We start from the raw sequence: 72,089 nt of genomic DNA, 5'->3' as shown, positions 1-72,089 counted from the left end.
CCGGTACTCGAGCACCCACGAAAAGGAGAATAAACTAAATAAAAGAGATCAAAGAAGAAAGAAACAAGAATTCTAGGAAATCCAAAAAATGAATCAAAAGATTGCGATCTTGGCCAATAATTAGTATTTGGTTCAGGGAGCCACAAAATTTTTGAAGGGCTTCTAAATCGAGTTTTCGTATTTTCTACGGAATAAGCACATCATACTAAGTTAACTGAGAGTTTGGGTTTTTCTACATTATTTGTATTTTTTCAGTTATAAGGTCCACAAAAAAAATTTGATTTAAATATATTGTACTTTTTGATCCAAAATTAACATTCTGATATTTTATCACATTTCTTAACCCTTTCACTGTGGAAGGCGACGGAAAAAAATTTCCCTAACTTGCGAATGTCGATTATAGTCGACGTGTTAAAATTTGTCTGTATCTTGGTTTTGTCGATTGTAGTCGCCAAAAGTTTTCTGTGTGATTTCTATTGTTTATCGAAAACAATAGATCACAAAAAAAAAAAAAAAAAATGAACGGTACAACTTTGGCGACTACTCTCGACAAAGCCAAGATACGGACAAACAAATTTTAACACGTCGACTATAGTCGACATTCGCATGTTAAGGAAATTTGGTTCTGTCGACAAAAGTCGACTTCCTCTGTGAAAGGGAAATAATGGCAGAGCCTGATATTTCGCAGAGCATAGGAATAGTATAACATTTGGACAGACTGTACCAGGGACGAAAGGAAATACAATTCAAAAATTCTGCGCTGAGGATTTTTAGGAGACAAATTCAACGATAGTTTCTCCATGGTATTTTCAGCTAGTTATATATATATATATATATATATATATATATATATATATATATATATATATATATATATATATATATATATATATATATATATATATTCTTATTTCACAAGTGGTCGAACTTCAAAACAGAAACGAGAACGTAGATCAGGGGTTAAAATTTGGTTCCTCGATAGTTACGTCGCCATATTCTCTCAAGAGTACATACTTTCCGTTTGAGAAAAAGAAAACAACACAAAAGCAATAATTCATTTTAATTTTAAAATCTAAAACTGCATTTTAGGATAGTGAATTTTGAAAAATTTCCGAGAGAGGACCCTGGTAAGCCTGAGTAGTATTTCATACCCTAAGATCCCCGATCGTGAACTGTGAGAGCACTCCCACTGATTTCCAAAACACGGAGTTCTTGCTTACTGTTCCGTTGGCATCTTTGTCCGAAATCGATGTGCGTATTGTATTTTGGGAAAAATGTTGACAAAGTGTCTTAATTTGGAAGAGAAATTTAGGAAAAGTGCCGGCAATCTTTTTGATGCAGAAATATTTCACATGCTTCTAATGGTTTGCTCAATTTTGCATACTGTACACCAAAACTACCATACTTCATGCTTCATGAATACTTCATGAATTCATGAAAAATAGTTCTGAGCCACTGGTTGTACATAAAGAAAAGAACATACACGGAAAACTTACAAGATTTCTAATTACTGGGCTGGCCGAAGGACAGTAGAGTAGCCAGGATGTGTGTTTGGGCGGGGGCAAGTGCTGTTATAAGTACATATAGAAAAAATACAAACAAAAAAATAAACATAAAAATATATTTAAAAAATTACAAACATCAAAGTACCAAAGTACATTGTCGGACCTCTTTGGGGGCGCCCCCTCTGGGCCCCCCTTCGCTACGCCACTGCCCCAGGATAATACATTTTTAGAGTGGTCGAAGTGAGACTGTATGCTTGGTATGCCATACCGCCTCTTTTTTTTTTCAGTGATCAAGACATACCGTCACTGGAGAGTACATTGTAAATATCTTTAATAAATCAATTTTTACACATAGTAATTGACGAATAGTTATGCACGTAAAAAGATTTTATTTCTTATGTAGTTGACAAGATCGATACTTTTTTTATCTTTTTTCTACATCAAAATCGTAATAAATATATAGCCTCTGTTCGTTTTCCAATTCGAACACTGCCTTTTTATCAAATTCCATCACAAAAGTCGCACTTTGTTAAGAATCCTGCTTCTAAATTTTTTATTCAAAAAAATACTTCACATAATAAACTGTTACATTGTAGTGAAGTAAGGTTGCTGAAAATGTAATCGAATGCTTAAAATATATTATGAATATTAATGTAGTATGTAAAATCACTGCACGTGCTTCCTTTATGCCAGGGGTAAAAGTGGATCTAAAAAGGTGGGGGGGGACGGTAGGTAGCGGCATGACGTCACGTCGTACCTCCTGCCTATCTTTGCCCATTGGAGCTTCGTCGTGGCTAAACGGTTGGCGTACGTGGCTTTGGCGTGGCAGACTCGGGTTCGATTCCCGGCGGTAGCTCATGTGGTTCGGATTCCACGTTAATCAGTAGGTCCACGTCTCATATAGCCTCACTGCTGAAAGGGACGCTAAACTAAAATCAATAACAACTATCTTTGCCCATTGTAATGTTTTAGGAACTTGGGGGACGCCGTATATATTTTTTCGAGCTGAGGGACGGCATAACTCCGGATTCCCCCGCACTTTTACCCCTGCTTTATGCGTATCTTTGCTTTATCTTTGCATTTCTAAGTTTCGAGATATGCCTTTTTGGATCAAAACATCCAATATATTTCATTCAAAAATTTCCTTGTACGCTTGTATCAGGAGATCTATATACAGTATAGCCAAACCTAAACTATCACTTCGGGAGCGCGGTGGCTCAGTGGTAGAGCGTTCACCTCTGGTGCTTGTGGTCCCGGGTTCGAGCCCAGCCTCCGCCAAGTGAACTTTGTGGTGGACAAACACCGTGCTCGTGGGTTTTCTCGGGGTTCTTCCGATTCCTCCCACTTTTTTTTCATTCCACCATTTCACTCATCATCACCGTCTCCTTTTGGCTAACCGGCATAATCGTGGGACGTAAAAGTCAAAGATTTCATTTCATTTTCTAAACTATCACTTCATACACTACGATGTGATTATCCCGTATTATAAAAAAATATGAAAACTCGATTTAGGGACCGTTCAAAAAATATGTGGCCCTTGATTTAAAAGTGCATCAGAAGATCCAATATATTTCAATCAAAAATTTTCTTCTAGGCCTTATATCTGAAGAAGTACATGTAGTCTAGCCAAACTCAAACTACCACTTAACTCAGTATGATGTTCTTATTCCGGAAAAAAAATATGAAAACTCGATTTAGGGGCCGTTCAAAAATTTTCTGGCCCCTGATCTAAAAACTAATTATTGGTCAAGATCGCAATCTTTGGATGCATTTTGTGTGGATCATTGCTAAAATTCTTGGTCAAGATCGCAATCTTTCGATCCATTTTTTGATCATTCCTAAAATTCTTGTTTAATATAGGAAAATGACCAGCATTCTTAGGAAGGCTTTTGTCTCAGTGACCAATACTCAAACTGTTAAAACAGCAAAATAATAGGGCTCTAAATACGATGTGATATGTTTGTCGCGATGAATTAGAGTAAGTTAAAGTACAAACCATTGTATTAAAAAAATAACTTTTGAGTAATAAAATTCTGTGAACTTCATAAGTAACAGAGCCTAGTTTGTGAACAGTGATAATTATTAGAAAAGTAGAAAATTACTTGAATATTTTTAAGGGAATGATGTTATTATCGTGACAAGTTTCGTTCAAACCACATGATGCAAAATTACGAAATTTCGTATGTCGAAGCTACTTGATATTCAGCCAATGATTTGTGATTCATTTGTGCGAATAGATATGAGATGACGCAGAAGAAACAGGGATTTTAACTGGACCTTTATTTAAATAAAAACCCTCCACCACTCCTTTAACTTGAACATAATTTCGATTTTAATCTTGCTATCATATATATGGCAGCTTGATTTAATGCTTTTACATAGCTTGTTGTTGAATGTATTCTTTTAAGAAGGTGAGGCATCTATCCTTGAATATACTGATTGGGGCCTCTCTCGTGTTTTCTTTTGAGGCATCTCTCTTTTTGTGCAGGATAGTTGCCCCGTCTTTATGATTTATAAACGAAGAGCTAATATGGACGCTCAAATGTGTGACACCATTCTTAAATATCCCTTTAGTAAGGTGAAGGCACCAAGCAAACTTTTCAAGACGTTTTAACTCACTTTATACAATTTTATAAAAGTTACTATTAGGGATGAGACCATAAACAACTATTACACCTATGTTTCTCTTGCTATATATTTTTTAGCACTCTCTATATATTATTTAGTGTCTCTTGCTATGACACTTCGTATCCTGTCCTTCTTCATCACAACTGAGATTTGTAGGTGATCCGTGCTGCACTCTGGATTTTTGAGTCAAAATTACGACGATTGAGGCATCTCTCCTGGAATTACCCTAATTGTTTACCCTACTAATGTTACAAACTCCGCAAAGCAAAATGATAATAACTTACCCACTGCGGTGCCTCTAAACTTTGCTACCCTAGACGGCTACTTTGTTCAGCTAGTAGTTTGCATAAGAAGCTACTTGTAAGCTCACAATGTGCTGTCGTAAGTCATCTATTGGGAAAGTAGAGTTTACTCGTGGCTATATAATAGGCGTACTTGCCCTCGGCGCAGGAGACCCAGGTTTGGTTTCCGTGGGGGGCTCATGTGGTTCAGATCCCACCTTAAGCTTTAGGTTCACATCTCATAGTCTCGGTGCTGAAAGAGATTCTGAACTTCAACTTATCTAACCAGCCAAGGTCTCACAGGATATCTTCAATAAGACACATTAGTTGTAAAACTTTTGATAGTGCTGTAATTAATAAAGCGATCTTCAATGTCGTTAATCTGATTCTTCTTGCGATTTCAGATGCCTCAAATCATCTGTAATAATAATAATAATAATAATAATAATAATAATAATAATAATAATAATAATAATAATAATAATAATAATAATAAGTGGATGAATGCTTCAGCAGAACTTTGGAATAATTAGCGCAATTTCAACCAAATCTGGTACATTTATAACTTATAATCTGGGGAAAATACTCTGGGGAGGATGTCCTGGTACCCCTAGGAGTTTATAGAAAGGGAGAGAAAGTAATCGAAAAGGACCAACATTAGGGTCGAAGCCATGGTTTTCGGGGTCGCTAGGACGTATAGTGACGCAAGATATCCCGATCACCTCTAAGTGGGAGAAGTGTTTACACGTAAAAATAATGGAAAACGGCCGATATTAGCATGGTGTCCAAAATTATCGAAGTCACGGTCGCTGAGAAGGTTATTGATATTTGCGTTGCCGTTTAAGTTCAGCCCCTCTCGGTTTTTCGATATTGTTAGATATTTCGGTTTCTCCGCATATCAACATTGTTCGGTATTCAGAAAATAGCAAAATTTGATATTTAAAATTTAATAACGAACATCCCTAATTAGGAGTAGTACCGCATCCATATTAACACTTCGTTGGGTTGCTTTTAATCTATAGTACAGATTATTTTCGTCCCGGAATTGTGGCGTATCATTTCCTGAGGAGTGTAACGTTCATTGAGTCAGCCAGCTACAGTGAAGAAGGAAAATTGCACGGGAATAGCTGGTAAGAAACTGACCCAATAAAGTTGGACTCGGGAGAACGAATGAATCATTGAATATATTGAAACTCATGCTGATGTTCTCTAATCACATGTGAACCTGTCTGGCTGCGTGTATTAATGTATTGTCATGTTTGAAGTCGTATTAGACAGTGCATGTAGTAATCTAAACTCTACACGTAATCCTTCCTCTGAGGGTAAATATTAGGATCAACGGAATGCGAAAAAATTTAGAACACATAAGCACATCTGCGCTACGTTTGAGGGTAAGGAGTAGGCAATCTATGATTCTTTAAATTTCTGCCATGCATAAACTTAGCCTGTTGATGGATACAACGAGGAGGATGGCTCACATCAGCGAATCATATTAGACTCTTCCATGTTGATCCATATTGCATATTCACTAAGAAATCTACGTATTGTCAATAGTGATCAGAGGTTTCGAAATCACAACTCGATCGCATATGACAAGGTTATGTGGTTGCAGAAGAGGTCGAGGCCGAGTTCTACGATTCTTTGTAACAATCCTTATTTGGATAGCCTTTTAGCTAAGTGAGATTTCTGTTCATTGTTTCTTTTCGTGGCAACGTCCTCACACAGGGGCGGACTAAGGCAAAATTTTCACCGGAACAAAGTGACTTTTTGGCGTCCCCGAGTCCTAGCCTATATCTTACATTTAATTACAGTGATTTTAAAATTTAAACCCATTTTTCAAAAAGAAAAATTAATACTCAAATACATGAAATATGTATATTTAGTACTTAAAATATACATATGATATCAATTACATTCTGTTTTTATTATTATTATTATTTATGTACTCATATGTATAAACAAAAACAATATTGAACAGTATTTAATGCATACTATTAATGGTGACATGATTATGCTTTATTGTAAATTCTTTTGTTATATCAAGAACATCAGGAGTCATTCTTCCATATATCCGATTATGTAACAACCTATTCTAATAACGTGAAATATCAATACATACATTTCACATATCTTGAACATGTTTTACGCACAGCAATATAAACAACCCTTTTTATGCAGGCTCTAGTAGTACTAATAGGTCCGTAACATTCATAAAACGTATTTCATTAATCTGTACGAAAGCTGAACACTCTTACAAGGCTAAAGCTTAATAATTGGTTTTATCAAATATTAGAAATTCTCTAACTGTCGTAAGTTTGATAAGTAAGTAAACCATATTAAAGTCAATTTAGGGAACTTTACGAGTTCCATGTTTTTTCTTCCATAAAAAACAGTACCTTAAAATCTAGAATAATTTACAAAAATTGTTTTCCTAAGTTGGTAACCTTTCGCCCCAGGCATGGTAATTAATAGCATAACAAAACTTAAGAAAAACTACATAAAAAGTTAAATTCCACTATTACTGAAAATTAGCAACAAATTAAACAATTTTAAATACATTTATTTTGAGCACCTCATAACAATTACAATATAACCTTCTGAGCTTCACAATATATTCTTTCACCATGTAAACCAAAAAAGTCAGTAGAAAACACGTTAAAAATTTACTTCTTGAGGCTCGTTTTGGCGCCCCCTTACTGTGGCGCCCGAGGTAATTGCCCGGCTGGCCCGGCCCTTTGTCGCCCCTGCTCACACGGGTTCCTACTTTTGCCATTATCCTGGACACTGTTACTCTTCATACAATTAACATACTGCCAGTCTGGGACACACTTGCTACAATTAACTGTGCACCTTATCTATGATCCTCATTAACAAACCAAAATCATATCCACAAAGAAATAAAAAAATAAACTGAAATAAGAGAATTCTTGTTATTGTTCACTCCAAAATCTTTTGCGTTCGCGAGTGCTATCGAAAAATTTGAAGCTTAAAATATAGTTAAGATGATAGTTATGCCTGTTGTACTGTAATGGTGGGGCGAAACATGGTCGCTTACTAAGGTTGGCAAGATAGACCCCCCCCCCCCACTACCTTTGTAGCGTTTGTACCGAAAATATTTTCGTCGGCGACAAGATAGCCCTCTGAAATGTCATTCCCTCTTTCTTGAAAACTATTAGGGTACAAACAAAACTTTTTTCGGTACAAACGGTACAAACGATTTGCTTTCGAATGTTGTATTTCAATTTTTTGTGCTGTGATACGGGGGGCTATCTTGGCGCCAAGATAGGTCACCCCCAGTTGACCTCTCAAGTAACTCTATAAGGAAAATGGTATAAACGAAAATATTTTCGGTACAAACGTAGTACAAACGAATGACCTAGTCATTGTTTCAATTTTCTAAAGTGGGGGGGGGGGTGAGCTATCTTGCCATACGTCATTTACTTTAAGGGAAGAGCGTAGACTAAAAGTACTTGTATTCGAGAATAAAATCCTGAGGTGAGTATTCGGACCTAAGAAGAGCGAGAATGACGAATGACGGAAACTTCATAATGGGGAAGTGCATAATTTATACGATTTATGTAACGTTATTAGGAATGAAAAATGAAATCTGTAAGTTTTACGTCCCACGGTTATGCCGGTTAGGCTAAAGGAGACGGTGATTATGAGAAATGAATGAAATGGTGGAATGAAGAAAGTGGGAGGAAACGGGAGAACCCCGAGAAAACCCACGAGCACGGTGTTTGTCCACCACAAAAACGTTATTAGGGTAATTAAGTCCAAGAGGCTCAGGTGGGCAGATCATGTAGCAAAATGGAAGAAAGTGGGAATACTTTCAAAATTTTAAATGAAAACCCAGGCTAGAAAAGACTTTTAGGAAGGCCTGAATGCAAATGGGAGTACTATATTGAGACAGGTCTTGCAGAAATACGAGTACACACGAATCTATATCATACTACCTCCAATAATACTGTCAATCATTCAACAGTCCAAAAACAAGTGTTGCAGTGCATGAAAGTTGCGTGAGTAATTTGCCAAGATTATGGGTTTTAGTGCATGTGTGTTTCCATTGTTTTGTTAATAATCTAAAATTAATTCTGGTAGGAAAGTTTTCTTACAAATTACTATCAGTGATTAATCCAATGGTGTCCAGAAAAGAAAACCCCTTCGGAAATACAAAACTTTTATTAGAACATTATCTTACGTAAGTAGGTGATTAAGTATAATATGATTGGGTCGGGCTCCCCCTAACTTCTACCGCCCCCCGTAAATTTTTGGGCTAGCTACGGGCCTGCAGTGATGCCAATTTAGCGTATTTTTGGCTAAATCCAGCCAATTTGGAGAAGTATTTAACCACACAAACCTGCAAAATGCCTATAGCTTTAAATATAGCTTATTTTATGAAACTTTTTTTTTTTTGCCATTTTGGGCTTTTTTATTAGCCGTTAAAATTAATTCTAAAATACTTTTTTTTAAAGTAAACTGTACTTTAAAAAAATAGCCTCTTTGTCATTATACAGGGTGTTTCAAAACAACACTGACAACGTTTGGGAGGTGATTCCTGACATCAAGATAAGACAAAAAGTATAGATCAATCTAGGTGCACAAATGCTTTCTTTCGGAGTTATAGACTGCCGAAAATGTGAAAAAATGAATTTTAAAGTCCATAGCTCCAAAACTATGGGATCTACCATACTTGGGTCAAGACTTCACTTAGAGACTAGTATGTACTCTATCCAAATATCGAAGTTTCAGAATCCTGCAGTACTTAGGCAACAAACTTTATAGAGGTAGTTAATGAGTACTTCAAATCATATGCCCGTAGCCAAACTCCCTCTATAAAACTTGTTGCGTGAGTATCTTAGGATTCTGAAATAAGAATTTTTGGATAGCACACATATCAGTTCCTAAGTGAAGTCTTGACCCGACTATGCTAGGTCCCACAGTTTTGGAGCTATCTACCTTTAAAGTTCATTTTTCATATTTCGGCAGCCTATAACTCCAAAAGGAAACATTTGTGCATCCAGGAGGTTGGTCTATACATTTTGTTTTATCTTGATGTCAGGAATTACCTCCCAAATGTTGTCGGTGTTGTTTTGTAACACCCTGTATATTATCGTATTAATTTATTTCTCTAGACAGAGGGGTTTTTATTAAGCAACGAACACTTGCTTTTCATTCTTCCTCTCTCTCCCCACCCATAGATTTACAATTTACTTAACAATACTTACCGATTTAAAAAGAATTTTAATGTCGCTCCCGTAACGGCCCCGTTTGTTATTTTTTAATTATTTTAATTTTCGCATTTCATTGCAATAATGAAGGCTTTCTAATACAAATTTAGTAAACAGTTCGGTTCTTCAAGCCACGGAGAGAGTTTTTGTTTATTTAAGGAATCAAATATGAAAACTCTCAATGCAATCATGATGATTCATGTGGGGGTACGGAAAAATAAGTGTTTGTAAGGATTATGATCTGCCGAAAGAAGTACTACTGAAAATTTGGACAATGCAGTCTACATAAGCACAACCAATCCACAATCCAACGATGGTACATCCATTGCAGCACCTCGGCTAGCTGCGACGTCATCGATGATGAGTTATTTCAGTTCAACTGATAATATGGTTTTGACTTTCACAAATCAGATGAATTGTTGATAGATTTTAGTATAATTTAAAATCATGTATCATGCTTATTAGTCTACAACGAGTAAAATTCAACACTTCAAATTTTACTATAATTCACTTATAATCCTACGCACAAAAAAGGGGTTTAAAATCTTCAATGTGCTTTTAGGTTAGCAGTTCAAATCTAGCCATCTTTTGCTTAAAAGAGCTTATTTCTGAAGGTCATTTAACCTATTTTTTTCAGAGGTTCTTGGCGACACTGCTTGTGCACTTTTCCAAAGTAGGAATGAATGAAGCAAATATTAATCTTCTTTGAGAGTCGAGATCTTCATTGGAAGTCAAATTTCTAAATTGTTTCATTTGCAATTGTAAAAATTAGCATTTTAAACCAGGGCGGATCCAGGGAGGGCGATCGGGGCGATTGCCCGCCAGAAGAGGAAACTTTCTTATTTTGTATATAAATAAAACCCATCCGAGAGCTCTTAAAAGTAGCTCTAAGTAGCAGTATTACGACCTACTCCCCAGAAGTCCGTCCTGGATCCGCCCCTGTTTTAAACAAGAGGTGGCGCCCATTTTTTTTTTTTTTTTTTTTTTTTTTGACAGAGTTCCTTTACATGACAAAGGAAGTAGATATTTCTCATCTTTCATATGACAGCATTCACAAAATTGTATATTCCCAACAGATAGACTTCCAACTTCTAGCTATCGTTATGCGGAAAATGTATTCTTAGTATATCCTAACCCTCAAGATATTTAATTATGTCCGTTCTTTGTTGAAGCAAGCGTTTGCGAAACTTCTACTATATTACTCAGTTGCCATTTGTGTGTCTGCCCGTTTTCCGTTGAGTTGATTTTGATGTAACGTCCCGTTTGGCAGCGAAGCTACATGAGACGTGGACCTACTGATTAACGTGAAATCAGAACCACATGACCTCCTGCCGGGAATCGAACTCTGTCTCCCACGCCAAAGGCGCGTACGCTAACCACTTAGTCATAAAGGAGCTCTTCTGTCCGTTTCAGCCTATCGCACGATAATTTTCATAAAACTTATCCGATTTGGAGGAAACTTGATGAAATAACCCTATTGTTTGCAGTAGAAATTAATCAAGTACAAAGAGTTCAAGTTTATACATGAACATAGAAGACAAACCACGTAAAAACTACTCCATTCTGACAAAACTTTCTGTATATTTTCTTTATGACATTGTAAATATCCCTACAACTTGTGTATAAATCTGCCAGAAATGAGAGGGTGAATTAACTCCTCTCAATTTTAATAACATATTACACGATAGACTAATCTTCGTTTTTTAAAAAATGTTCGATATTGATGTAATATGTCGTACATTTTCTTTGAGATTTTTCAATCACTTCCAACACATACTATCCTCCACCCGCTCTGATTTGTTTCAAAGTTGGACGATACATTTTAATCCAAAATTAATTTAAAACAAATTCATTTGATTTTGATATAATTGAATGTACATTTTTTCTATTTTCTGTCATCTTCTATCTTTGGAATTAAACTCAGTGAAGAATGAGCTGTGAATCCTCTCAGTGGCGGATCCAGGGTGGGAAGGAAAGTTTTTTATTTTATATATAAATAAAACCCATCCCAGAGTTTGGAACTCTTAAAAGTAGCTCTAAGTAGCAGTATTACAACCCACCGCCCCCCAAAAGTCCGTCCTGGATCCGCCCCTGAATCCCCTATTGTGTTATCAGATTTTTTAAAAAATGTATGTGTATCAAGACATCTTTCACAAAAATATTAGATTTTAGTGGAATGTAACATAAAATTGTTGAGACTTTACAATTATTCTTACTACTTGGAATTAAAATTGATCGAGAACGAAAGAGCGACCTTCCCCCTTAGATTTAAAAATATACATGTGGTCTAAGATAAATTTCATAAATATTGTTCGATTGTGTAAGAATATGAATTATATCTTTATTGAGGTTTTCACATAATTTCAACGTTTGCAGTTGAAGTGAATCAAATGAATCAAATATCATACTCACTTAACACTCCCTCCTCCGAAAAATTAAAGAAAAATTATATGATAACTTTCGTTCATTAAAAAATACAATTATTTTTGAATACAGTACAAAAAGTTTTGAATCATCTCTGTTGTTTGCAGTAGAACATTCTTCCTGTCTTGATCGATTTATAGGATGAATCTTATTTTTCTTTCTTACAATTTATCGTGAAGATTAGAGCTACTGCTTTTCCTCGCCCTCGCATGGCTGCCATTTTGGTATCACGATCTTTTGAGCAGCTCAGAAGTATTCAATGCCTTCACACTATAGATTCAAGTGAGCGGCTCACAAGTTCCCAGTGTGAAGGCAGCCTTAGATTTTAATAGAGTATTTATTTAGAAAGTGTTTACCCGAGATTAGGTATTTAATCCTATAGTTAGGGTTGAAATTAGTGAGAGGGAGAATCGCTTGCTTAGACAATGTAAAGCTTCGCTAGTGGAGAAGACCTAAATGCTGATACAGACAGAAAAGTCCGTTTTTACTTTAGAGTACTCCTTAAGAGCCTGTCCCTTATTTCGAGATTTAACACCAATTCAATTTTAATCATTGAATATTTGTGCTTCCAGTTGTGTTAGAATTAGAAAGAGATTATTACGTTTTGTTTCATTTCCTCTCGCTGTTAAGTTAATTTTGAAGTAATTTTTAATAAGTTAATCATAATCATATAAAGAATTTTAGTTTAAAATATTTAATTAATTATTAAGGTAGCGATATAAATAGAATATAATCAGTTTTGTTGAATCTTTTTTTTTTCTCATACTTTAAAGGTTTTTCCGAGAAGTAGTAGAACTGATTTTTTCCCGCCAAAACGTGGTAAAGGTGGGAAATGTTACAGCGTTGGTTGGGTGGTGGGTTTCTTAGCTACTAGCGTGCCAGTCGCGAATCGCCTTCAAGCCTTCACGGAGTGTAGATCGAGTTTAAGGTGAACCCTTTTCAAAGTGCCGTTGTCATCTCCACAATCAATCGTTTGTTAGAGCAGCGTTACGAGGTGAGGTTTTGAGTCAAACTGGATAAAACTGCGAATAGACCTGCGACAAAGCTCTGAATGGCACATTACTACCTCACCTCGCCCACATGAGTAAGTCGAAAGATGTTAATCATCTTTCTTGACTGCAAAGGAGTGGTTCACAGAGAGTTTGTACCGCTTGATCAAACTGTGAATGCTGCATTCTACGTGGAAGTACTTGAAAGATTCAGAAAACGAGTCGTCGGCGTCCGTCTAGCAATCTCTGGATCATGGAAGCTTCATCACGACAATGCGCCGAGGAACACTGCCTTTGCTATCATGGACTTCCTGACCAAACGTGGCATCACATAGCTTCCAAAGCCTCACTACACTCCAGATGTCGCTCCTGCAGACCTTTTCCTCTTCCTCCGACTGAAAAGGATCGTAAAAAGGATAGTACCACGGCTCGGTCCAGGCCATTCAAGAGGCCGTAACGAGGGAGTTAAAGAGCATTGTAGTTTCTGCGTTCCAGGGAGTCTTCAGTGATTGGTAGAGTCGCTGGAAACGCTGTATTGATGCAGAACGGACATATTTTGAGAACTATTAAGTCGATATGTCAAAATTGTGAATACATTTTTTTTTTAAATCAGTTCTACTACTTTCGTGACAAACACTGTATAATGCATTTTAGTTTAACCACGTTCATTTACTTTAGATGGCAGGTGCTCATAATGAATAGTTTTAGACAAATTGAAAGTTCGTTCTGAGAACAATTCACAACGTTTTCCTACAATATACGTTTTCCTGCTCCTTGCTAAAATAGTTGAGTAAATAAGCAAATATTACTATGTATATAGGTCTGCATATCTTTTGTTTATTGTAAATGAGAGTTCTACGAATATTACAATGTATTCAATGGGAATTTCAAAACAAAGCTTTAATTTTTTTAATTGGATTTTCACAGTAACGTGTAGAAGAGTTAAACGGTAGCCTGGGCCCGTCGGAAATAAAATTGGAATGTTTATGGTGGAAGGCAGTGACAGGAGTGAATCATTTTCTTGAATATAACCACTGCAATATAGTACATTGTTCTATCTAATAGAAGTATTATAATTGGAAAGTTGGCCTACCCTCCTTCACTCAAATAAAACTCGGAAAACTTTACCTTCAGTTTTTACGAACAAAATTTCCTCTAGTTCTAATAGAAAATAAAATGTCACATAAGGATATGAAGTTCCACTGAACTTCTTACTAGGGTAGCCAACCTTTCGGTATTTTACCGGACAGTTCGGTTTTTGACTTCCTTTTCCGGTGTCCGGTACGACTTCTAAACCTTACGTTAAATGTCCTTTATTATTTCCTCTTACTAGTACAGTTCTCTGTTCTATTCAGATTATTTTGGAGTGACGAAAGGAATTGTTTGTTGATGAGCATGGTTAAACCAGAGCTTATAATTCACTTTGATATCGACTTGTCGTGATCGGAATTTGCTGAAGACTTCAAGGCAGGGAAATTTACTGAACTTACCAAGACTGCTAAAGGTCAACGAAAGCACATTTTCAAGACCGCAGCTAGCAGCGCTTCATCTTCAGCTACATCTTCCAATTAAATGATGCGTCCAGATCCACTAAAAGTATATAGGCATTATAAGACAGTTCCAGCCCCAGCGAAGTTGATAAGACTTATTTTTCAAGTATATTTTGTGCATGCCATAATTATATTGCCTTTCTGTTTTAAATACGATGTATTATGGTAGTAGACTAGAAAAATTGCGTGTGCCGATTCAATCAAAACTGGTATAAGTAAATTTAATAAATTCTTCAAAAGTAAGTAACGTTTACAATCTTAAAAGTATACGTACTCAAGGAAGGTGTTCGGTATTTCCATTTTAGAAAGTTGGCAGCTCTACTTCTCATGTCCTTCTGAACTGTAGACGCGTTTCTCTCAGGTATTTTTAATTCATTGTTGATCGTATATACATAAGTATTCAGAAAATATATATGCTGCGAATTCAAAGTGCATAACTATCACAAGTATCTTTGCTATTCTGGTTGCAGGTGCGTTGCCAATTGGATGGTCAATTATTTTCCAGTAATATGTCAAAAAGCTGTCATTGGCTGCTCGTACAGTCTGTAAAAGCGTTCTTACAAGTCGAGATATAACCAAAGATTTTCATTAGTATAATCTAAAAATTTTCAATGCATAAACGCACTAACCTTCAAGTTATTTAGCTTATTTATATCTGTTCGTTGAAGCGAGTGTTTGCAAAACTTTTACTATGCGACTCAGTTGCCATTTGCGTGTCTGTCTTTCTCCGTCTGTTGCACGATAATTTTCATAAAACTTATCCGATTTTGACGAAACTTGGTGTGTGTCTCTCTTTCACTTACAAAAATAACTATATTGTTTGAGGGTAGCAATCGTTTTTAGGAACCATCTCCTTGTTGTTCTCCGCAAGTCAATAACAAATTTCCACATTCATTCGTATCCTCCTGTTTCAAGTAAGATACGAATGTAAGTTATATATAAACAACATTATAGTTTTAAATCCATGATTTAAAACAAAAAAAGAGTTTTCTAATATTAATGAAATAAAAATATTTTTAACAATTCGATCAAGATGTGAATAATTATCCTGTGCTTTAACGTACACTGATAAAAATCCGTTCTCCGGACAGCAGTATATTATACAAATATACGGAATCTTATTGCTTACTGCAGAAATCAGTATGCAGCATACGTTATCCATATGCTACATACACACTGCGTGAAGTACAGAAAATTTTAAAAGTAAGGAAAATTATTTATCAGAAACAATCTTGTAAGGTAGACATACGAAGGGGAGTCAAATGAAAACCATCATTATTTTTTTAAATATTATTTATTGGTCACACAGGGTACAGAAGTAAATCACTTTTCAACATCGTCCCCTCCTCGTTCAATGCAAGTCCTCCAGCCTGAATACCTGCAGAAAAAAAGTCTTTTGGGCGACGGCGCAACCACTTGTGCACCGCGTTGCGTACCTCTTCATCGGAGTGGAACTTCCTGCCGCCACTCCTTGCTCGCTCGCTTTGTTTCAGACTGATGGTAATGCACCCATGTTTCGCCACCAGTGACGATTCGTGACAGGAAGGCATTACCGTCACGTTCAGCACGCCACAAAAGGTCTTCGCACGCATCAACACGTCGCTGTTTCAGTTCAGGCGTCAGTTGTCAGGGCACCCATCTTGCAGACACCTTATGAAACTGGAGAACATCATTCACAATATGATGTGCCGATCCATGACTCATGTGTACACATGCTGCAATTTCGTCTTTTGTCGCACGGCGGTTTTCCAAAACGATGGCTTCAACGGTGCATGTGGCTAGTGGGGCTGCCATTTTGGAACTGTTGTTACGCCGGTGTTTGTGCATCTGCTGGCTGCTGCCACCTAGGAGACATCCGGCATACTATCGTAAACAGGCATGCCAACTTACAGCTCACTGGCGCCATATGCAGATTTTTATTTCTACTTTTATGGTTTTCAGTTGACTTACCCTCGTACAAAGTGGTGAATATCTTGGAATGATTCTTCATAAATTTTCATAGGTGTATTCCAAGGATGTTATAAAATAGAGCAGGATTTCTCAACCTGTGGGTCACGGGACGGTCTCATGGGGGTTGAGAAGATAAGCGAAACTTATAAACATAATTAGAATGTAATACCAAAAAATATTTTTAAATGTTATGATTTTTTGTTCTGATAGGCTTATTTTTATTTTATACATACTGTTAAGAACAACAAAAAATAGGTCTACTAAACATTTTCAACAGGTGCATAGTTGTTTAAAAATCAATTTAAATGAAAGAGCGATATGAAACTAATCAAAACTGTATATTGAAGTATCAGAAAAATACAAATGTAAGAAAACCTGCACATTGAAATACAATTAAAATTAAAATCTTATGAGAATCCTGAGCATGGTGTGATTTCACTAGCGCGGCAGTGTCCGGTTCAATCTTCGTGATGCACAATATCAAGTCATTTTGAACTGATACGGATTTCTTGTCATTGTTTTAATTCTTAGCATGAAAGAAAAACTATTTTCGCACAGGTAGAGCTACAATGTAGCAAATGGAATTAATAATTTTAAAAGCAGAACATACCAGACCAGTATTCTTCTTTCTTCTTCAGCCAGAGCTTTTCCAAGTCTTCGTTATAGAAAACCAGTTGCAAGGACTTGTACTTTTTAACCCATTTCCTTTTGGGGAAGTTACTGTATCCACTATATAGAAGAAATGGATTCTACTATTATAGCAATAAATGGATATCGTGAGATCTCCCCAATAGGTATATTAAAAATCCTACACAAGCTTATTATAAACCAGAAATTATAAGGGGGTCGCTGCCAAGAGGATGTGATAAAATGGGTGTCGTGATAGGAATTAGGTTGAGAACCACTGAAATAGAGGATCTGCCCACATGTATCTTCATCCTATTAACTGAATGAAGCCAAAAAACAACCCAGCATCGGCACGTCTGATTGGCTACTCTCGTTTCCGCCATGAATGTTGGCTCAAAACATTGCGATCATATTGGGCGGAGCAGACAGAGCGAAAATGGCGAAAGTATTCATTGTTGCCAAAATTATTACTGCTTAAATATTACTATGATCTCTCCAGTAACAGCTTGAAAAGTTTAATTTTATAATTTCTTAAGAACAGTGAAAAATTTCATTTCCACAATTGTTGCTACGCTTAGGCAAATTAAAAACTTTTTTATGCTAACCCTGCATTAAACAAATTATCTTTAATTTTTTTTAGTTTGTTTTCTTGCATGTTATAACTCTCATGGAATTTCTTTCTTTAGTTGCACATTTCACTTTAATATGTGCAGTTTTCATCCACTATGTTTGAAATATACAGGGTGTCTATAAAATATTTTCATAATTTAAAGTGGTAGTCGCTTTTTATAATCGTATTTAATGAAATTGGTCACATTTGAAAGAAAAAATCAAATATTTTTACGCATGTCAACAATGGACAACAATGTCAATAATGAACGGGATCAAACACAGAAAAAGTAAATTCACTCATGTTTACTTTGTGATTAGTTGATATGGGTTCATTGTTGGATATTTAGCAGGCAGTTGCTGTTTCTGCTGACGGTCACTAGGGAAGCTTTTATGTTCTTTTGCTGTTATGCCGTAATTTGCTAACGTAAATTTATTTCCTTTCTGGTGTTATGTTGTTATTAAAAAATAGGCTAGCTTTAAATTATGGCGGCCCTACAAGAACGAAGTTGATGTGTTTTGGAATATCACAGCCAGTGTTTCTTTCAGACATGTTTTTGGGGGTGCACTGCCCCGCACACCCCGGAGCTCTGAGAGTGTCCCCCCGCACGAGACCAAAATAATAGTCTATAATATAATAATAAATAAAATAGTATCAGCAGTGCCCCCCGGAATACTATGTGTGCACCCCCGGAACACTTTTCCTGAAAGAACGATTGATCGCTGCACACAGGGTCTGGTGCAGGTTCAACGTGCTTTCAGACGAAAGTTTCAACATCAGGTTCTTACACACATGTCAATTTTGAAGTGGTACCGTGATTTTGTGGATCGTGACTACATATGTCATCAAAGGAAAGGCCTTTCAGCGAGACCATCTGTGAATACGGGAATTGTAAAACAAGTTGTATGTACAAGGTGACCAGACGTCCCGTTTTAGTCGGGACAGTCCCTTATTTTCAACCGTTGTCCCGTTTTTTTCTGATTCTCAAACGGGACGCCTAAATGTCCCATTTTAAGCAAAAATGACCCAAGTGTCCCGTAATTATTATTCAAAATATAAATGGTCAATGCAAATTCCACACTCTTCGGTACCAACACTCATTGTGAAGGTTAAGCCGTGTCTAGAATTTCTGAATATTCAAATGAGAATTGAGTGTTCTGTGGTTCAACTGGAAATTCAGTGGGAATTCTGAGTGTTCAAGTAGTTACAAGTATTGTTGGGTATTACTTAAGTTAGAAACGCTGTGTTATCATTCTTACTTTTGTATTTTGTAAATTGAAAATACTGCTGAGTCCCAAAATGCAATGTGGAACATCCTCCCCTGTTGCTGATTCGTATGCGTCCCGTTTTTGAAAGTAAAAGTTCTGATCACCTTGTGTATGTAGCCCTAAGAATCGGGTCCACATTCAATGTGTATGAGGTATAGTAAACAATGTTCTTAGTTTTTCTTTCAAATGCGATCAATTTCATTAAAGACGATTATCTAAAGCGATGTAAATACCATTTTTAAGTATGATAGTACTTTTTATGGACATTGTAATACTCTTATTTACAACAAGTGTTAACAATCAGCCATTTTAATGTCTCTAATATTGCTGACACATTTGTTTCATTCTTTGATTCGGTAGAGTGGATATCACGTTAATTTTATGTAAAATTTACTACATTGTTTTACAATATTTAAATATGCATTTTTTAAAGAAAGGAATAACGGATTATAAGCACAAGATACATGAAAATAACACAGTTCATAAGTATTACGTTTTTCATTTAAATACTGAAATACGACAAGAAAAATGGCGAATACAAGAGACGCGGCATTTAAAAGTAGTTGATACGGAAACATTTTGATTATTAGTACATTCCTGTCACGTAATCTTAGTAGGGAACCAGTAGAGCTTGAACAATTACCAGCATGGAAACATAACGAAAGGGCCACTCAAACGCAACAATCCACCCACAATACTTCATCATTCATTCGCGTCTCGTCCTTCAGCAATATGCAGGTCAGCTGTAGCATTTTGTCACTTTGTTTCATGGCTTATTTCACGATTACAAATACAAAACAGATTTCGTCTACAACACCATTATCTAAGTGTCTCACGAACTTTGATATTAATTGTGTTATTTCAAACATACATGATAATATAGTGAAAATTCAGAAAACGATAACTTTGAAGATCTCTCCAACCACAGCTATTGACAAAAGAAACTCCAGCTCCCAGAAGGACTTAAAAGGAAAATCAATCATAGCTGAGCTAGCAGCAATATTGGGTGCATACAGTAGCAATTCATTCCCAGGGTCATTATTTCAATTTCCAAATCTGTCAGAAGAGGAGGAAAACAACAGTTTAAATTCAACGGAAATGGTATCTGGCAGAGCACCCAACACTCAGGATTATATGGGTAAGAAATGTGTTATTATTTATTACTTGTCATACTAGGAATTATTTGAAATTTACCATCGCAGATAATTACATCTAAAGATATTTACACCAAAGATTATTTCTCTCTGTATTTTCCTATTTTCCCATTGTGTTATTTTCTTGCATAGATTATCTCAAATTTCCTAACTTTGCATATCGTTTTATCGCTTTCAAAATTTAACTACCAGACAGTATTTTTGTACTTACTGTGATTTTTATTATTTACTTGGAATATTTAATCCATCGAATTCTATGACAGCTCAAATGATTCTTTTGGAGGTAAAGAAAGCGCCGTTTCACTTCTTTATACGAAAACTGCACATTTTTGTCCGATGGCAAGACCTGTAGATTCCTTTTATGTAGTGTTATTTATTTTCTTTAGTGTTTAGGAAAATTCAATGGCATTTACCAGCGGCGCTGCATAGTGGCCTCGGTAACGAAAAGGACTGTCAAAAAATATTTCGAAGTTAGTCGTCCGCCTAGTTTTTGGTTAAAAGCGTAATAATTGGTTCCTCTGTGTACCGTAGTTTAATATTTAATTCAAATAGTATTGCCGAGCGAGCGTAAGCGAGTGAATTCGGCTAAGAGCCCCGCAGGACACGTTATTTTCTGTCTTGATTACAGCTAAACGGGAAGGGGGACCTATGTTCTAGAACATAGTCGCCATGATGGTTATGTTACTTACCGTTACATTGACAAATATAACTTTCTCCATGTTTCTTTACAGTTATTTGCTTACTGTGTTTTCTGCAATTTATTTTTAGATTTATTAAGCCATCACTTTTACTTACTTTTAATAGATTTTCTTGATTATCAGCAGCCATGTTTACAAAACAAATGCTCATTACTTTCCCATAATCCTACCATGGACTAATTTTGCGCCAAGTAGTTCCATGTTTAGAACCGTTTATATAAGAAAATATACAACTTTGGCCCTCCTTATACATTATCAAGCACACAAAGAAGCAAATTATTCATTTCTTCCCGTCAAATTTTCAAAATTTTGCTAGAAACGGATGACCAACGTTGGAACTTAACCCAAATATATTAACACAATAAGCTAAAGAAATAGCAATGGACCTATACTATATAGGCCTAATTATAGCTTTCAATTAACTAAACTAGTAAAAATAAGTACTGACAATAAGTTTCAAGTTTTTCTAGCATAGTTGCTTCCAGACTCAGTGGCCTCATCAGTAAGCTTTATAATTGGTAAAATGGTCACTTTCAGAACTACTATGTACAACATATGCAGCAGATTGTTCGTACAGTTAGTGATATACAGTACCAAGGATATAATCGCACATATAAGCCCTGTTTCCACCCAGTAGGTACGGAACAATGTTATATATATCTTCCGTTTCACTATTAACAAATAGTAATTACTACGGCAAACAATTAGAATTAGACGGCTATCAACAAATAAAGGGTTATCAATAACATGTAGTAACCTCCGTCACTACTGCACTTTGTAGCAAATACTTGTGTATATATCAGGCCAGTAGCCAAGCGGGGGCGGGGCTGAATTAGGGGACCTGTTGGTTCTCAGACTAGAATGCTTCATTAAATGGTCTATATATTAAAATGCTAGATTTATATGTACGTGAACATTTATACGTTTGTCGCCAATTCTTTTGATAATTGTATGTCGGAGACCACAAGCTCTAGGAAGATACCTTTTACACCGATCGATTGCAAATTTTTGTGTAGATACTCCAGTTCTAATTGAATATTTTTTAAAAAATGGCCGTTATTGTTTTATTACATTTTCTAAGGGGTACTCTGGAAGTATTGAAATTTTAAAAAGCATCATATCCTACGTGTTATACATTCCAAAACAATATAGTTCTATATAGGAGTTGTATGTCTCAGCAGTTTGTTTCATGACCAAATGATAATGAAAAACGAAAGATAACCATTTCCAGTCTAAGATGAATCTTTATTGTTTGGCGTGTTTTGCCCAATGAACACCATATATCACTGACATTATAATTAATTGTATATGTAATGTATTTGCTTATTACATACTGCATGCAAGAAGAAAAAAACATTGGTCATACATGAATTAGAAACTCCAACAGGAAGTAGGCTCAAATCTTGTAAACGGTGCAAGATATTAAAAAATAAAAAATAAAAATAAATAAAAAAAATCTCTCTTTATGTGGTACCCCTTGCCGATTTTTATAAAGACGTCTTTCACTTGTGTATGTAAAGGGACATGTACAGATGTTGTGAGGAATGACAAGGAGATTCATACTCATATGTGAATGATGCGTTGTGTAGGGAGCGCAGGTTCAGATAGTATATTAATCAAAAATATCAATTTAATCATGTGTAAGAGATGTTCTATTTATTTTAAATTAATTTTATCACGAGATGAATATATACTGTATATATATAACAGATAGCAACGGATGAGAGATAGATAGGAGGAATGCACAACTTTTCAGTTAAAACTTAACAAAAATTTCTCGGTAATTCTTTAGACACCTTAGATAAAATGTAGCGAGTGGAGTTAACTGATGAAGTAGAATGGTGCGAAACACATATGAATCTCTTGTCGAATTTAGGACGACTACAGAAGGCAAGTGCCAAAATCCATTAAGAACAACTGAATCTGAGACGGGTTTCGTGTCTAGGTAAGAACCTAGAAGCTAACAAGACAAAATGAGATTGACAACTCAATATGAAGCAACAAGGAAAACATATTTTCTGCATTATAATATTGGCCTAAATATTTTTGTTTTTTAATTCCTTGAGAATAGAAAAAATTGTATTATTTAGTTTTACATTTAACCGGTACCACTGTCGAGCATTGGCTCTCAAATTAGAGAAGTTGTTTTTTTTAAAAATGTTACTTTACCAAGAAATTGTGCTTTAATATGACTAAGAATTCATGATTTCGGGAAGATTAAACGAACATTTCACAAAGATATATATGCTAATGAAATGATTATTTGATATATATATCACACAAATAAACATTTCATTAGCAATTCTATAAGAAGAAGTGATTTCTTCTGATTTCTCCTAACCCTTTTGGGACTTTTGGTACGAATCTGTATCATGGAGTAGTGCTGTGTTTAAACGCTTATGAAAGTCACGTATTGAACCCGTTTTTTATTGGTTAAGTCAAGCATGTACCAAGGAACACCCCAAATGCACTTTAAAACCAAATGGTCAACTTGGTGATGCCAAGTGGGAGTGGAGAAGCGTGACTTGTTTTCTTAAGGCAAATTTTTTAAAAAATCCCGCCCTTAGTGTTCAAGATATCCGATTCAAATTTTGCATACGGCTTGTGTTGACATTTAAGTATTCCTCATTTTCTTTTTTGAGATCCCTACGTGAGATCCCTACGGGCCAGAGGGGTGCAAATATTCGGACGGGGTTATTTTCACAAAAATCCGGTTTTGCCTAATTTCCGGTTTAAGGTGCATGGTACAGATATGTGAGTGGTACTGCTGGAAAGGGCGTGTAATACTGAAGAAAATGACGTTCGAACCATAATCCTAGGCCAAATAGTAATGTTGTAGGAATTTTTAGAATTATATATTAGACCTTCAGATTTTCAATTTTTTTTCCTCTCCTTTGCTTTCAATATATCAGATTGAAACTTTGCACACGCGTTGTGTGCATAACTGCGTATTTTTTAAGAGATTCCCACGTGAACCCAGGCTCGGGCCAGAGGTTTGCGAAATTTTGATTAAAAAAAAAAAAAAAAAAAAAAACCTGGTTTTCCCCAATTTTCCAGCTGTGGTGTATAATATGAACAAGCGGGTGGTACCGTTGGAAAGGATGCTCTATTCTAAAAAAACAGGTTTGAAATATGATCCTATGATAAATAGTAAGGAAGCAGTAGCAGTTTGAGTGAAAGTATAAAATTTAGCTCAAAAAGTGGAAATTCCATCTATAAGAAGGTGTAAGTGATTTCTCCTAATAAAAATCCGCAAGGGATAGTTTATTGTTGAGGAGATTTTTTTTTCTTTTTTTCATTTCTCTTTTCATTTCTTTTTTGGGGATGTTCACCTTATTTTCTATAAAATAATAAAAGAGCACTTATTATATTTTCTTTCAGCGTCCGATATTCTTTTACATATTGTTTTGCTTCTGTTTGTGTATACTTTGGAACGTCGATACAAAATAAGAAAGATTATCCTTATCAAAATAATCTCAATTGAAATTTCAACATATTTACACGTTGCATGACGCCTGCATACGGAAAATGGGATCTGGAATGTGTTTCTTCATTCAACTGTTTGTTCGTTCTAATGTGTATTCACCCGCTCAAGTGGACATAATGTTTAACACAGAGAAAAAGAATTGTAGGTGGCGTAGTTAAAAAGATAGGTTACATGCGTAATTCCTGTAGTTTTTGGACTTAACGTACAACAGACGTATAACTGAAAACGCATGTTTTATAATACTTTCTGTATAAGTGTTTCATCTATACGTACTTTCCGTATGAAACAATGTAGGCGGTCAGGATCTCACATACAAATGAACGTATATAACATATAGCTGACGAAGGTAACATAAGTATATGCATGTGATATACGGAAAACTGTTCGATATCAGACATCCTGCAACGGCATGATGTAACACCTAAGGGCAGTGCCTATGTAGCATACGGATAACGTATGGTCCGTACTGATTTCTATAGTAAGTAAGAGGATACCGTATATTTGTACAATATACCGCTGTCCGGAGAACGGATTTTTCTGAGTGAAGCTCTTAGGACATTCTTCAGGAGCATTTTTCGAATTATTTTCCTACTCATAAAAAGAAAGTAGTTTATTAAAGGGTGCAAATAAAAAAAAAGAAATCACAAATTAATATATCATTAACAACCTTATAAAATGGTGTAAGTTGTTTACATAGAATAAGAATTTTAGAAATGATATAAAAAAAAAAAGGATCAAAAGATTGCGATCTTCGCTAAGAATTTTAGGAAAGATCCAAAAATGCATCAAAAGATTGCGATCTTGTCAATAATTAGTTTTTGGATCAGGGACCACAAAATTTTTTAAATGGGCCCTAAATCGAGTTTTCGTATTTTCTACGGAATGAGTACATCATAATGAGTTAAGTGATAGTTTGGATTTGGCTATACTGTATGTAGTTTTCCAGATATAAGGCTAGAAGAAAATTTTGACTGGAATATATTGGATCTTTTGATCCAAAAATCCCAAAACGGTAGAGTACGCTTGGGGTTAAGTTTCTTTTACACGAGTGTCTCAGAAATAACACAGGTAATTTTGTTTTAAACAACTCGGTGACCCAAAACGATATATTCCTTGTAAAAAATATAAACGTGTAACAGGTCCGCCAACTTTCCACTTGTCTTCATCAGACACTGCATATAATTAAGGGAAGATAATGTCTGATGAAGCCAAAGTGGAAAGTTGGCGGACCTGTTACACGTTTATATTTTTCACAAAAACGTATTCTTTTTCTCAGCGAATACTTTAAATCAGATTTAAGCGTGTTAAAAGCAATGCTTGAGCGATGGAAAATATTACAGGTGATTTTGTTATATTTCTTAAATAAATACTATATCATTATCTAGCCTATAAAACGGCGTAAGTCATTTCTCCTAAAAAAAAAACACAAGGGGTGGTTTATTATTGGGGTGAATTTTTTTGGGGACTAGCTACTCAGAAACAGGCGATTTTGTTCATATTTCGTGAATATATAGTTTTTATTAATAAAACCAGAATGTGCCGTAAGTGGTTTTTTATTTCAAAATTCACAAGAGTAGCTTAATCTAGTATTTTTCCCGACGATTTCCTCGAATATGACGCAAGCGATTTAGTTCATATTTCATAAATAAATATTTTATTAATTATTCTATAATGATGTAAATCATTTCCTTTAAAATTGCCAAAGGGAGAATTTATAATTGAGGATGGGATTTTATCGGATAATTTTCACCAAAAAAGATCTCAGGCGATTTTGTTCATATTTCGTAAATAGGCTACAAGTTGTTGCGCCTAAGCCTTCGGCTAGCTGTACACTATATACTAAAATCGTCATTAGTTATTTCCATAGTTAAACTTCCAAACTATGGTATACATTTTTTAAAATTATACTATGCATAAGCGTCGAAACTCTCATAGAACCAGGCCCGTATCCACGCGGGGCCTAGGGGGCCGCCCCCCTAAATTTTTGCTGGCCCCCTCTAAAATTTTCACGGTAGGCTTGCAAATTAACTATAATATGGTGATGAACTGATATTGATGAACTGATGATATTGTTGGATCGGGCCCCCCCTAACTTCTGCCGGGCCCCCCTAAATTTTTGGGCTGGCTACCGGTCTGCATAGAACGGCTTTTGTCTGTCTGTCCGTCTGTTGACAGCACTGTTAAAAATACTGAGAAACCGTTTCTTATCTGTGCACCGAGAATATCTTTTCTTGAAAACAAGAGTTTGAAACTCTCATTAATGAGAAATAAAGAAAAGTAGATGAGGTTGTATTAAGTGGAACGAGAAAATAGACTGTTATTTTCCTTAGGAACAAGAATGGTCAAGTCTCATTTCTAAGAAAATATTGTCTCGGTGAACAGGTAAGAAACGGTTTCTCAACTTTAAGAAATTATTTTTATCACTGAGGCATCAGGGCAAAAACGGTAAGAGACATCGAGATGCAATTGTTTGCAAACGATTCAGCATCTCAAGACAATGTACCGTGACTATCCCCAAACACTCTACCAAAACGGGAAATTGCTGAAATTTACTACTAAGCTTACTTCCAGTTTCAATACTGGTTTTCATACAGCAAAAACGGTCAAAGGTATCGAGATGCGTTTTTCGCAATTGATTCATCGTTCCAAGAATGGGTTGTATACCCCCAGCTAAACTTTGTTCAAGCCGGGAGCTATTCGAATTAACCATTTTTGTGTCAATACTTATCCTCATAGAAGAAAAATGGTAATAGATAGCAACAAGCTGTATTCGACTATTGCAGTGTTTCTTCCAGACATGTTTTTCTAGGGGCAGTGCTCCCCGGATGAGACCAAAATAATACGTTTATAATAATAAATAAAATAGTACCAGCAGTATCCGCCGGAATACTACGTATACTCCCCTCCCCGGAACACTTTTTCTGAAAGTACGACTGGACTATTAATTGATGATGTCAAGGATTATTATTATACAGAAAATGTAGAGAGGTATGAAAATAAGAAACGGTGGAATGACTACCCAATGAAACCCATATGACCTTGCTATACCAGAGTTCTTAAGTTAGTTTGGACTTGGTTTGTACGTGCGACCTGACGATTCATTTCACTGAGTTTACTTTATCAAACCATCTTCTGGAACCGAGTTTTAACGGGAGCAAAGAATATTAGCATATCAATTTCCACTCTACAAAGAAATAAAGGCAAACGAGAACATTAATCTCAGATACTTGATCAATTTAGTTTGTTCTATACATACGCACTTAAATACACATATGCTCATAAACAGAATTATAGTCCATGCACTTGTCTGACGGTATTATTAGAATGAGTGTAGGGATACGGCATAGAAAATAAAACAACAATTGCATACAGCGTCCGTAACAGAAACTTTCTCTAGAATAGAGCAACATTACTTTTGGATAACATAATGTACACTCATGTCCAAAATTATTGTCGCATATCTATAAATATGTTGTTGTAGGAATATAATTTGATAACGAATTCGTCCGGTATTTCTTACAATGTTAGTATGTATACAATCGGCAAAGATGGCAAAGATGACAAGATGGCAATGTTAGTATGTATGTGGCAAATTTCATGTCAAAAGAGCAGTAAATACGAACAATAAAACGAAAATAAAACTTTCTTGTCCACTTAGCAACATTTTGTTTTACTCATTCTAATTTTTGTATTTATTCATTTTCATTTCCTACGAAATTTACCACAAATATACATTTCCCGATTATACACAAAGTATCACTATTAATAGTACTCTGTAAAATCATTATCAAATTATATTCTTACAAGAAGACAGTTATAGACATGCGACAATAATTTTGGACATGAGTGTACATGTTGTAACTTGTGTTCTTAACTTATACTGTTTTATTTTGATAAACAGTCTGTATGGAGTTAAAAATACTGGTTGGTGGCTTATCTCACGTAGGAACAAATAGCCTCTCATTAAAACACAGATCAGTCGAGAATCTTTTCTTGTCTTGTCTTCATCACCTTTAATGGCGTTTAAAAATATTTGGTGCACCGACAACTAAGGTCTTGTGTGCTACAGATGTAGAAATATTGAATTACTTGTGTAAAAATGAATTATTTGATAGAATTGTATTAAAAATTTACAAATGGCGGACGCCGCCATTTGCAATAATTAGCCGGCTTGAAAGTCGAAGTACCTGTGACATATAGTTGATAAAAGTTAAAAATTGATATCAGTATGCTCGTGAAAGAAGTAAAGAATATGTCAAAATCATGAAAAACGTAAAATTGTCATGATAGGGAGAAAAATTGTCATAATAGGAGGTATCAAAGTTAAAATCAGGAAGGAGATCCAGCGGGACGAAGAGGGCCAGCTACCCAGTTACTCAGGGTGTAAAAATCAGGAAAAAAGTGAAAATTAATGAATTCTAGATGGCTAGTGTAATTGTATATGAGTGAAAGTGTGTTTGTGATTAGATTTGGATGTTTGAATTATGTGTAGGATGAACACTTTTCACTTTATCCACTTCCTCTTCTTTACAACACACTAGGAGATGTTAACACTACCTATGTCACCGCTGAACCAAATAGCACCGCTACCAGTTGAGAATCAGTACGTAAAATTTGATATGATATCTTCTCTTAGCCAGGGGCGGATCCTGGACCGACTTCTGGGGGGAGGGTTGTCATAATGCTACTTTTAAGGGCTCCAAACTCTGGGGATGGATTTTATTTATATATAAAAAACAATAAAGTTTTCTCTTCTGGGGGGGACGATCGCCCCCACTGGAATTGCCTCTGCTCTTAGCAATGGATACTAGGTATACAACAATATGACATACTCTGTACAAGAATATTCACCTATTGTTAAGCAATATGCTTTTAACCATTTAATTGTAACGCGATTGGTTAAGAAGTTATAGCAGCAAAAGTTTGACACTGAGTGTTTACTGGTGAGCATTTCAGAAAAATAAAGCTCTCTAAAACAATTTTAACGGCACTTTTTGTAACATTATGAAAATGTGTACTTTTGATTGTAATCAGATCCTGCTGAACATGAAAGAACATGTTTTCATTTTGCTTTCTTATGGTCTTCGTCTCCCTTAACCTAAAGAGATATCACGGAACGTTAAAGTGAAATATTTCATTTCTTTTTAGCTTCCTTATAGCTGAAATCCAAGATGGCGGCCAAAATGGCTGCTGCGTGAATTGCTATTGAAATTAGCTACAAAAATTTTCGAGGTGAAGAACTCCATTTGTAACCTTTGAGATACAATCCGACCGAAGGAAGCCAAGATGGTTTCTAAATTCAGCTACAAAACAAAAGAACTGCACATTACATTGTGAAGTATCGTTATCGGGATCAAAGATCTCATTGATGTTGCTTAATTTGATTCTCACACCGGAGGTGCTCAAAAACTCAAGATGGCTCCCGAAAAATGGCTCAATGCATAAAAAAATGTAATCAAAAGTAATAACAGCAGAGCATCCTTCTGGGAATGAGCTGAATGCATCATTGATGGTCTCTTTCATTCTCTTCTGACTTCTTTCCCTTTATCAGGGCAGGGTCACCTCCACCCAAATTCAGAAATTATACACACTAAAGAATACGATATTTGAGCGGTTTATTTTCAAAAGGGAACATTTCAATTTCCAATCTTCTCTATAGACATACCACACTGACTTAATACTTAGTCTTCCGTTCCAAGCGCTGTTGTCGGCTAAGGAAATTCCACTCCCTTTCTCTCGCTTGGCAATAGATCAATCCTTAATTGGCTTAACGCGTGGGTATGTCGACGGTGTGAGCTTTAGTTCGCATTTTTGCCACGGATAAAGACATTTTGGCAACACTATAGATTGAGTTTTAATGGCTTCTGGATCTATAGCATTAACTCTGTCGGATTGTGCTATAGGATTTATGCAAACGGGAATGTTTTGGTAGAATTCACAATATAACGTTAATCGTGTCTAGAAGAAAGAAATATAGCTACTTCGTTCACTCGTTTCCATAGTAAAATTGACAATTGTTCAACATTCCAGCCCAAAGATTGAGAAAGCGATAAAGACCAATTGAGAAAAGAAAAAAGAAAAAAAAAACTGGAAATGGAAAGGTTCCCTTTTGGAAATAATTTCCTCATTTGAAACAATTCGTATCGTTAGACGAAAGAAGAAAATCGGGATATACATAAATGTATGATGCATTTAAATCTTATAAACTAGTATAAGAAACGAAATACTCATAAAGTGACATCCAAAGTATATGAGACATAGGAATTTGAATCCAATCCGTTTGGATAATTAACTCCAGATCGTGCACAGAAAAAGTGAGTGCCGTAGCAATTAGACCTTGGCAAATTAAGCTAACAAGCCTTATAATGACCAGAGGTATTCTGTCATTATTGGCAGGTCACTTGGCGCAACTGAGAAGCTTCCATGCTCCACGGCCTTCAGCTAACATCTTCATCTTCACGTATGATCTTTCTGCTTTTATATCGTTCATTAATTGTAGCCTCCTTTGCTCTCTCCCTCTCTTTCCTGGCACCATATTTTCTAGCACGTTCCCCATGGTACAGTTCCTTCTTACACAATGTCCAAAACAGTTTTCTTCTCTTCTGAACTATATCTAAAAGTGTTCTTCTCTCTTCCACAATTTTTAACACCCTCTCATTCCTTTCTCATTCTTCTCCTCTGCCACATTTCGAAAACTTTCAGTCGTTTCCCATTATATTTTTGTAATGATCATATTTCTGCCCTATATAATACAATACTCCACACGAAGCATTTTATGAGTCTTTTTCTCAACTCTTTGTTCTAGGTCCCACAAAATAGACTTTTCTTCCTCCTAAAGGCTTATTTCGCCATTCCTATCCTCGTTTTTATTTCACGTTCACACTTCATATCATCACTGATAATACTGCCAAGTTATCGAAAACTCTATCAGTTGTTCTATTTTCTCTCTTTTTCTATATTTGACGCCTATTGCTTCGCTCCAATGACCATGGCCATCGTCTTCCTAAGATTTATTTTCATCGATTGATTTCTTTTTCACACCGCAACCAGTGCCATATCATTTGCAAACCTTATAGGCCTACAACTAATCATTCTACCTCCTACTGAAATGCTGTGTTCATTAAGATGATTCTTTTTCACTCTTTCTTCTAGGTAGATATTAAATAATGTTGCCGAAAGACGGCATCCCTGTCAAATTCCGCTTCAAATTACACTCTTCTGTCATTTCCTTCCCCATTCTAACACTTACTTGTGGTTTATATATGTTTTTTCATGAGTCTTCGATCTTTCTATTCCAACTCAACCTTTTTCAGAACTCCCAGGAACAGTTCCCAATTTATGGAATCAAAAGTTTTTTCTTGAATCAATAAATACAGCATACACTTCTTTCCCTTTTCCTATAAACCTTTCGTCTATCACCCTTAATAATCCAATTGCATCTGTTGTGCCCTTACATCTCCTGAACCCGAACTGTTCTTCCTGAACTTCTTCATTCCTCTCCACTCCGTAGAACCTTCTGTTCAGAATTCGAAACAAAATATTTGCTGCATGAGATATGAGACAAACAGTTCCATAATCTTTACATCTTTCTAGGTTTGATTTCTTAGTCATCGGTGCCATGATCGGTATTATGGTCGTCAAGAAGTCTTTCGCCCACTCTTCTGATTTATATACTTCATTGCATAGTCGGAACAATTCTTTTTTGACCTTGTCTCCCATGAAATTGATTTATATATTACCTATTCTGTTGCCTTTCCATTGATTATCTCGGATATACTTTTCCAAATTTATCCGAAGAATATTTAATACTTTATCATCTTCATGTACTTCGTTCTCTAGCTCAACATCTAGGTCACACGGTTCAATCCTAGGTTATGGGTCAAAAGTATAGACGAAAACTATATAAGTCCTCAAAATATTCTTTCAGTCTTCCTAAGACTTCACTTCTTTCGCTGACTACCTTCCCATTCTTATTTTCTACTGCCATCGAAATACCCTTTTGTTATAAAGTGTCAATTAAAGTTGTAAAGTAAACTGGCAATAAAGCATTTCATCCATTTGAGACAAAACATATCGTAGTGACGATTTACCAGTGTTTCTTAAAATGGTAAACGTGATTTTCTGTATTGAAGAATACAGTGAACACAATAGTAAATGAAAAATCGTAAAATTTGCATTACAATTCGATTAAATCTAGTTTATAGTTTCATACATTATAGTTCGATATTTTCGAGGTGAGATCGAGACTTTGCACTCGAGCAATAGCCCGAGATGAAGTCAAACATTTGCTGATCCAATTGAGAACGAGACTTTGATTTTCGATTCGATACGAAACCGAGGCTGAGATCGTTATTTGTCGATGGAGACTGTATGTAGTCTTATCTCTTATTGCCTCGATACCTTCCCCATCTCTATTCCTAGTAGCACTTCCGCTTGCAATAGAGTAATGGAGCGGGAGACGCAATTTATCATTATGGTACTAAATTCATACAAGGAAACTTCTCTCTGCCTATTACTCTTTTTCTGCTACGGTGGTCGTAACGACAACTTGTAGAAATATGCATATGTTATTAAGGGTAATGGTCCGTGTCTTATGATATAATTTCCTATGGTCTATATCAGCGTTTCCCAACCTTTTTCAACTTGCGGCACACTACGGCTGTAAGTGGAATTCTCGCGGCACACTTACAGATATTTTTATTATTTGCAAATATAAAATATCATGGTATTTTTTCTGTGATTACTGATCTCCTTCTCACAGAGATGAAAGCTCGATCACTGGTTTCCCCTATGCTAATTCATTATGCTTATTTTTTATTCTAATTTTAAAACAGAAAATAATTGCAAGGAAATAAAGGATTTGGATTTTTAAAAATACGCTTTCTTTCTCGAAAACTGTATCCAACTTTTCACTAAGAACGAAGATCACTAAATAACAAACGAACAAACAAATGTCTTGTACTTTTAACTTTGCTGTTTTAACCAAAACCGGTGCATATTATTGCAATCACACAGCTTGCGATGCGTCGAAGTCAAAACACACCCGTTGAACGAAGTGTTGTTCTGTCATTCACGTGCGAATGAGTGTTCTACGAACGTTCATTTGACGCGTACGTACAAGTGCTCGGTGTTAGTAAGACTCTGAATTTAAGCGTAACGTAGCAGCTAACCGTGGAAAATTTGTACGAGCCGAAATACTGTCTGCTGCACAATAATAGATGTAGAATAATATATTAGAATTACAGTAATTTTTTCCATGGTAGAAATTCATAGTAATGTGAAATACAAAAACATACATTTTTTCCTATGTCTTGCAATTTGGTTGCTATAGAATTAATAATTTTGTTTCGATTTCCTCGCGGACACCAGTGTGCCGCGGCACACCTGTTGGGAAACGCTGGTCTATATCGTAGGGTATCATTTCCTTTTTTTCTGGCAAGGCGTGTAGAAACTTGTCCTTTCTGGATAGTTCTTTATAGAGTAGGAGAGGAAGCCATAGTGGACGGATGTAAGTTCGTTTATAAAGAAGACTAATTATAAAAATAATAAGTTAAACGCAGAAAATCCACGAAGAACACAGTAGTTAAACCAAATTCGATTTCTTACGTTATCAGCTGGTATATGAATTACCGGTACCTTTTAAATATTTCTATAACGAACGGGGGCCGCGGTGGCTCAGTGGTAGAGCGTTCACCTCTGGTGCTTGGGGTCCCGGGCTAGATCCTAGCCCCCGCCAAGTGAAATTTGTGGTGGACAAACACCGTGTGCATGGGCTTTCTCGGGGTTCTCCCGTTTCCTCCCACTTTCTTCATTCCATCATTTCATTCATTACTCATCATCACCGTCTCCTTTAGCCTAACCGGCATAATCGTGGAACGTAAAACTCAAAGATTTCATTTCATTTTTTAAAATATAACGAACCCATTGCTATTATATAACCTAAAACGTTATATCATGAGTGTTGAAATCAAAAGATGTAAATTTCCCCTATTTTAGTTTATTTTTGTATTTATGTGATGTATTCACTAGGTTTATAGTTTCTACTTTGTTATGGGTCAAATGGTCCAAGTGGCTCAAACGATCCGAAGGAGTCAAACGGTTCAAATGAGTCAAATGATCCAAAACAGCTAACTAAACAGACACTAATTTTATAAATTTTGACCGAAACCTTCTAATTCTTACATTCTTGTCATTATTCCTTTTATAATTCTATTAGGGAAAACACTTGGGCCAAGTCCTCTACATCACTGAGTTTATTATAAAGTAAGATTATATTATACAGGGTGTTTGAAAACAACACCGACAATGTTTGGGAGGCGATTCTTGACACAAAGATAAGACAAAAAGTATAGACCAACCTGGGTGCACAAATGCTTTCTTTCGGAGTTATAGGCTACCAAAAACACGAAAAAATGAAGTTTAAAGGTCCATAGCTCCAAAACTATGCGACTTACCCTAGTCAGATCAAGACCTCAATGAGGAAATAATATGCGCGCTATTCAAAAATATATTTTTTTTAAGCCTCCACTTTCCTCTGCCTTTGCCATTTAATATGGTCTTATTAAATGGCAAACGCTACTGCCTCTTATTCGTAATTCTCCCTCTACTCCTTTTTAAATTTTTTTTTCGGATGATTTCTCTTCTCTTTTTATGATTGACCTCAGTTAGGGTGAGGCGAGGCTTACCTTTTATTGGCATGATACCTAAAACAAAATTTAAATCATGCCCTATTCTTTATTTTTCTTCCTTTTTCTTATTGTTTTATTTCCTTTTTAAAAAAAATATTGAAAAGATACCCAAAGGCACACACACACACACACACACACACACACACACACACACATATATATATATATATATATATATATATATATATATATATATATATATATATATATATATATATATATATATATATATATATATATATATACAGTACATGAGCAGGAAACATCTTGCATAAAATGTAAGGGTATGAGCTGAAAAGAGAAAAGAAATAATTAGTAAATAATTTAAACAAGTATTACCAGGATCTTTTTTTCTTTAAATAGTTATCTCCCCTGTATGAATTTATTTCGTGATGTTATTTATACCTGTCTTTCCCACTAGAAACGAAAGTTCTTTGAAAGGAAATCGGACTTCCAGATTTCCAATTTTTCATTAGTTGTTAGTTCTGGAAATCAACATCAGAACTGTTTTGGTCTACCTGAATTTCTCTCACCAGCTTTGTAAAGTCTTCTTATTTTCTCTCTTCTTTTAAAACACTTGTTATATTTTAAAATCCTGCCACCACTAGCAAAACACTAAACAAGCCACTATACACTAACACTAACATAAATAAAGAACGTGAGGTTTTAAGTTCTGGAATTGTCATCAGAACTTGTTTCTTTTTTCTGTTTAATTAGTTTTATTTTCTTCTAGTTCTTTATTTCTTTATATTTACAATGTAGGGTGTGGGTTTTGTTAATTTCTTCTTCTTTCATCGTTTCTTTCCTTCCACAAGTTTCTTGATACATGTCTTGCAACAAATTGTAATTTTCCTAATTTCATTTTATCGTTTATTATAGTTTGTATATTTTCACTTTTTAATAGTCTCTTATTTCTCTCATTTTGTTATTTGTTATATAAAAATTGCAATTCCAGAAGACATGTTTTGGTGTTTGTACTTCATTACATGTACATTTATCGTCGTTAATTATATTAAGTCAACTCAGATGAGATTTATACGGTCCATGTCCAGAGATGTATTCTATTAATTCACTACTTATTGCCCCATTTCTTCTCTTATTTTTAAGTTTGCGATAATGGTTCTTGTTCTTTGTCCCTTCATTCATCTTCCCACTTCTGTTTAATCAGTTTGTTAATATCGTCTTCGGTGCTTGGCAATTCTCCCGTAATTTCCAATATCTTCGTTCTCTCATTATTCTTTAGCCACGTCTTAATACATCTTCTTAATATCTGAAGGTGTATGGGTTCTTCATGGGCCAAAAGTTGTGTTGTTTCTGCAGAGATAGATTTTATGATGCCATGGGTTCTAATTAGCATTAATCGCTGCACTCCTATTAATTTTTGCTTTATTTATTTATTTATTTTGTTTAGAAACAGTCTATGATCCCAGATTCCGGCACAATATTGTGCAATAGCCATTAGATAAGCTTTGTTATACAATTTAAAATTTTTTCTGTCAATTTTGAAAATCTTTTATAGCAACTGTTAAGAGTTTGTTGGCAATTTTTTTCATATTCTCTCTTGTTTTAGTTATATGTTTTTCATAGTTTAGCCGTTTGTCTAGCAATTCACCTAAATATTTGAATTCATTCACAATTCCTATTTTAGTGTTCCTAATTTTGATTATGGGTTCTCTCTGTAGAATACTGTAATTTTCGTTTTATTAACCGATAGAGATAATTTATTTTCTATACACCATCTTTCTAGATTTTCCAATATATATTTCCTTTTTGCATTCAAAAATATATGTTTCAAATTTCTAAGGTATTCAAGCAACAATTTTTATGGAGGCAGTTTGAAGTACTCACCAAGTGCCTCCATAAAAATTGTTGCGGAAGTACCGCAAAATTCTGAAACATGGATATTTGGATAGGGTACATACTAGTTCCTAAATGAAGTCTTGGCCCGACTACGGTAAGTCGCATAGTATTAGAGCAATGCACCTTTAAAATTCATTTCTTTCATGTTTTCGGCAGCCTGTAACTCCGAAAGAAAGTATTTGTGCACCCAGGTTGGTCTATACTTTTCGTCCTATCATGGTGTCAGGAATCACCTCCCAAACATTGTCGGTGTTGTTTTCAAACACTATATATATACACATTCCTGGACTATGTAATTCTAACTCTCCTCGAGATAGCATACTACGGATTCAGTATTCAGTGTCAGTGTACAATGAAAAGGATACTGCACATTAGAGTGGGTCGAAAAGTCAATTTTCAAATATCGAAATCTCATAATGAGGAAAAGTTGTGTATTCATATGCTATTAGAGCTGAAAATATTGAAAAATTCCTATGTTCGCGAAAGGGCCTAAAGTTTGAAAAAATGCCTAAAGTACTAATTATTGAATTAACCCGAGGCAGCCCAAGGGGTGCCTCGGGGCAGCCTGGTCAACTTTCAATGTAATTACTGTTAATAGATATTTCGTGCCGTGTCCTGCGCTCTAGAATTCTTCTATCTCTTTGAAATACACACTGTGATTGTGTTTTCTAAGCTCATTTTTTTTACTTTACATAAGAAAAAATAGGGTTATATTTTATACTAACACGAGAGAGACCAAGGGGTGCCTCGGGGGCACCCTGGTCAACTTTTAATGTCATTATTCTGAATAGATATTTCGTCCCGTCCTGCGCTCTAGAATTCTTCTATATCTTTGAAATACACCCTCTGATTGCGTTTTCTAAGCATTTTTTAAAATCTTACCTCAGAAAATAACGTTATTTTTTATACTAACGTAAAGGCCCAAGGGGTGCCTCTGAAGCTCCTATTGAAGTATGCACTTTTCTAATTATTTGATACTGTTCCTTGTTTATTACCATTGACAAATGATTTCATAGCAAAGTAATGACTAGCCTTTCCTATTAATGACGGAAAATACAAATAGTCACGGTGGGTTCAAGTAGCTTGTAAATGCAGGAGGGAGTCTCAGAAGCACCCCTTGGGCCTTTTAAGGGTAAAATTAGCATGGACTTTCTTTGGTTAACGCTCAAACTTTAATGATTTTTTCGATTTTTGGTAGCATCAAACTACTTTATTTTAACTGCTTGATGATGGTAAAAATATTTTTAAAGTTACAGTGGTTCATTTAGAGTCCGCGTATATAGCTTACATTAAGTGAATTTCGGCTATTTTTTTTTTAACCGTGCGTTTTGTATTAACCGTTTGTATTAAGATTTTACAAGACTATTTTCTTAGCAATTTGTTCTAGAGAGTGAATTTATGTATTTCTTTGATATGAAAACATTAGCGTGCACCTTTTCGCCCGTTTCACAAAATTCATTTTGTTACAATGACCCAGATCTCACCACGTGGATATGTTTACAATTCGAGCTTAACCAAGTCGTTCCAAACCATCCAACCATTCATGACATGTTAAGTTATGTTGTTTCAGTGTTATCAGTCAAATACTGGATTTTTGGTCTAATTTACGCATCAAAGACTGCAATGTTGCTATCATATAACCACCTCTGTTATATTGTGCGCAAAGTTTAACACATCTTTGCACTGTTTGAGTTTGACAGCAGAAGTTGATAAATGCAAAACTCGGGCAGAGCTTTATTTTGTATAAATTATAACAAAAAAAAATTCTATTGACGTTTTCCATCATTGAAGGAGATAGCAGCTTACCTTTCTTTCATTCTATCCAATGTAGTCTGCTTCCAATGTAGTCTTTGGCTGAAAAACTTATTAAGGGCAGAGCCGTCGCACCAGCAAGAGGGCGCCGAACGAGCAAGCAGAAAGAAAAATGTTGAAAAAAGTAAACGACGCGTCGCCCTGTAAAGGTATTGGTGCCCTGTTAACTCAATAGACCCTATTTTGTCGATTTGCATAGAAATACATTTGATAAAAATTTCTTCTTTTCTTAAGTTCAGAACTTTCATTCATTAAGGAATTAAGTAATTACTGTAATTCCAAAGGTTACGTAGTAATCAAATTATACTTCGAATTTTAAATACACATATTAAAAATATTCTTCAGCTAAGTCGACCAATGTTGAGAAATTCGCAAAGAAGACTATTTCTGAATTTCCCTTACATTTCACAAAATATGTTTTTACCGTAAATAATCGAAATTACAATTGTATTTGTGTGGTCACATAGATAAAATTTCATAAGTTTACAATTATTACTGGACTGTCATCCATTTCAAACATTTTAAAAGCACATAGTTTCTAATGTATTGAAATTGCATTTCTTATCAACAGTATGAAAAGTTATAAATAGCTGCACTGTAAATTTCCTAACTGTTCACCAAGTGGATCTGTATACCAACCAAAGGTAGTTATGTTCAGTTTAGTAAAAGGTCCAAATTAAACCTCTTGAAAACAGCTTTTATTTGCAAAAGAATACATTATGATTGCTTTTGCCTCTTCCAGTGATCTGTCTACGCAGCTTGATAAAATCCAGCGTACCATAACAACAAAAGTTGAGGGGGGGGGGGGAAGCTTGGTGAGATGAACTTACAGGAAGCACTTTCAAACCTGAACGACCAACTGGAAAAAGAACATGTAAAATGCATATAAATAAGGAAAAAAAACTAAAGTGATAAAGTGCACAAGAGCAGGACAGGAAGGGGCAAACGTATGACTAGAGGTAGAGAAAATAGAAGGCGTTAAGATTATTCTTTATTTAGGAATTCTAATATCCTCGGACGTAGGAAATGAAAAAGACGTGACTTCAAGAATACCACAGGCTAAACAAGCATTCAGTAGGAAAAGAGAACTGCTAGCATCAAGAAATATCTCCTGTCGTCGAAAACGATTTATGGAGTGCTGCTCTTTACGAATCAGAGACGTGGACATTGAGAAAAGCTGAAATCTCCAATCTGAAAGCATTTGAAATGTGAAGTTCGCACAGAATGCTGTGCATATCACGGACCGAAAGGAAAAGGAAAAAAGACGAACAGAAGCTAATGAAAGACGATAGATTGGATCACCGTGCTGATAGAGGGAAAGACAGAAGGAAAACCAGGAAGAGGAAGACCAAGGATGAAATATTTTGATGCAGTTACGAAGAATGAATGTTATCAAAATATAAAACAACTCTCCCAAGGGAGAGAAAAAAATTAAATTTCCATGATACCCACCAACCTATGGTTGAGGAAAGATAGAAGAAAGAAGGTGAGGGTATAGGGGGCACCGAAGTTTACTTCACCCTGGGCGCCGAAATCTCTAGCTAGTGCTCTGATGAAGGGAGGCATAAAATTTCTACAGATTTCTCGTTCATCTGCTATTTCTAGCTTTCAGTATGTTGCTATAACCCAACTCTTCTATGTATTGTGTCTTAACTACTATTATCAATGTTCTCAATGTGACAGAAAAACGCCATTTTGTTACTATACTGATGAGTAAGTCATTTCCGCTGGTTGACGTGTGCACCGGGGCTGGATTGTTATTTATGTAACTAGTCCTACTAATGAAGTGAAGATACTACCCAAGCCACTTACATTTTGAAGATGTATGCTCTGTCTGGTTGAATATTAACACTTCAAGCGAAGTCGAAGCATGCACTTGTTATTTAAATGCACAGAATCTCGAACACACTCTCTCTAAGTGCAGAGCATTAAGAGAACTAATCACTACGAAATTAAAATACCGCTAATTTTACAGTAATTATGTAATGTCTTCAAACAGATAAAATATAATCGAAATGTGGAACAAGAGCGCTCTAGACAATATTATTTTACACGAGTACCGTTATTACGAGTCACGTAGTAGCTTTCCGTTTGCTATCATTTGTAAACGCGAAAACAAATACCAATTTTCTAAATAGCTGGAAATCGCAAGCAGATAAGTGAGTAGTGATAACGGTATTTCACGTAAAATACTATTGTCTAGCGAGCTCTTGTTCCACTTTTCAATTATCTTTTATCTAATTGAAGATATCACATAATTACTGTAAAATTAGCGGTATTTTAATTTCGCCGTGATGGGGCTTCTTAAAATAAAAAATGGCACGGCCCTTCAGTAAAATGAAGCTGAAAAAATGGTACTTGAGGTAAAACTTACAATCTGCTTCTTCTTTTCATCTAGCAAAAAACAGCATTGACTTTGAATTTTGAGGATGTTATTGAATCTTTCGCAGCTACAAAGTACGAAAGATTTTATTCTATATACCGTATTTATTTATTTATGCAAGGCAACAGGCTCTATTTCCAGTTACAGTGTTATTCCTTAGAAATCCACTGATCCACAGATTTGAATAGCTCAGTCCTGGGCCACCGGCCTTTAATGACTAGGACAAATATCTAACCTGGGAGACACGCCTTACAATGATAATTGTTAAATGAGGGAAAATAATTGAAGTTCATTCTCTAGCAAAAATTACATAGCACGTCCAGAAAGTAAGTTCCGTTTCAATTTATCTCAGCTGCAGCGCTGCGATCGCAGTTCCGCACATGCGCGGTAGACGCTCTATATCAAGGAGAAGAAACGTGAGCCATTTGGAGATAGCTGTCGGTCACGTACGCTTTGTTGTGCTTGTTTACAATGTCGGTGTTGATTGAAAATCCCGCCGCTTGTGAAATCAGAGCGGTGATTCGTTTTCTGAATGCGAGGAAAGTGAAACCAAGTGAAATTTATCGGCAAATTTGCGATGTTTACGGACAAAATGCGATGAGTGATTCAATGGTGAGAAGATGGGTCCGACAATTCAATGAAGGACGTAGTGACGTGCACGATGAAGAACGAAGTGGGCGTCCATCTTTGGTTATAGAAGAACTGGTTCACGCGATTGATGACAAGATCCAGGAAAACCGCAGGGTTACTTTCATCTGTTCTTACATCTCCCGTCTTTCCTTGGCGGTCAACACTTCAACAATGACGACGAGCTGAAAGAAACTGTTTCCAACTGGTTGAAGACACAGGCGGCAAACTTCTATGAAGAAGGTATACAAAACCTTGTGCCACGCTATGACAGATGCCTGCAAAATTTCGGCAGTTATGTGGAAAAGTAGTTTAACAGTTGTAGAATTTTGTGCAATAAATAATTCTTCTGTATCTGTACACAATTTAATTTTATTACCAAACGGAACTTACTTTGTGGACGTGCCTCTTAGATATATTTTCTATAATAATTCTTGTCTATCGTATCAGTGCGTATTTCAGACTATAAAAACAGAAACCTGTATTTCAATAATCAAATAGGTAATATAAGGCTATAGAAATAAAAAGCTGATATATTTAGGAAATACATAACTTTATAACAATAAAGCAATCGAGTAATATAAACTGGAAATTGATTTGACCAAGAATAGTAATTTATAATATTAAGTGGATTGATATCCTGAAATATATATATATATATATATTCGAAACCTGTTCTCGCAGTAAGTCTAATTAAGAAGTTTAACCCATCTGCAAAATATATCCTCTTACAATGCACTAATGTTATTTTACTTCTCAAATTTATATTTACGAACTTTCTGATAGGGCTTTGCCAAATAATTTAATATACATATTACTTCCCAATAAATTTACACATTAAATGAGAGAAAATAACATTCAAATACAAAAACTCACCTACTGCCAAAAACTGTTATATACTATATATATTCACCTCCGATTTAATTATTTTATGCACCACCATAGAAACTTTTAACCACAGAATATCGTAAACAAGATAAACATTTTTCTGTAATTAGGTAACAATGTTTTGAAATTATATATATTTCTCTCCATTGAAGAAACTGTTAAACTCACGAATCCTGACACTTGTAATATGTAACTACGTTATAGTTGACTACAATAGAACAGATATTGCCCACTTTCACAGTAGTTATCGAATGGCTAAGCCATCCTCTCCATCCAAGCACCTTCCTATGTACGAAATTCAAAACTTTCCGCCTGAGGCGCTCAAAAATACATCTTTATTTCAGGATGCATACTCCTCAGGCAATACCTTCACGATTTTTTTAAAATGTGGATAAAAAATTCCGTAATAACAGTTTTACACACACACACACACACACACACACATATATATATATATATATATATATATATATATATATATATATATATATATATATATATATATAAGAATTATACATTTTTACATTATCACATATATTTTAAAGTCTGTCCTTATATATTGTCTCCGACATTGCAAAAATGTCTATAGCAGATATCATTTCAATTTCTTTGTAGGAAGCACTCATCCTCCATACAGGAGACTTAGGAAGGATATTTGTTCTTGCTTTTTTGCAGTAAAATGTACGGCTACTTCCTACGTTGGGTTTACCTGACGGGACATGCAGTTGAACCTTTGAACTAAGATTGAGACAGTCAATTTTTCCATGTAGTAACTTGTGTACAAATAAAAGATCGAAGTGTGCATATTAAAGTTTTGTACTACTTCCGAAAATTTCGGATACATGCCAATTTTTCTATAAGCAAATGATTTTAAGAATTTTGATTGTATCATTTCAATCATATCAATGTGTTTTAGTATCTTTCGTGACCAAGACAGACTCGCATATTCTAATTGTAATCTCACAAAACATAAGTAGAGTTTCATTAATGTTGCATCGTTTTGAAACTCTTTATCCATTCTCATAATAAAGCTGACATCTGTACGAATTATTAATAATTATTTGAATATGATAAGTAAAACTTAATTTAGGATCCAGTAGCATTCTAGGTCTTTAAATAAGTTAGGTATCTCTAAAATAGTTGCTTCAATAACGCAAAAACATGTTAATGTGATGACAATAAGATAATTGGAAATATATCATCTTACTATATATACTGAATAGTCATTTATAGAAATGATATTTAGTGCAGGTAAGCTTCACAAAAATACAAGTATAAAAAATAAAGACTGTTAAAATATACATAAAAATAAAGAACCGTCAAAATTTGAATACTAGCATCCATGCGGTGATGGATGGTAACGGAATATACGAATTCCGGTAAATTGTAGCAGCGTGCGCTCTGTGATTACTAAAGCTCCCGACGATCAGCTAATGGTTTTACCAAAACAGACACAATAAAGAAATACGTTCCATCGTTTCCTGAATTCCTGTACGTGTTTTCTCTTATTCAAATCTTCCTTCACCACTCCGTTATCAGGGTAGTGTTCTGGTCATTAGCCTCCAAGAACAAATCGTAAGAAATACATGTTTCTCTGTCTAAAGTCACAAAACATCTGCCTCTCGTATGGAATACGGAGTTATGAAAAATAATAAAACGGTATTTTGCGTGGCCAAGATACGCACGTAAATTTATCATTATCATCATAGGATTTCAATGCGGCCAACTTCCAAGATAGACAGGTGGTCAACTTACAGAGTAATAAGAAAGGAATGCCTATTCTAAATAATAAAGACGAACCAGGCCAAGATGAACAGGTGGTCAACTTAAGGATGTGGCCAAGTTGACATGTTTTACTGTGCTGTAAATGCTCTCCTTCTCCCAACAAGGATCAAAACTAGGCTATAATGATAGTAAGTAGACGTCTTATTGACTAAACCATTATGGTTGTAATTAAGCAGTTCATTTTATAAAATCTCCTGATATTTTTTGCCGATCTGTCCGTCGAGGAGACAATAAATCTCAATAACTTGTTTCACGGATTACCATAAGTTTGGACCACGATGTTTGTGTCAAATTGGGGGAATCAAGTTCTTTGATGAAGATGATATTGAAACAGGAAGAGCTAGAAATCATCCATCTCCGGTTTTAACCTTGGCCACTATAGTTGGCAATAGCTCCTTCGTGGCTAAGCGGTAAGCGTACGTGCCTTTGGCGTGGGAGACCCGGGTTCGACTCCCGGCAGGAGCTTATGTGGTTCGGACTCCACGTTAATCAGTAGTTAGCTGTTGAAAGGGACGTTAAACTCAAAATCAACTCAACTGAACTATAGTTGGCAAAAACTGTAATATGTAGCGAGTTTCCTGCAATTGATTAAGCATTCCAAGAATACCTTTCACCTATCCTCACCCAGGGGCGTAAATAAGGGCCCCGGAGACCTCGCATTGCGGGAGGGTCCCAAGCCATCCCGGGGCTCCAAATCATGAAGTAGGACGTAGAGAAGGGGCCCCACTCCACGTTGTCTGGGAGGTAGCCCCCAAGCTCTTAGTTACGCCACTGTCCTCACCTATCTACTTAAACCAAAAATGATAGAGATCCATTATAACTTCCGCTTCAATATTGAGCTATATAAACAAAAACTATGATATAGCAAGAAACGATGTTTTCTAAATTGAATTAGCGTTCTAATAATAGATAAGATTTCTCTTCACCCTCCATTCAAAACGGTAGTGACAGAAATTAAGAAGCTACGGTTTCAACATTGATCACGATAATGCAGAACAGTAATAAATACTGAAAAGCGGTTTCCTGAAATTAATTAAGTATCAATATATTCTGTCTCCACTCTAATCTCTCTACTAAAAGCGAAATCTACTACCACTTACAATTTTAATATAAACTGAGGAAATATCACGCCATACTAACCAAATGCTTTCACGTGACACTTCTATTTCCTTTACCCAAAATTTACATGTTTTACTTTCGCAAAAGATAAACATTTTATCGGATTGTGCAGATGGGTTACATATTGTATACTATATGATCAATCTATTCTGGTTAACATGTTTCTTTTTGTCCCAAAAGTTAAAGTTACACATTACTGTATATTTAACGCAGTATTTAAAATAATTCTCTCCAAATAAGAAATAAAAAAAAACTATTTAAACTTGAAGAACCAGCAATTAAAATTGTAGATGGATGATTAACATCTTTCCGTCAAATGAATAGATGCAAGAGAAAACTCACGTTTTCTACAATTACTCACGCAAACGTACAAGATGTTATCAAAACGTTTCGAGACTAGTTCCGTAATACGCCAATAGATTGCAATGCAAATCTGCACGCACATGCACAGGGAACAGGGATCTTCATAAGTCACTATGCCAAGAGATATCGTCCTGTGTATTTTGAGAGCTGTGCGTCTTTTGACAGTCTGACCAAATGCGTTACCAAATCTACGATTTCATCACGGACAGAAAGTTAACAAATCAAAGTGAAATTCTGTGCGAAACTGGGAAAATCCAGTGATATTCAAAAGGGAAGAACATCATTGGAAGACTACAAGAGATCAAGACGACCTTCAGCGAGCGCAACTTCCTTAAATATTGAAACTATTCGGCAACTTGTGCATGAGGAACGTTTTAGAACAATGCACAACATTTCTGCCAGTGTCCGTGGGTCATATGGAACACTGCATGCAATCCTCACGTATGACTTGAACATGCGCCATGTTACAGGCCGCTGTGACCCAGGAGCAGAAGGAACACAGCGTTGAAGTTTGCCAAGAACTCCGTTAGCGTACCGTGGATGACCCATTATTCATATGAGGCATCATTACCGGTAACGAGACTTGGGTGTACGGGTACGACCCTGACACAAAACAACAGTCTTCACAGTGTAGGAACACATCATCTCCAGGACCGAAAAAGGCGAGGCATGTCCGCAGCTTGTCCAAGTGCGTGTTCTTCATTTCTTCATACATTCGCATCATTGTACATCACAAATTTGTTCCCATGGACCAAATGGTCTGTAGCGTGTTCTACTGCCAAGTTTTAAGGCATCCGAGGGGATATATTCAGCGACCGGTTCTCTGGCGATCGAGGAAATATGTGCTCCACGACAACAATGCACCCTATCGCAGTGGTTAATCACGCGTGAGTTTCTCGCCAGAGAAAAGATGATCACATATCTGCACCCAATGGCCAGATTTCCCTCCTGTGGACTTCGTAATCTTCCCGTAATGTAAGATCGAGCTCAATGGTCGCCGATTGGACACTATTTTGGAAATCCAGCTCAAGTCGTTAAAGTCACTTGATATGCTACGAAAAGAACACTTCCAGGAAACATTCCAACAATGGCAGAAATGCTGACAGCGCTATATTGTTGTACAAGGTGACTATTTTGAAGGTGATAGTCTGTAAACGTAGGTAACAGAGGCGGATCTAGAAGTTAAAAACTGGAGGGGCCAGCCAGACTTCAAGCTATGATAATTATATCATGAATTTACTGTGCACTTTCTAAAATATATGAATAATAGGTTAAATTATTTTTGGTACTCGAAAACTTGGGGGCCTACGCACCCGGCTTCGGGCTAGATCCGCCACTGGTAGGTAAAGAAAATACTTCCTTGTAAACAGAGTTAGTCTTAAAACCTATTGATACCACCTCATGATTCAGAATGACTAGAAGACATAAAGATTTTATTGACTAGAATCGTTGAAGGAAATATATTAAGAATAAAGAAATAATAAATTAGAAAAAACAAACGAAAAGGACATTCATACAGCATTTATTTACATTTGGCCTTGTTCAATCAGATACTAGGTCGGTAGGTAACCATACGAAACATACGGTTTGTAATACGTTACTGTCTTTGTCTTCAATACATTTTCGTTTTTTATTGACCTTACAGTGTGTGTTAGTCTTTCGTCTAGAAAAGATTTGGAATCCATTTTTACGGATTTTCGATAATGACAGAATCGATTTCTTTAAAGACTAGCTCATACAATCTCTCAAAATTATTTTTTTCAAAGGTTCTGTTGTTGAGTGTTATCCACCTAATTTTGTTTATATGACGAAACTCGTTTGATTATTACATAGGCGCATACAGTAGTTCTTTGGTTAAGATCTATGAATGTGAGTAAATCCAGTCATGTTTACTTCCTCAGTTAAATATCCTAAGTATTCACTCAACTTTAAACTAAGTTCCTTATGCTTTTATGCGAAAACATGATACTGTGTGTAGCACCGTAAATAGGTGTATCAGGTCTTACAGCCATTGACGTAACTAGGGTGGAATAAACGGGACTTGTGCCCTGAGCACCGATTTTGGGAGGGTGCAAAATTGAGCAAATATTTGAGGGAACGTTTTGGTTTCATTGGTCAGCGGAGCGCTAAGGCGAGTTCTTGCCCCGGACGACAATTAGCCTAGTTATTTCGCTGTCTACAGCTGTCAAAGGGTGGTAAAGTCCTACGAAGTAATACGACATAGGAAAATCCCAATGAAGCATTGTTATTTTCCACGTATTTGTAATTCATTATCAGATGTCAGATACCCCGAGTGAACCTCATATCGTACCAATGAAAGGTACCTAAGTAATTCTATTGAATTGTCGAGGATTATACTCGTATCAAATCTCTGATCCCAATTACCATACAGCGAATTAAGATATAATGATTATTGAGACACGCAATCACGGGTTCTTTCTAATATTAATCATAATTTGATTAAATGTCTTCGTGGGCATAATATTAATCGATTTACTTTTTGATGTCTTCTTCAGTCTTAAGTAAGCAGAAAAACATAAAGCTTCCTACTTCATCTGGAGAAATGAATTCACGTAACTCTCAAACAGACAACCTGAACTCAATTTACAGGAACCATTAGTTCGAATTCCCACACAACATGCATATCGATTATATTAAAACCTTTTTCTAACAGGAAGGTGAAGCTCCCTACTACAAAATGTACTTGTTATTGTTTGATCCATACTTTCATGGATACAATCATCAACTTGATTCTCATTTTCGATATATGACCGACAAAGTCTAAAAAGTAAAAGGCCACTAGGAACACACTGAAGAATAGGAAAATACGATCTCTATGGGACAAACAGTATATTTGACTATACCATGAATATTTTCCACTTATGAAGTATCCTGCCTCTTTTGTATCTTAGGCATTACAATAGGTATGGCTCTAGTGCCCGCTAAAATCCACCGACAATATGTAGGACTATTATTAACCATAAATTAAAAATGCTTCGATGGAACCCTTCGCACAGTAGTTCAGCTCTATCTTAATGGAAGTCATGAAACTACAGTACGTTTCCTTAGTTAATTTCAATACTTAAGCTACTTCATTTCCAGTTTTCAGGTGTCTTCCTGTAGCAGAGAAGAAAGAAACCTGCTTCTCTACTTCTACTATATTGATTTAATGTCTCCACAGTATATATTTTTTCACACTCGATCCTGGTCAACTGTTTTTAAGTTGGTTACAAGGAAGCGAGTGAGGTTAGATTTACATCGAACTTGCACCACCCGAGTGTGACGTAATGTCACGTGATATTATCATGGGGGCAGAGGTGAAATAAAACGAGCCCTGCGGGGCTTCTAACCCATTTCGTTCGCTCACGTTTGCTCAACTATGTTTCATAACGTAAATATATCACTTCTTTAATTAATCAGGTTGTGTATACAAAGTAAGCTAATACCACGTGACACTGCTTCTAGGTCGGGTGGTATAACTTCAATGTAAATTGTGCTATAACTATGCTGCATGGCAAAAAAATGGATAACTCCAACCAAACAAAACCGTATATTTAGCTCCTATGGTTAGGATCGAGAGTGATTACAATATATGCGTCTCCACCTAACTACGTTTCTAGACAAGGAGTTTAAGGAAGAAAAGTTCTAGAAAGATTTATATAGAAAAACCGAATGTGTTTTTGTCGGCATGCATTAGAAAAAATAATTCGTCTATACCAAATAACTTCGATGATAAAAGAACAATATTATCTTAGTCACATGAAACAAAGTTCTTCTCATAGGCTGTTAAACTAATTTTGATTTGGAGAAGATGTTATTCCAGTAAAAACAAGGTTTGTTAAAAGTGAAGCTCCTCCAATGAAATTTATCAGATTACAAACGCAGTTTATTTCCATACTTCATACGAATACTTCACGTTTAAAGTTTACCTTTCTATACTTTCATCCACATCTACGTTCAAACATTTTTTTAATGTTACCCTGTACAAAAATGCAGGGTTTTCTATTAATTTTTTTATTTGATGCATCATGTTGTCTACGTTTAGAAGAAACATGAACATTTAAAGGAACGAACGCTACAAATTGATTTGGGATATGAACGTTAGTTATCACTTTGGTTTAGCAACGTTTGATGAATATCATTGAAACCATGCTATTTACTTCGGTCAAGAATAGAATGGAAACATATTTGAGCTACTAATGCTGATAATATTGTAGGGATCCCCACATCACAACAAAAGCACATGTTAATACAACACTTGTTATTGATTATAAACAATGAAGCAGACGAGAAGTCAACACGCAAGACACCGGAGGAAGCCGAAAGGAGACGGACCTCACGAAAGGACCCAAAGAGGACAAATAAAAGAGGGACCACCGAGGGACCTGGGATCAGTCGACCAACTGATCAACTAATCAACACATGCTCCGAGGTTGCATTGGACTAGGGATCTTCACTGTCACCAAGCCTCACGAAGCTGCCTTGGATTCAGGGGCTTACCTTCAAAACTCTATTTATAAAGTCATTGCGATATATATACCACTATTTTTCAACAGCATAATTCATTGTAGCCATAATGTTTTAATGACATGTATACTATAACAGGTTTCAAGAAAATGACTGATTGTTTCCGGTTTACTTCCTTATAGACCGAAATTATGAATGTTGTGAGTTTCTTTTGTGCCAAGAATTGGATTACGGAACCGGTACTTCTGAATCACTCTGTCTCTAGTTTAACAGAACTGAATTAAAGAACTGGCCCTTCTTAATTGCACTGTCTCTAGTTTAACAGAACTGGATTACATAAACACGTAACTCGGTAACTGCTATTTAAAATAATGTATATTTGCTTTTAAATCAGGTTAGTGTTTTGCCATAAGGATTAATCATTAATTTAAAAGCCAAGAACTGGATATATTTTTATGAATATATTCTGAGTTAAATACATTATGGCAAGTAAATAATTATAATTAAAAGTTATATTTGATTTTCTTGTTCTACAAACAGAACAAAACATTTATTGTTTTCGTACTATCTGAAACCAAAGTGAAGAATACTGAAACACTGGTGGAAAAGATTGCTGATTGTTTACTAGCGTTGTGCTACATAAAATACGCACAATAATTAGTTCAGGTCAACGCATGTATTGTTTATTTATGAGGTTACACTTCCGTAAACTCGCCAAATCCTCTGCGTTACACTGACCAACTTGTGAAGGTCTTTGTAATGAGCTTAATAACAATTTTGCGTAACAAAAAGCAAATAAACTTCTATTACTGTCATTAAGATTATAGTTAGAGAATTATTCTATGTAATAGATATGAAAATAGATTTACATTTTTGTACAGAAAGTAGTAAATGAAGGCCATATATATTAGAGAAGGTGACATACTAGAGTGTAATAGGGTTGCCAAATTTAAAAATGGAAATACCAGACACTCTCCCGGAGTAGGTATACTCTTAAGATTGTCACATCATCGCTCATCAAAGAGCGTAAACAATCTGAAAGTGATTACTTTACATAAAATTGAGCGATTTGGAGTTCCAATTTAATAACTTGTTACGTTTGAAGCATTTATTAAATTCTTCCAGTTTGGTTCAGTCGTCACAATGTTCACAACGTAATTTTTGTAGTCTACCATCAATCGTACATCGTATTTCAAACAGAAAAGGAAACAAAATTCGCAATATAATTATGGCATAAAATATACTTGACAAACAAAACTTACCTGCTTCGCTGGGCATGGTAATGTTTCACAATGCCTACATAATTTTACTGAATATGAATAACTAACTAACTCTATGGCCTATGGAACCCGGAGGTTCAATGCCGCGTTCACAAAAGCTCTCCACTGACTTCTATCCTCAGCCAACTGCATCCAGTTTCTACTTTATATTTCAATCTCTGCGAGATCCATCTTAATATTGTCCTCCCATCTGCGCCTAGGTCTTCCTAATGGTCGTTTTCCGATTGGTCTTCCAGTCAAGACTTTGAAAGCGTTTCTACTTTCTTCCATTCTAGCTACATGACCCGCCCACCTAAGCCTCCTAGACTTGACGACCCTAACAATGTTGGGTAAACCATATAAATTATGTAGTTCCTCGTTATGAAGTTTCCGCCATTTCCCGTTCCCGTTCCTCTTGGGTCCGAATATTCGTCTCAGGATCTTGTTCTCAAACTCCTTCAGTCTATGTTCTTCCCTCAGAGTAAGTGACCATGTTTCGCAGCTATACAAAACAACAGGCATGATTATCGTTTTGTATATTTTAAGCTTCAAATTCCTCGACAGAATTTGCGACGACAAGAGATTTTGAACCGAATAGTAACACGAATTCCCTGCGTTTAGTCGACATTTAATTTCTCCGTGAATATGATTTTCTGAATCTGAATGCAATATTCAATTAAAAGATGTAGCAGAGGATGAAGCAGTGTTCGCTGCGCTCTTAAAAATGTATTTTGGTCGACCTTTAGCAGTTTTGATACGTTCAGTAAATTTCCCTCCCTTCAACTCTTCAGCAAATTCTTCGCACAATAGGCCGATGTTGCAAACGATAACATCACTGCAATGGAACAATAAATTCGTTACGGAATGGAATTGCTGTATGGCCGTTAACAACCGGTTGTCAAGTGCGGTTCATTTTAGAATACAGATTCAATTAAATCTACTTTTCATGGAATTAAAAATAATCTGAATGGAACAAAGAAGAGGACTAGTAAGAGGAAAAAATACTGAACATAATTATTATTATTATTACCAGAATATGAGATAAATAACCTAAATGGTTCTATGTATACAGAAAACAAAGATTGTCTGTCTTACGCTTTAGTCCAGCGTTTCCCAACCTTTTTCAACTTGCGGCACACTACGGGTGTAACATGAGTTCTCGCGGCACACTCATAAATTGTATTATTATTATTATTATTATTATTATTATTATTATTATTATTATTATTATTTATAACTATAAAATATCGTGTTTTTTTCTGTGATTACTGATTTCCTTCACACAAAGAAGAAAGCTTGATCACTGTTTTTCCCTCGTGGTAAATTATTATGCTTATTTTTCATTCTAATTTAAAAATAGAAAACAATTGCAATGAAACATAAGACTCAGGTTTTTAAAAATACACTTTCTTTTTTTTCGAACACTGTATCTAACCTTTCACTACGAAGGAAGATCACTAAATAGCGAACGAACAAACAAATCTCTTGTACTTTTAAGACACAAACGTAGGTAATTTGCATGCATGTTTGCTTTGTCGAAAGAATTGAAGGATATTTTAAAATTTCAAGTTACGAAATAGTCTGCGACAATAAAGAAGGCATAATGGTCATAACAATGATAACAAATACTTTCTTCAACAGAAATATACAGAAAAGTAACACGGTATGAAACTTATAATTTATTAACATGGTTAATATACGTTACAATTTATAAATAATATATGAATTTTAGAATTGTTCAATAATATTAGTAATGTAACAATTTTTCAATAATATCTATGAAGGTTACAATTGTTTAATAGTAATATATGAAAGTTACAAATTTTCGGAAATAAGTAAAACAAGTTGGTGCACGAAGCAAAATTAATGTGCGAAGGATAGTTGATAAACACACCCTCATACCGTGTCCCGGAGTTAAGAGTTGTGACCTGTTCTTACACTTGGTTGTGTTCATTGCAGAAAATCCTGCTTCACTTAAGCAGGATGTTGAAAAGGGAATGAGAACTTTCACAGCCTTTATAGAAATGGCTGGATATTTTCTCCGGAGAGAAATCCAGAATAATGCCATGTCTTGCTGTGAGTGCTGGAGCTTCAAACCTAGGTCATTCCTCACATAATACAATTCACTTTCTTCCTGGACATTTAATTCTGCTTACCGTAGGACAGAACGCGCAAATGGTTTCCTCACACAGTAATGTAAGTACAATAATATATTACAATTGCAGTATTTTTTTTTTCATTGTAGAGGTTCATAGTAATCTGAAATACAAATATACATTTTTTCCTATGTCTTCAAATTTAGGTGCCACAGAATTAATAATTTTGTTTCGATTTCCTCACGGCACACCAGCGGCCCATTCGCGGCACACTTGTGTGCCGCGGCACACAGGTTGGGAAACGCTGCTTTAGTCAGTTAAACACCTTTTCGATTTGTTCGTACAACATATAGAGATTCCAGTTGCTTTAATAGAGATTTTACGCCAAATTGATTTATGAATTTAGAAGTGTTGTGTAATAATGAAAACTCAATAATTTCTGTATAGTCATCTAACGAATCTATGGTATAAATTTCATTCCATTTACCTCATACTCTGTGTGTGTGCTTGTGCTTGTAACCAGATTTTTATTAAAATATAAAGGGAGCGTTTTGTTATAATTATATGATGCTTGTACTTATTAATAGTGGTTTAAAAGAGTCTTTTTTCTTTCTTACAGAAATGTACCATAAAGCAAAGAAATGGATGCCAATCATAATCTCTGGGATGACAGTGGCGGCTGTTCTTGTGCCATTGGGATTTTTCGTTCTTGCACTCTTCAATTTCAAGTCACTTCTCGTGGGTAAAATTGCATTAGTGTTGGCCGTTGTTAGTTTGTTGAAACAATACAAAAAAGAACACGAGAAAAAATTAGAGGAAAGAATTGATTACGTTCATCATCATCCTGAACCTAATTACCATTATGACCATCATGACAGGATGGAATATCCTTATTATGACAACGTAGCCTATCATCCGTATCAGTAAAAGCTTGTTGCAGTTGTGAACTAAAGGACAAGATGAATGTTATAGGGCCCATACATTATCAGTTTAACTGAAGGAAAACCTGATCGTGACGTCAGAATTGAAGGCAAAACTGTGCGAACCTAAGGAATTCGTTCAGTTCAGTCAGTTCTTTATGTGGCAATTTGGACTGAAGAACGGTTATTTTGGACTGAACAAACGAACCGTCTTTTGCTAAGATAACTCTGCTATTAACTGAAGGAAACACACAGTTGTCTCAGTGCAGGTCCCGTCATCATGGCAGATAGTAAAAGTGAGGCATTGTTGGCTTTTATTGAAGCCTGCAGTGCTCATCCCGAACTTTGAGACATGCAACATTGCATTATGTGAATAGATATTAGAGAGGGGAGGCATATGCTGTGTTACAAAATTAAAAGAGTTCTAACCTTAGGCGATGCGTGGTACTGTTATTTAAAAAAATAAATATCCTACGGTAGTACGAAAGTGCAGAAAGTGAACGAATCCAAGAAATCGGGGACTTGAAGTGAGGAAATGCACATTCCAAAGCTTTGGTATTTCAAGGAACTTAGAAGACATCTGATGAAACTGAAGCAACTGAACTGAAGGGACTGAAGGACTGAACTCGATTAACTAACAACACTCATCACACTATCAATTCACTATCGTACGATCGGTTAAGTCAGTTTCTAGCTCAGTTGGACTGATCAGTTAAAACTGATAATGTATGGGACCCTTTAGAGTTACAAAGATCTATTCTGTTGAAACTCCATAAATAACTAGTCAACATTGGTAGTTATTTTGTACGACGACTAATCAAATTTAGAAGCAAATTTTGAAAAGAAAATTTTGAGTTTTGTTAAAGGTAACTATTGAATTTTGCTTATGTATAAAAGATCCGAATAATCCAAAGTTAGTGAAATAATTCAGAATATCTATTTGAATAATGGAGTCAGATAAAACAAGCATATCTGTAAGAAACTCATAATGCTCTGTTGAACCTTCAGAACAGTGTTGCCGAAAAAGTTGAAATAAAAAGTCGCTAACTGGGAGGTGAAATGACTCCAATTTGAGATAAAAAGTCGCTAAAATTTATTCGTGGTATTCCGTCTCTTTTATGTATAAGCTCCATGGCCTATGGAACCGGGAGGTTCAATTCTGCGTTCACGAAAGTTCTCTAGAAAGAAATACAATGGAAGTTTACAAAGAGCTTTTAGAAATAATCGGTAAAGCTGTATTTTGTATCTTTCAACGGAAGCTTTCCAAACTAAATGACATTGAAGCTTAAAATTCTTTTCCGTTAGGTGGCAGGAGGTAGCCTATCAGAAAACAAAGCTGGATTTTGGAGATTTCACACGCAATATAGGCTGTATTTTTACCGAAATCATTGACATTAGGTCTGGTCCAAATTAGTAAAAGGAAAACAAACAAATAAAAACTGTTTCCAATGGTGCTTCATTTGTTCACAGCACAAAAATCCATAGATTTATAAATAAGTCATCAAATCTTCATTTAAAAATCGCTAATCGGAAATGTTATTTTTTGTCGCTATTCTGGAAGTCGAATCCCCTAAATTTAGCGACTTTCCCCCCAAACTGGCAACACTGATTCAGAAGTAGATTGATGTTTGTAAATGACTTTGAAGTAGGTTAATTTTTCTCCATTCTGTTTTATGCATTGTTGGTAGGAGCTGGAAGAAAAGACCCAATTATTAAAATAATCAGAGTTGTTACATTGTACTTCATAAATTTTTAATAGCATAGATCAAATAATAGGACATAAGTGAAAGAAATATGGTGTTTATTTCACGCCAGACACTCACTTAAAAACAAGAAAACATGTTCCATCAAGAAAATATCAGATAAAATTTTGAAACGAATACAGGAAGCATAAATAAAATGAATAATACTATGATGCACGGCATTATGAACATATCACTCATGAATTTTGATCATATCTCCAGTTGTAATTTCATTTCCATATTTATTGTTTAACCAAAAGAAGATTTAGTAAATAGTTAACATAAGTATTATTGTTTAAAGTTCTTATATTCGATATCTTGTTTCCCAGATTTCAAGACTTCTTATAATGTCCATCTAATACACTAACTAGTTGTATACTTCGAATGCATTTGCAATCGCTGACATGCATCTTTTTTATAATAAAAATAAGTCAGAAGCGAGTGTGTTACATTATATTTGTAAAAATTGTGTATTTCTTATTGTATATGTAAGATCTTGACTTTTTCAAAATACAATCGATATCATCTTGTGAATTTGAAGACATGCGTATCTTTGAATTAATTGAAAAGAACAATCTAATGACTAAACCAATAAAAATAAATTCATTTTTTTAAATATAACCCTAGCAATAGATATAAATTAGGAGAATTTTAAAAATACTTTAAATCTGAGAATCATTTCATTAGATATTGTATTGAATATTTATCTTTGCATAAGTCCTGTTATGTACTAACAGAAATGTAAATGTTTGTCATATTTAAAGTTTATTTATTTTAATAAATTATTTTTAATTATTGTGTATTTATTTATTGAATATTGTGCCATATCATGTTTCACTGATAACAGTTGGATTTGATATGGCTGTTACCTGAATGCATCCGGAAAGAAAACTAAAAGTAAATGCATGCAAGGATGGCGCTCTGCTAGTTATGTTTATTTTGGAACCTTTCACTCACTCCGGAATATTATGTCATACTTCAATTTAGATTGTAGTCAATACCTAGTGTATTGCAGTTACATTAAAACTTGTAGACACCACATTTGAAACATGATTTTGTCAATGAAAATTTATTTAAGAGGTCAAGAAGGGTTCCTCCCGATTATTAATAAATATTTTGAAAACACATCTACTACCTCTGTTGAAGGCAGATTGCTTTAATGTACAGTATCGTGTAAGAGGTTATATTGTTAAGTGTACAATGACATACGAGATATGTTCCAAAAATATCGAACCTTTGGTTGGCAAAAGTACATTTATTGATTTGGAAATCCGAAACACTAATCTCCCTCAAAAAAGTAATCTCCTTGATAATGAACATACTTCTCCCCGCCATTCTTGGAAACACTTCTCGAATGCAGTTTTTTGGAATGGTGAGCAACCGTGTCGTCGCATTCCGCATGATGTCTTCTCTTGACTCAAATCGGGTTTCATTTAGTGGCATTTCTCGCTTGGGAAATAACCAAAAGTTACACGGAGCCATGTTGGGTGAGTAGGGAGCCTGACAACAAACAGGAATATTGTGTTTAGAGATGAAAGTCTGAATCAAATTTCGCGGACATTCTCCTCATGTTCAAATTCTTGTTCAAAATTGAATGTACCGATGCAATTGAATGGTTTCCGCTTGAGTATCGCCAACTCTTTGTAAAATATGATGCAGTACCGCTGCTCAAATTTTCTCAGTCATTTTACAAAAAAAAAAAAAAAAAAAAAAAAAAAAAAGAAAACTGAAATACGACGACCTTTTACTACATGTGTTCAATCGTGGGCTGACTACCAGCGACTAACGCTCTCTTCGGGAGAAAGTTCACGACTGAGCCTGAGTGTCCCCTTTACATTTATACTGAAGAAAGTTTCCAAGTTTCCCGCGCTTCATTGGTTTACGCGGGAAAGTATAAGGTCCCATACTTTTTGAACATATCTCGTATATAAAAATAATTATCTTCGACGGGGGGAGTTTGGGTTTGATTATAAACGGGAGCTCATGTGGTTTGGATGCTACATTAGGGTTTAAGTCCACGTCTCATACACCCTTGTTAATCAAACGGACATTCAATTCAATGCAACCCAATTTATGCCAAAAATAGGAAGAGAGTGAATTTTTTCTCCTAACTTGAAGATGCATCATGTAAATGGAAATCTTTGTTTTACGTCCCACGATTATGCCGGTTAGACTAAAGGAGAAGTGATGATGAGAGATGAGTGAAATGTTCTTATGAAGAAAGTGGGAGGAAACGGGAGAACCCCGAGTAAACCCACGAGCACGGTATTTGTCCACCACAAAGTCCACATCATGTAAATGGATAATAAACTCATGTCATATTTGCTATCCGTTGATGTCAAAAGTAATCAGAAGTGTTTACAATTTTTGTCAACAAAATAAAATTAAACACAGATTCGTTCATTTAAAACATACCAAATAGACTGGCTGCAGTTGTACTTATCTTGTCAATCAGAAACGACACAAGTCAAGCACCAGAAATTAAACCCAGGAAGGCTTTGAAATTGAACCATACTGTTGTAAGCTATGAGTGAAATAAATGTAATGAATAAGCCAGAACTACTTTACACCATCAAATAAAAACGGTGCCGTTCGTGTTTGCATAAAGAGCCAATGTGTGCACAAAAATAGTCAAAAACTGTACTTTTAATAAACTACGTATGAGATCACTATTAGTTTATTGGTTGTAGGATGTAACGTGATTATAGACGTCAAAGTCCTCTTGATGTTGGCAGGGACGAGGTCACCTCAATTTTCGAGAAGGGTACAGAAAAGATCATCTTAATTTTTGAAAATTGTTAAAACTAAATTCGAAAGAGTAGTGTATGACCACAATATATCATTCTGGAAAGTTTGGGTGGTCCAACTCATTTCCTTCTGCGGTTAAAAATTACCAAAATTTCAAATTTGAAATTCCTATGACCTAATTTATTTTCTACAATGAGAGTTGACAATGGTTTTCTGGATGGATATATGGTACCATTTTCTGTCATAGGACATGGATACCTTGAAGCACAAATCTCAAATTTTGGGAGGACACATTGACCTATCCTTTGAATTTCAGAATTATCAAAAAATAAAATTGATAATAGTTTTCAAGGATGTGAACACATACCTCTTTAAATTTGAGTAGTCTAGCTTTTACCCTTCTATGGATAAACACTAAAAAAAATATAGGTAAGCTACACCTTTCATCACGTGGTGAATTTTTGATCTAATTTACTTTCTATATTGATGCCTTATAGAATTATAAGGTCCTATACATGACTCCAATTTACTTAGTAGAACATGGAAATCTTGATGCTTACCTCTCAAATTTCAGGAAAGATGCATTGACCCATCACTTATATTTAGGAATTCTCAAGAAATAGAAATTTGTAATTGTTCTGTAGGATTTAAACGTATGTCTGTAAATTTGAGTGGCCAAACATGTGCTCTTCCACCTGTAACAAACTGTCAAAAATATAAAGGTAAGCAATGCGTTTTATCGCGTAGTAGGTTTTTGTTCTAATCTATTCTCTAATAAGAGATTTTATTACAGTTTATGTCCTATTTCTATCTAGAAGAGATAGTGAAAAAGAGCCTACATGATGATGATGGAATTTCAGTCGGAGGTAGAATGATTAGATGCATAAGATTTGCAGACGATATGGCGCTTGTTGCAGAATCTGAAAAGAAAATCAATAAAATGTTAGAAAAAATGAGAAAGGGCTTTGAAGAATATGGGATGAAAATAAATGTTAGAAAGACAAAAGCCATGGTGATTGGAACGAAAAGGTCTGTGTCAAATATAAAAATAGGAGGGGAGAAAATAGAACAAGTGAATAGTTTTCGATACCTGGGTAGTATTCTTAGTAATGACATGAAATGCGAACGTGAAATAAAAGCAAGTATAGGAATGGCGAAAGAAGCCTTTAGGAGGAAGAAAAGTCTGTTTTGTGGGACCTTGAATAAAGAGTTGAGAAAAAGACTCATAAAATGCATCGTGTGGAGTGTTGTACTGTATAGGGCGGAAACGTGGACATTACGTAAAGGTGACGAAAATCGACTGGAAGCCTTGGAAATGTGGGTGTGGAGAAGAATGGAAAGAATTAGTTGGATAGAGCGGAAAACGAATGAGAAAGTGTTAGAAATGGTGAGTGAGGAAAGAACACTTTTAGATATTATTAGGAAGAGGAAGAGAAAGTGGTTGGGACATTGCCTAAGAAGAGATTGTATCATGAGGGACGTCCTAGAGGGTATGCTGGCAGGAAAAAGAGGCAGGGGGCGAAGGAGACTACAATTAATGGATGATATTAAAACAGAAAGATCATACACGAAGAGGAAAAGGTTAGCGGAGGACCGTGGAGCATGGAAGCTTCTCAGCTGCGGCAAGTGACCTGCCAATAAAGGCAGAATACCTATGATGATGATATGTCCTATTGATTATAACAGTCTAGTTTTTCAACCCTTACCAAAACAGTAAAATTTACATCTACTTTGGTGATTTCTTTACGTGTCTCCAGATCTGGTAACATAGCAAATGCTAATTGGCCTCCTGGCTTGTGGAGAGAAAAACAAAAACTGTGAATTCGGGTGCGTGGGTGTGTAAGTACAAGTATAGGTACAACATTACCTAGGTACTAGAAGAGGACAGATGAAAAGTTATAGACTCAAACGTAGATTAAATGCAAAAATCTAAAATTTTTAAAGCAAAAGGTAAAACTATTGATAGTAGTGGTAACTTACTGAAATATTGTTATTTCACCGTACGATAATGTAAAACTATTGCTTTCATTTAAACATTTTGTTTCTGGGCAAATCATAGTACGTAAATCTGTTAAGAGGAAATCTCGGGAAAAGGGTCTTTCCTGGTAAGATAGTGAAATCGGCCCTTGATCCAAATTGAGTTGCTATTGGCCAAAAAGGTTACCCTTGATCTAAAACTACCTAAAAAAGGGTTACCCCCTCCCCTTACCGAATTATCGTATCATACATGCTCAAAATTGAACATTTTTTAAATTTTGGTGGGGGTTGTCCAAAAATTTTGAAAGTTTCACAGATTGTAGATACTATCTAGATGCAAATGTGCAATTATTTTTCAAAACTATCGATTAGTATTTTCTTTATTTTTTGCGTGTTCAAAATTTCAAAAAATTGTATAAAAATTTTGTGGGGAACACGTTCCTGATTTTTTGGTTAAAAAATTTGTTATAGCCTTATGTACAACATATATTTTTTTCGGGGCATGAAAGTGATGGCAACATTGTCAAAAAGAAATAAAACTGAAAACAAACGTGTTTTTCGCACAGTTTTACCACCATTTTAGAACCCTCACGATGAGGACCCCCTTGAAACAATCCTTTACCAAAATTCACAATATTCCTTTCTCTTGTGTCCCTTCTGTTTCTGTCGTTTTTCGGCTTCTTCGATTGTGTTGTGTTCATTTCGAAACAGAAACACCAAATATATCTCCGCAACACTGCTTCCACTTCACCCACTCTTGCACAACAAAGTTACACACAGCTCGCGGTAGAGAGCGCCACTGTGTGCGACCACTGAGGCAAGCACTGATAGATACGAGGAACCGACGCGAGGTTTTAACTTTGCAAGAGTCGGTTGCAGTGGAAGCACTGTAACAGAGATATAGTTGGTGTTTTTATTACGAAATGGACAGAATTGAAGCAGCCAAAGAGCGGCACAAGCAGAAGGGACACAAGACAAAGGAAAATTATGAACTTTGGCAAAGAATTGTTTGAAGAGGCTTTCACCCTGAGGGCCTTAAAATGGTGGAAAAACTGCACGAAAAACACGTTTGTCTTCAGTTTTATTTCTTTTTGACAATGTTGCTATCACTTTCAGGCCACGAAAAAAATGTTGTACATAAAGGCATTACAAATTTTTTTAACCAAAAATTCAGGAACGCGTCCCTCACAAAATGTTTTTACAATTTTTTGAAATTTTCAACACGCAAAAAAATAAAGAAAATAACTAATCGATAGTTTTGAAAAAAATGCATATTTGCATCTAGATAGTATGTAGAAGCCGCTATAAAGAAATTAAAGAAACACAAATCTCCGGGTGTAGATGAAATTCCGGCTGAGTTAATTTTAGCTGGAGGCGAAAAATTGTGGAACAAGATACACAAACCCATTCTCCTTATCTGGAACTAGGAAGAATTGCCACAAGAGTGGAAAGAATCAATCATTGTTCCAATTCACAAGAAAGGCGACAAAACTGACTGTAATAATTATCGAGATATTTCTCTTCTGTCAACATCCTATAAAATCCTTTCAAATATTCTATTAGCAAGATTGACCCCATACGCAGATGAAATTATTGGAGATTATCAGTGCGGATTTAGACGAAATCGATCAACTATTGGCCAAATATTTACCATTCGCCAAATACTCGAAAAGAAGTAGGAATAAAATACCCCGGTACATCAACTATTTATTGATTTTAGAAAGGCTTACGACTCGGTTAGGAGAGAAACATTATACAACGTTCTTACAGAACTTGGAATACCGAGAAAGCTAATTAGATTAATTAAGATATGTTTAAGTGAATCACAAAGTAAAGTCCGGGTAGGAAAATTTTTCTCCACGAGCTTTCACGTCGAAAATGGCCTGAAACAAGGAGATGCGTTGTCGCCATTATTATTTAACTTTGTGCTGGAATACGCTATAAGGAAAATCAAAGATAGCAACCAGGGCCTACAGTTGAACGGTATTCACCAGGTTATGGCATATGCTGATGATGTAAATTTAATAGGGGATGATAGGAGAAAAGTAGAAATAAATGCAGAGATCTTATTAAACGCTTGCAGGGACATGGGTTTAGAAGTAAATGCAGAGAAAACTAAATACATGGAAGTGCGACGGGACCGTAATACGGCAAATTGTGGAGGCGTTAAAATATTAAATAATACTTTTGATAAAGTGGATACTTTCAAATATTTAGGATCAATATTAACAGACGAAAATCATATTCACGAAGAAATTAAATGTCGACTAAAAGCAGGGAATTCGTGTTACTATTCGGTTCAAAATCTCTTGTCGTCGCGAATTCTGTCGAAGAATTTGAAGCTTAAAATATATAAAACGATAATCATGCCTGTGGTTCTGTATGGTTGCGAAACATGGTCGCTTACTCTGAGGGAAGAACATAGACTGAAAGTATTTGAGAACAGGATCCTGAGAAGAATATTCGGACCCAAGAGGAACGAGAATGGGGAATGGCGGAAACTTCATAACGAGGAACTACATAGTTTATACGGTTTACCCAACATTGTTAGGGTCGTCAAGTCTAGGAGGCTTAGGTTGGCAGGTCATGTAGCCAGAATGGAAGAAAGTAGAAACGCTTTCAAAGTCTTGACTGGAAGACCCATAGGAAAACGACCATTAGGAAGATCTAGGCGCAGATGGGAGGATAATATTAAGATGGATCTCGAAGAGATAGGAATACAAAGTAGAAACTGGATCCAATTAGCTAAGGATAGAAGTCAGTGGAGAGCTTTTGTGAACGCGGCACTGAACCTCCGGGTTCCATAGGCCATAGAGTTAGTTAGTTAGTATGTATCTACAATCTGTGAAACTTACAAAATTTTTGGACCACCAGCACCAAAATTTAAAAAATGTTCAATTTTGAGCATGTATGATACGATAATTCGGAAAGGGGAGGGGGTAGGGGTAAATTTTGGGGGGTAGTTTTAGGTCAAGGATAACCTTTTGGGTGAATAGCAACCCAATTTGGATTAAGGGCTGATTTCACTATCTTACTAGGAAAGACCCTTTCCTCTCGACAAACAGCGCATTTTTTTTCAAGAAGATTGCTTCATTCTAAATTAGGCAAAAAAAACAATAGTGTTACTTAACTAGAAGTTGTCATTACCTACATACTTTTGCCAGTGAATTGTGAAGTACTAATCAAATAATACACACTACTAACTTCAAGTGAAGTGAATTTTTGTGATATTTTTACTAACCGAAAATAATAATATTTTATAAATGTAACCAAGAAAGTTCTGTCGCTTTTTGAGAGGTCTGTATTCAATTGGCCCTCACGCCGTGAGTTGAATGCGAATGGAGATAAGGCGAAAGACAACTGTTGGTGGGGGTATATCCAACATACTACCTGGTTGTGACAGTTCAGTTACACCGTGGGCTTGCGTAAGGACTGAGTGAACATAGGACCTGCACAGAGCGTCATAAGGGCGTGTATCGTGTACGAGTTCAAACTAGGATCAAACGCCGCTGCAGGGGCGGAAGATATGCCAGGCCTATAGTGAGGATGTCGTGACTACGCAGACAGTGCACCAGTGGTTTAACAAGTTTAAGGACGGTGACGAAACACTCGAAGACGCACGGAAGACCAACACATGTACAAAATGAAGACCTTCAGGCAGCAGTTGAGGTGAGAAGTGTGAGTAAAGGAACCATTCGGCAGCACCTCCATCACCTTGGGAAGCACTACAAGTTTTGTCGATAGGTCCCACATGATTTGACTACGGGCCAGAACGCAACGCGAGCAGACACATGAGTTTCTTTGCTGTCTCGTCTGAGGAAGGAGCCATTTGTGGACAGGATGTTGACAAGTGATGACAAGTGGATCTTGTACGAAGCTCCATGGCACCGTCATCATTGGTTAGCTTTCCATGAACCGGTTCCAAAACAGAAGAAACCAGCAATGCACCAGCAAACCACCTCTTGTGTGTTTGGTGAACTGCAAACGGCATCGTGCATCGGGAACTGCTACTAGCTAGTCAGAGCATCAATGCAATTGTGTGCTGTCAGCAGTTGAACCGTGTTCAAGAAAAACTGAAAACTTAATGCACCAGGCAGCAGTTGAGGAGCCAGCCAGGAGCCAGCACCAGAAGCCAGCATTTCTGAATCGCAAAGGGGTCCTCCTGTTACAGGACAGCGCTAAGCTCCACACAGCTAGGATGACACGGGACACCACTCTACACCTCTTATGGGACACACTATTGTATCCGCCATACTCCTGAGACATTGCACTGTCCAAGTATCACCTGTTCCATTCCTTGAACAATCACCTTAGACGCCAGTTCAAATCCCTAGTAGAGGTGCAAAATGCACTTCATACCTTCTTGGCTTCACGGCCCACCAAGTTGTATCGCAATGGAATCCATGACCTTCCAGAACGTTGGTAGAATGTCGTTGATGCTGATGGGGACTATTTTTGATCTTCCAGGTACGTTTTAGGTGACATATTGATGTTCGGAGGTGGTGGGTGAAAAAGCGATAGAATATTCTTGGTTGCCTTTATAGATAATAACCAGTCCAAGGTACCTCTCCTAAAATTTACAAACCAAATTAGATAGATACAATTTTGGAAGGTACTTTCGTGAAGGAAAACAGTGTTAGATGTTGTCTTATGGCTTAGCGTATGAAAGGTACAACTCATCATAGTCAGGGTTTAGCATCCAACATACCGTTCTTGAAAATTAAAAACTAAATTTGGTTAAATAGATAGATAGATGCTTTGATAGATATTTTTATGGTTTTAAATAGAGTCTTAAGAGTTACCGATACTGTTACGAGAGAGCACTACTAAATAATACAACAACGAAGGGGACGATGATATGTCTTGTTTAATCAATTTAAAGGTATGTTTGAAGAGATGTTGCATTATTATTTAAAACAAGAAATGTTTTGACGTCACATGAGCCTTTTCCAAACGAAAGGGCTTATGCAAGCACAGACCATGATATGTTTTCCTTTATTCTGATATGAGTGAAAATATCATCCACGTATCGAAATTTCGAACTTGGAGTTTGATAGATGTATTAATACATAGTAAAGTCGATTGATAAATTGCAATTATTGTCCATTTTAAACTTTAACATTTGAAGCCTCTACTTATAATCTAAGATGGTAAGTTATCTTTGGTACATTCTGAAAGGCTAACTACAGTCATTGAACTGTGCGTATGCTGCTGATAAGTAGGTTTGTTTTGTGTGAATTGAAAGAACGAACTACAATTATAAACAAAATGGTTGATTTAAAATTTTCATGGTAAAATATACACGGGTAAAAGCTTTCAAACGAAAACAAAATGATACGACTAAGAAAAATTGTAAACAAAAATTTTAACATTATTTATAGATTGAATATACAGGTATTTATACAAACAGAAGAGAATAAACTTCTTAAATCGAACAATCTTAAAAAAAAATAAAAATAAAAAATAACACATTGACCACCACGTGAGCCATATGTGGCTCACACTAAACTGCTCCATGAGGCCCCGTGAGCCATATGTGGATCACGAAATTTTTTCCCGCCAGAGGCCAGATCTGGTTCAAAAACGCTTGGAATATTGAATATTGAGGTCTCTAGGTACGTATTATTTGAATATCGCTTCGGGGCCTGGTGGTGATCAGAAGGTAAACATACGTTGGCGCTATGGTCCATCCTCAAAAATAGCCATAGGCAGTCAAAGTGTTAAATAACAAAAATTCATTGTTTTGGTGTACTAATGTAACTAGTTTTACATCCAATATAAGACTAAAGTAATCACAAGACTTCTTATCGAGCTATCGACTGAAAATGTAAAAAACGAAATGCAACTATGCACTAGAAATACATAAAATATGCATTCAAATGTGCAGTAAAGAGGCAAATGTACAATAAAATGTTCAGTACAGTGGAAAATATCCAATAAAATTATATTCTATCTTTTATTCTGAAAATTCATTACATCATCTCCTAGTGTAAGTGATTTCAATGTGAGATACAGTCAAGAAATTGAAGTATATATGTAGAAGAAACCAACACTAAACATTTTATGTTAATTCATTTATGTTAAAATAACGAATAGATCAAATTTATTCGAATATTTGCTGAGCTTTTGAGTTGTAATAAGTTACTGTGTATATTTCCTGTCACTCAACATATTTTTATATACAGAAAATATAACAGAGGACAATTTTTGAACAATGAAATGTCACTTCCTGAGAAATCATAACATTTTTGATTAATTTTTCCTTGAAGCGTTTGATTTACAATTGATATAAATTTTAAACCGTAATGGATCTTTTTTAAAAATCTGGTTTTTGCGTATATGCATTCAAACTCCCCTTGAAGGAATTCAGTTGTTACTGCTAGAAACAGTTCTAATGCGATGGAGAGTTTAAACCATACCATTTCATTTGCTAGTAGTAATCGGAACTTTACAGGTAAACGTATCCCTTCAAAAATTTAACAAGACAAATGGTTCCTGAAAAGCACCCTCTCTGAATTTGCTAGAGGTACACTTACATTCAAAATGATTGTCACATATCTATAACTGTCTTCTTGTAAGAATATAATTTGATAATGATTTTGCAGGGTACTTTTAATACTGATACTATGTGTATAATCAGGAAATGTACATTTGTGGTAAGTTTTATACGAAAAGAATTATAAATATGAAAATTAGAAGGAGTAAAACAAATGTTGCTAAATGGACAAGAAAGACTTTTTGGTTTTATTGTTCTTATTTGCTGCTCTTTTGACATGGAATTTGGCACATACATGTGTTTGCCGATTATACACATACTAACATTATAAGAAATACCGGGTGATTTCGTTATCAAATTATATTCCTACAACAATATATTTATAGCCCTTTCCGGATGCTGGCTTTTTGGGCTATTTTTTAGATTTTCAGTCAAGCAGCTACTGCATCGTCACTATTTATCCTAGGATCATGGTTCATACCTCATTCTCTTCAAAATAGAGCTGGCTTTCAAACGGTATCACTTGCATGCCCATACCATATACCAGGAGAGGGAAAATTGATGTCGAAGGGAAAATTTTGAGGGGAATTTTTTTGTCCAACTTTGGGCCTCCCTGGCCCCCCTGTGTGAACGTAGAGACCTCCAAACAATCTGAAAAATAGTACTTGGTAAACTAAATGCGTGTACCAAATTTCAAGTTTCTATCTTAAATAGTAAGGGCGGGAGAAATTTTATCAGGAATTCCCACAATGCACAAAATTACCGCAAAACACCATGATCTCAGGGAAATAATTTCCTGAGACATCCCTAATTACCCTAGGGTCATGTTTCGCCCATCATTCTCTTCAGAATAGAACTGCCTTTCAGACGGTATGACTCACGTGTCTCTATCATGTATGTAAGGCGGGAAAATCCCGAAGAAAGGGATTTTTTGGTCTAAAAATCCCTTTTTTCAACTTTTAGCCCCTCTGGACCCCCTGTTTTTACGCAGAAATCAAAAAAATCTGGTAAATACTACTCGGTGGACTGAATGTTTGTGCAAAATTTCAATCTTCTACGTGAAAAAATAGGCCCGCCAAAAAAATGTACCTACCATGCCTCATTTTTACCCTATACAGAAGTATATTTTGATAAAAATTCACTGAGATGGCCCTAATTACCCTAGAATAATAATTCGACCGTCATTCTCTTCAGAATGGAACTGCGATTCAGACGGTATGACTCACGTGTCTCCATCATGTATGTGTGGCGGGAAAATCATGAAAAACGGGATTTTTTGTGTCTAAAAATCCCTTTTTTCAACTTTTTCCCTCTGGACCCCCCTGTTTTAATGCAGAGATCTGAAAAAATCTGATAAATACTACTAGGTGGGCTGAATGTTTATGCAAAATTTCAATCTTCTAGGTGCAAAAGTAAGCCCGCCAAAAAGAAATAAACCGACCTTGTCCCATTTTACCCTATATAGAAGTATATTTTTTAAAAATTCGCTGAGACATCCCTAATTATCCTAGGATAATAATTTGACCGTCATTCTCTTCAGAATGGAACTGCGTTTCAGACGGTATGACTCACGTGTCCCCATCACGTGATTCCCCTTGTTTTAACACTGACATCGGAACAAAAAATCTGGTAAATACTACTCGGTGGACTGAATGTTTGTGCAAAATTTCAATCTTCTACGTGAAAAATAAGCCCGCCAAAAAGTAATGAGCATAGGCTTCATAAGGGAAATTTTATATTTCAAAATTATGACGTCATCACCTCCTATGTCTGGACGCAGGACGGTCTGAAACCATACGTAATGTCTTCTACAATGTCTCTGGACTTGAAAAACAAACAAAAAGAAAAAAACCCGGACGAAAAATCTCAAATAGAAGAGAAATAACGCAATGTACCATGAAAAACGCGCATGGTACAAATTGTACCATAAGATCCCCAAAGGGATAGACATGCGACAATAATTTGGGACATGAGGGTACCTTGATGCATAGGTACATATATCTAATATTCTTCAATGAATTTTGATATTTCGAAAATTTGAGAGAATAATTACATTATGGTCAAACCTTTATGACCTTTGACACTCACTAAACACTTGACCTTTGTTCTCCAAGAGTTATAAATGTTTCGGCTCCCAGAAGATGTGTCTTACACTCTGCCAAAATAATAGGAGGTTTACCAGGAACGCCTTTATATATTTACTATGTCTGTCCATGTAGCTACTCTGGATAAAATCCGGATTCGTGAGCCATAATGGTCAGATTCGTGGGTCAAAATTTTGATGGTAAGCCAAAGTTCGCCAGTCCATCACTGCCCTCTGATCATTATTTTTAACTCCTGAATTCCAGTTCATTACATTTTTACTTTCTCTTTCAATGAAACTTGTGTCTTTCCAGTTTTTCAGTAAGCTTCTGTTGAACATTTTAATTACATTTATATCTGCTGAACCAGGGCCACCAATATATGAAAATTATTGTGAGGCGAAACTGTAATTCCCGTTTTGCCTTACGATAACAAATCAATTAAGTACTAATTTTGGATTGACGTTACCTGGGATAACAATCATAAGGCAAAACGGTGCAAACAGTGAAGACACGATTTTCGGGAGTACAATATGTCATTTAAAATTGCACAAACGAACTCTACTTATATCATAATGATGCTTGTAAGAACGACAGAAAATTTCGAAATTAAATAAAATTCAGTTTACAAAGCAAATTGTTTTAGTTTTGTCTAGTCTTGTCTACTGCTTTTGTTTTTTTGGGAAAGGGAAGAAAATGAGTTCAATTGATTTTGAGTTTAATGTCCCTTTCAGTATCGAGGCTATATGAGACATTGGCCTACTGATTAACGTGCAATCCGAACCTCATAAGTTCTCACCGGGAATCTAACCCGGGTCTCCCATGCCAAAGGCGCTAACTGCTTAGCCACGAAGGAGCTCAAAATGGAAGAAAATTATGAAATTAGTGAATCTGCACTCAAGCCCTTGTAGGGATAGGCACCTTTGTCCAATATATATATATATATATATATATATATATATATATATATATATATATATGTGTGTGTGTGTGTGTGTGTGTGTGTGTTAGTGTATTTTTAGTAGGTTAATAATAGGATACCTTAAATTCAAAACTTTCTTTTATTAAGGAATTAATGTAATTTGAAAGATATTAGTAGCCAAGCTATATTTTCGGTACAAATACTAAATATATGCTTCAGCTTCATCCATCAATAATGAAAAATTTGGAAAGAAATCCCCTGACTTTCCCATACATTTCACACAATATATATATATATATATATATAAATTTTTTTTACCGTAAAAGAATTTAAATTGAAATGCTATTTGTGTGGTCACATGCAGAATAAACTTTCAAAAATTTAGAATTATTACTGGAAATTACTGAAAGTTTCAAGGGGTATTGCCCCTGCAACCCTTTTCTCGCAAAAACGATAAAAGTCGTATTTCCTACGTTGAAGTCATCTTTGCATCGGAAGAGTTTCATTTCTTTAATACGGCCTTTTTAATCAAGGGGACCCTTTTTTTGAAAAGGGACCATTTGCCCCCATTAACCCTTTTTCCGAAAGAAACAAAAAATACGTGTCGATTTATTTTCGGTCTAGTATATATGTGCCAAGTTTGAAGAGAATCGGCTGATTAGAAACCATTATGAAGCTATCTCCTATACATTTTCATTTTTTGGACTTGAAGGGATTTTGCCCCAATTATGTAGTTTCTCGGTATAAAGTTTTCATTATTCCCTTATTATTATTATTATTGTGATGTTTGGTTTGGTGTTAATGATTTATATTATATTATATTATATTATTATTATTATTATTATTATTATTATTATTATTATCTGTAGTAGTAGTAGTATATAATTTATTAGGTGCGTTTAGGAGTAAGGGGCAATTGTCTCACTACTTTCTCTGTTTACCATGAATAGATGGATCTAGTTTGTTAATGTAGTTTTGATCCTAAGGAAGCCTGGAAGGTTAATACTTGTAACATCAATTTGCATTCATGGGGGCCGCGGTGGCTCAGTGGGAGTTGCTGTTAAACTGTGCTAGCGGTAGGACGTGTAGTCCGGTGCAGTGTTTGTTCGCAGTTTGACGTGCTTAGCTTTATCACTACGTGTGGTTTATTTGTGTAAGTGACTATATATTGTAAAATATTACGATGTCTCAGCTCGTTAGAAAAAATACCATCAAATGTGTATTTGACAAGGAAAAACGTAATAATCGCCCGTCACCCATCGCTATTCATAAATGGGTTGAAAGTTTATTTAAAGAGGACTGCCATGACATTATTGCGCTCCAACTTCACTCTGATGAATATGCTGTGTTTGTGACTTTTAATACTGATGTCATTTTTGAAAAAGTGTTAAGTAAGCTCGAACCTACGGTACCATTTAAACATAGTGACGGTAGTACCTCTTTTGTCCAGCTTG

At 35.7% G+C, this 72,089-nt stretch overlaps 1 protein-coding gene across 1 annotated transcript; it reads left to right on the top strand.

The window, feature by feature from the left end:
• Positions 1-19,777: 19,777 nt before the first annotated feature.
• Positions 19,778-56,064, top strand: LOC145672840 (uncharacterized). Its single transcript, XM_081741990.1, has 2 exons — positions 19,778-20,201; positions 54,369-56,064. Exons 1-2 carry the CDS (start codon positions 19,796-19,798, stop codon positions 54,674-54,676), a joined length of 714 nt encoding a protein of 237 aa, XP_081598116.1. The 5' UTR covers positions 19,778-19,795; the 3' UTR covers positions 54,677-56,064.
• Positions 56,065-72,089: the final 16,025 nt, after the last annotated feature.

The sequence above is a fragment of the Thermobia domestica genome, chromosome 16, assembly GCF_964235325.1.
Source record: "Thermobia domestica chromosome 16, izTheDome1.hap1.1, whole genome shotgun sequence".
NCBI classification, from domain to species: Eukaryota; Metazoa; Arthropoda; class Insecta; order Zygentoma; family Lepismatidae; genus Thermobia; species Thermobia domestica.
The sequence above is the reverse complement of the archived record's forward strand: the minus strand, read 5'-3'. Positions and strand labels throughout refer to the sequence as shown.

What these genes read in the sequence shown, in the direction of transcription:
- LOC145672840 (XM_081741990.1), top strand. Translation starts at nt 19,796, where the DNA reads ATGCAGGTCAGCTGTAGCATTTTGTCACTTTGTTTCATGGCTTATTTC. An exon ending in CAACACTCAGGATTATATGG is followed by an intron (nt 20,202 to 54,368) that starts GTAAGAAATGTG and finishes TCTTTCTTACAG; the next exon opens with AAATGTACCATAAAGCAAAG.